This window comes from Nomascus leucogenys, chromosome 5, assembly GCF_006542625.1.
Source record: "Nomascus leucogenys isolate Asia chromosome 5, Asia_NLE_v1, whole genome shotgun sequence".
In the NCBI taxonomy this organism is placed as follows: domain Eukaryota; kingdom Metazoa; phylum Chordata; class Mammalia; order Primates; family Hylobatidae; genus Nomascus; species Nomascus leucogenys.
The window spans coordinates 120,131,253-120,203,341 of NC_044385.1; the positions used below are offsets into that span (position 1 = coordinate 120,131,253).

The 72,089-nt window shown below is 40.0% G+C and overlaps 1 pseudogene; it reads right to left on the reverse strand.

The window, feature by feature from the left end:
- Positions 1–5,974: 5,974 nt before the first annotated feature.
- LOC100592162 lies at positions 5,975–55,979 on the reverse strand (annotated as a pseudogene).
- Positions 55,980–72,089: the final 16,110 nt, after the last annotated feature.

Sequence of the window (72,089 nt, forward strand, 5' to 3'; positions counted from 1 at the left end):
CAGGAATGACGTTTCACCGAACCACATAGACAGCAAAGTAGTAAGTACTTCAGAATATAACAACCCATGAAACTGCATCCTAGAGAGTATCAAAAACTATTTTCAGGGTTCTCTGACACCAGAATGTTTTGGAAGCACCTCTAGAAGTAGTTTTTCATGCTTAAATCTTCAGTTACCATAAAAATTTATATCCCAGGGTTTTTAATAAATGTACTGTTTTTGATGCGTGGAGAATATATATGCATTCATTCTCTAATAAACTGGAATTTAATAGGATCAGTTGCCAAATACTAGTCTTGCAAGTCATCTGTTTCATTAAACTTTTTATTTAATTTCATCCATAATACATTTTATTTAATTGATCCTTTTAAGAATCATATCTGGCCTGGGCACGATGGCTCATGCCTGTAATTCCAGCTACTCCAGAGACTGAGATGGGATTGCATGAACCCAGGGGTTCGAGGCTGCAGTGAGCTATGATTATGCCACTGCACTACAGCCTGGGTGACAGAGCGAGACCCTATCCAAAAGAAAAAATAAATCGTATCTGTGTGGTCTTGATTCATCTTTTTGACTACAGGTTTTGAATTTTAAACTTCACTCATAGTTAACAGAAATATTAAACTTGCAGTTTTCATGCATGGAATAATAACCAGGCTAAATGCTTTATTAAACACTGGAGGTGACTCAATTGTTGTATAACTTTCATTTATTTTAAATAATTTATTTTCTTCCCCACACTTGCACATTCTCCTAGTAACGTGCAGAAGAAATAAAAAAAATATGAGTTTTTGACATGGTTCAATAATTATGTCACAGTTTGGTGACGTTTTTGCAATTATTCTTTAATGAGATATGAATTATAGTTGCCTTCATATCTATTTGCATCCAAAATACTTGGGTAAAACGTATTGCCTTCTTTTTGTAGTTCATTTCATTGGGCCTAAACATGTTTATGACACACAGTTTTTAAATTGTGAGCACACACACTTGGCTTAGCACATATTAATTATTTCATTCTGGCATTTTGTTCTTTAGGAAGACATAAATGTTTGCGGTCAAATGTTGACAATCAATAATGGTGCAAAGATGTCAGCAATTAGTGCAACCTTTTCATTAAAATGTAGAAAATAACAGATTCCAGAGCAGATGCCGTGAAACCACTAACAGTGTGTCCCATAGGAAAGAATCAACAGAAACAGAGAGGGTCTGAATCCAGACTGTTCTGTAACAGAAACTGTGCCCTAATCAGGCCTTATAATTCTCCCCATCAACTTTTTAGTGAAGAGAAACTGGAGGTAAACACTGGAATGTTTAGATACTAACATATCTTTTATATATTAAATATACAGATAGGCATAAAAATATTTTTTATGTAATAACATGTCTTTTGTCCTCGCATATAGTGTAGTTTGAGTCATTTGTTATCGAGGAATCTTTTTGCTGTTTTTAGAATTGCAGGGTTAAGAACCCCTCTAGGATTTGCCACAGAAGGATGATTAGGCTGGGTAGACCCAGCTGGAGTAGTTCCTCCCTCTGCCAGACCCAGCCTCCTCCACATGATTCTTTCTGGTCTTTTAGACTCTATTCAATATGTTTTTCTTTTAAATCTAGATATAATTTACATGCCATAAAGTTTACCATTTTCACGTCTACCATTCAGTGGGTTTTGTGTATTCCCAGAATTATGCAGCCATCATTACTATCTAATTCCAGAATACTTTCTTCACCCCAGAAAGAAATCTGTACCTGTTAACAGTCACTCTCTGTTCCCGCTCCCTCCAGCCCAGACAAATGCTAATCGATTTTCTGTCTCCATGGATTTGGCTATTGTGAACATTTTACACAAATGGAATCATACAATATGTGGCTTTTTGTGTTTGGCTTCTTTCACTATGTGCTATTCCCTCTGCTCCAAAGTAGATGCACATAGGATGGAAGAAAACTTTTCTGTTCTCATGGGGGTTAGAACATTGTAGGACAAGCAGGCTAAGTAAATATGTGCTGTACACAGTATGGGCAACACATTTTCCTCTTGATCTGTCTCCAGTTCCTCTGGTGTACAATTTATAAATACAAAGTAATGGCCCCATTATGTGGTTGCCAGGGTGACATCACCTGCATAAACCAGAACTAGGCTAAGACGATAAAAGGCTCTCATCTTTAAACTTTATGTTCAAGTTTTGCATTCAACTTTTTTTTTTTTTTTTTTTTTTTTTTTTGAGACAGTCTCGCTCTGTTGCCCAGGCTGGAGTGCAGCGGCGTGATCTCGGCTCACTGCGAACTCTGCCTCCTGGGCTCAAGCGATTCTCCTGCCTCAGCTTCCTGAGTAGCTGGGATTACAGGTGCTCGCCACCATGCCTGGCTAATTTTTGTATTTTTAGTAGAGATGGGGTTTCACCATGTTGGCCAGGCTGGTCTTGAACTCCTGACCTCAAGTGATCCGCCCACCTCGGCCTCCCAAAGTGCTGGGATTATAGGCATAAGCCACCATGCCCGGCCTATTTGTTACTTAAGTATCAAGAGAACATAAACACCCATGATGGATTCATGGGGCACTTTTAAGTTGCCTTTAATAAAATGGGCAGGCTTGCCTCAAATACAATGGGCAGGCTTGCCTCACTTCCCTCTTCAGAGTTTAGTTTTTCATCCATTCATGGAGTAAGATGCTGTGATGTTAGCTGCCAACACTAGCACACATTGCAGCACATCGCTCCAGAGTGCAGCCTATTGTAGGATATGAAAGGCAATATTTTGGTAGTCTAGAATTAAAAATTGTCTCTTAAAAATTCACCTAACAACAAAAAATTCCTTTTCTCTTAGCTCCTTTAATATATTCTGGGATCATGTTTTATAACCCAAATCAATAAGATTTCTTTACTCATAAAAGTTGTAAACATTCTCTGTGGAAACTTGAAAACTAAATCATACAGAAGAAATAAGAATCACCTATAAGCCTGCCACCTAGAATAAACTAGTAGTTTGTTTTTGTGTACAAAAAATTTCATTTCTTTTAAATTCAAAAAAAATTATTGAATGTCTCTTATGACCTAGGGGGAAATCAGTGGAGGATAAGAACAAATCTTTGGCAATTTATACAAATTATGATCACACAGGTTATAAGGCTTGTAGTGCCTGCATAAGCATTGCAGTGAGTATACTTTCCTGTATTTTCAAATATTCTTTAAAAAACATGACTTTTAATACCTGCATATGATTGGGCTATAATTTCCAAAATGTGACTCATTTATGTTGTTTTACATTTTTTATTATTAAAAATAATTCTGTCAAAAATAAGTTGAATAAGCTTGTATATAACATTTTCAGTTTTGTATATAAAATTTTCAAAATCATAAATTTTCAAAAAATAATTTATAATTAATCAACAATAAATAATTAATCCCGAGAAAAGATTGATTAGAGAATTACTAAGTCAAGTATATCTTTATCTTAAGCATATTTATACATATTGCTAAATTACCTACAGAATTATACCGATTTATACTCATAACCAGCTTTGATTGAGAGTGTTCATTTTTCTATTTATTCAAAAACACTGCTATTATTAGCATTTTTAGATAATGTGTAGGCAAATATTCTATCTTTAATTATTGGCAAAGCTGAAGGTTTTCGTATGTTTATTTTCCATTTGCATGTATTATGTATGATTTGACTATTCTTGTCTTTGCCCATTTTTTATGTTGAGTGTCTTTTATTGATTGATAAGTGCTCTTTATATATCAAATCATCTCTCAGATATGACTCAACTATTCGTCTACTTTGTTTTTTGCTTTTAAATGAATTATGGCTTTAAAAAATATATATGAGTTTTAAATGTTTTTGTAAGTTTCATTGGTTAATATTTTTCTTCATGGCTTTTGCCTTTGATTTCATGCTTGAATGTCTTTCTCCAATGTAAAGTAAAAGAAATTTAACTATTTTTCTTCTAGTTGCTATGCTTATTTTTATATTTAAATCTTTAATCTATTTGAAATTTGTTTTGGCATATAGCAGTGTAGACATTCAACTTTACTTTTTCTCCAATAGCTATGTAATTGTCTTAGTTATTGAGTAAATCTTCCTTTTGTAAGTGATTTATGATGTCTTTATAAAACACTACATTTCTACTTGAATTAGAATAAGCCAGTTACTTTCTTTCATGGATACACTGAAATCCTGTGTGTTTTGCTATTCTTGTCAATTATTCCAGGAAGAGCCATCCACAAGTCTTACTATGAAAAATAGAGTAAAATCGGTGTCTCCAGATTTAAAAGTTTTCCATTTCTATGTTAAAAACGAAAACTGTGAACTTTTTTTATGTGCTCAAAATAAACTCTTATTAAGTCACTGGTGTTTTTTCAGCTTTGTTTGTTACAGCAGAAGGCATTATCTTTTTTTTTCCTTTTTCAACTTTTATTTTAGGTCCAGGGGGTACATGTGCATATTTGTTACATGAGTAAATTGCATGTTGCTAGAGACTGGTGTACAAATAATGTCATTACCCAGGTAATGAGCATGGTACCTGACAGGTAGTTTTTCAACTCTCACCCTCCTCCCTCTCTCCACCCTCAAGTAGGTCCCGGTGTCTATTCTCCCCTTTGTGTCCTTGTGTACTCAACATTTAGCTCCCACTTATAAATGAGAACATGGAATATTTGGTTTTCTGTTCCTGTGCTAATTTGCTCAAGATAATGGCCTCCAGCTGCATCTGTGTTGCACAAGGGCACAATTTTGTTCTTTTTTATAGCTACATAGTATACCACGGTGTACTGCATTTTCTTTATCCAGTCCATTGTTGATGGGCATCTATGTTGATTCCATGTCTTTGCTATTATAGTGCTAAAATGAACATATGAATGCATGTATCTCTTTGGTAGAATGATTTATATTCCTTTGGGTGTATACTCAGTAATGGGATTGTTAGGTTGAATGGTAGTTCTAAATCCTTTGAGAAATCTCAAAAATGCTTTCCACAGTGGCTGAACTAATTTACATCCCCACCAGCAACGTGTAAGGGTTCTCTTTTCTCTGCAGCAGCCTCCCAAACATCTGTTAATAGCCATTCTGACTAGTGTGAGATGGTATCTCATTGTGATTTTGATTTGCATTTCTCTAATTATTAGTAATGTTGAGCATTTTTCCTATGCTTGTTGGCTATATGTATGTCTTCTTTTGAAAAGAGTCTGTTCATATCTTTTGCCCATTTTTTAATGGGGTTGTTTTTCACTTGTTGATTTGTTTAGGTTCCTTACATATTCTGGATATTAGGCCTTTATCAGATGCATAGTTTACAAGTATTTTCTCCTATAGATTGTCTGTTTACTTTGTTGTTGCAACTGCTTTTGGAGACTGTCATGAAATCTTCGCAAAGGTTTATGTCTAGAATGGTATTTCCTAGGTTTTCTTCTAGGGTTTGTATAGTTTGAGGTCTTACATTTAAATATTAATCTATCTTGAGTTGATTTGTATATACAGTGAAAGGAAGGGGTCCAGTTTCAATCTTCTGTGTATGACTAGCCAGTTATCCCAGGATCATTTATTGAATAGGAAGTCCTTTTCTCATTGTTATTGTCAACTTTGTTGAAGATCAGATAGTTGTAAATGTGAAGCTTTATTTCTGGGTTCTCCCACCTGTTTTATTGTCTATGTGTTTGTTTTTGTACCATGCTGTGTTTTTTTTTTTTTTTTTTTTGGTTACCATAGCCTTGTAGTAGTATAGTTTGAAGTCATATAATATGATACTCCCAGATTTGTTTTTCTTGCTTAGGATTGCTTTAGCTATTCGGGGTCTTTTTTGGTTCCATGTGAATTTTATTTATTTTTATTTATTTTTTCCCCCTCTGGAACATTCAAATTCACTGTTCCAAAGTTTAATTAAAAACACAATTTACAAATATTTAATATCTTCTGAAAAGCATTTCTAAGTTAAGAATGAAAAAGTATATACATAATATATAATCAAATACCAGGTGCCTCAACTCCCACCAGGTCCACACTCAGCAACATCCATCTTTTTAGGTTCTTCAGGATCTTCTGTTAAATCTACAAAGTTGTTTTCCATGATGGGGGAAGGAATGGAAATCCCCATTCCTTTTTGAAATTCATACAGGCTTACAATATCACCTGGAGGTACTTGCTGTGCAAGTTTTTAAGATTATTGGTCACTTGTTCAGTGAGACGCATTTCTCTGCAGGAGGCACCCAAGAGACAGATCATACTGGGAGGGGTCTGGTGCTCAAATGCTCGTTCCAGGCTTCCTGGAGCTCCCTGAACAATTTGGTGGCCTCATCAAGTTTCTTCTGAATACTTCAGGTTCTTCAGAGTCAAAAATTTCAACTGGAGCGCCAAAGTTTGCTACTTTCAGTGTGTGAGCCTGTCTTGAGTATTGGGGTCCAGACGCCCTGCTGAGTCTAGTTCTATAATCTCCATTTCTTTTGCTGTGTCAAGTGTCCTAGTATGGCCTTCATCTTCAGGCAATGACATCTCCAACTCTTGTAGGGTCCTGGAATTCCCTCCTTTTGTTAAAACATCCAGTAAACTATCTGCCATAACATATGGATAATCTTGGCATGTGGCCCAAAACTCATGGATGCTGAAATCTCTTGGAAGATCAGAGTCTTCCCCATAGGTTGGATAGATTAAATCAGAATGATCCTTGCTGATATTTGTAAATGTGGAGTCATAACGTGGTGCATAAGAACTGTAGGGTCCATAATTCAAGTCTCACACTTCTACAATGGGATCCACGGGATGGAGAAGTCCCAACGTTGTTGTTCCATCTGGTTTTCTTCTTTCAAATTCGCACTGACGGTTCACAAGCTGTCTGGTCAGCTTTCCTCCAGATTCCTTCACAGTTTGGTCAAGCTGCTTCTGCTCTCTGTCTGAATTATTGCTTTTAAACTTATCTTCAAGCATATCTTTGTCTATATTTTAATTTTCTTTGCCGGGACTCTTGAAGGCTTGTGCTTCGGCATCTCCAGAGTCCTCTCTCTCTGGGCCAGCAGCCTCCGTCCTCCCCACTCTGCCTCCGTCCTCCCCAGTCTGTTCTATCTTTCTGCTTTCGAGTTTTTTGCAAGTCAGTCATGAAGTCTATGCTCGGCTTCAGGCTCTGAATTCTTTCTTGGCTAAGAATTGTATCCCCGAGTGCAACAGCTTCTTTGCAGCTGTATAATAAATGGTCTCTGGTTTGTTGTAAATCATGACATTAGTGCACATTAGTCTGAAGTTATCCTTTAGTTCTATCGACTGGTAGTCATTGTTCTTGACCTCTTCTTTCATAGTACTAAAATCCCTTGGGTGTTTAATGATCATGGAGTAGCCAGGAGCAATAAAATCAGTCACAGGAAATGAAAAGAAACCACTTGGGTCTTTTCTCTGCAATTGTCTCATCAGTTGATTCAAAGCTTCTTGAAGGGGTGTCTGTTCTACTTCTTGTTTGGCTAAAGAGCTTGTGAGAGGATCCCACACGGGCATGACACTGGAGGTCTTTTTCTGCCTCATTCTCCACAAGGTCTCGATCTCGCTTCTTTTTATCTTCCTTAACTCTCCTCCGTTTTCTCTCTTTTTCTTCCCCTGGAACCTGCTTCTCTCCTTTCTTTCTCTTTTTCCGCTTTCTGTCCTTGTGTTTGTCATGATCTTATTTGCCTTGAAAGAGGCTGGAGTCGTGCCCTGAGCTGCCCGTGGAGAGTTTGGTGACTTTGTTCCCTCCTACTTTGAGGACCAGCCTCAAGGGCTTCTCTACATACTCCTCATAGAGGTGTTTGTCCGACTTGCGCTCCTTGTGCTGCTTGCCCCTGTCCGACTGGCCCCGGTGCCCACCCCCAGAGCCAAAAGCAGGCACGCAGCACAGCTTCCAGTCCAGGCCAGGCCAGCGTGGGGCGGGAGCGCCCCGTAGAGGCCCCGCGCGCCGAGAGGCAAGGGGGCGGCGCGAGGCCCCTTTCAACACATGTGAATTTAAGAATAGTTTTTTCTAATTCTGTGAAAAACGATGTTGGCAATTTGATAGGAATAGCACTGAATCTGTAAATTGCTTTGGGCAGTATGGCCATTTTAGCAACATTGATTCTTCTTATTCATGAGCATGGAATGTTTTTCCATTTGTTTTTGTTGTCTCTGATTTCTTTCAGCACTGTTTTGTAACTCTTGTTGGAGAGATTGTTCACCTCTGTGATTAGCTGTATTTCTATGTATTTTATTCTTTTTGTGGCTCTTGTGAATAGAATTGTATTCTTTTATTATTATTATTATACACCATCCTTCTGCAGCATAGAATTGCATTTTTGATTTGGCCCTCAGCTTGGATGTTTTTGATGTATAGAAATGCTACTGATTTTTGTGCATTGATTTTGTCTCCTGAAATTTTACTGAAGTTGTTTCATCAATTCTAGGAGGCTTTGGGCAGAAGCTGTGGGGATTTCTAGGTATAGAATCATATTGTCTATGAAGAGAGATCATTCAACTTACTCTTTTCCTATTTGGATTCCTTTTATTTCTTCCTCTTGCCTGATTGCTTTGGCTACGACTTCCAGTATTATACTGAATAGGAGTCATGTGAGTGGGGATCCTTCACTTGTTTCAGTTCTCAGGGAGAATGCTTCCAGCTTTTGCCTGTTCAGTATGATGTTGGCTGTGGGTTTGTCATAGATGGAGACCTGAATTATCAGGTCCTAGTGGATACCTGAATTATCCTAGTTAATATAATGCTTAATTTGAAATCTGATTCTTTTTTCTTCCCCAATTCTTATTAACAATTTAATATCTTCTCTACCTTATCTTACATATTTTGAACTACATTTGAATAACTACATTGCATTCATTTTTTTGTACTAGTGTTTACATTGTTTCTCTTCTTTTTGAGTTCTACAGACTTATCTCTAGCTTTTATACATAATTTTTACATAACATTAATATGTGATTTACAGTGTACTCTCTTCTTAAAATTATTCATTTTACCATATTTTGTGGTTTCAAAGAGCTTTCAAATTTATTTTTGCCTCCTCTTTCCCTTCCTCCTCCTCTTCCTCTTTCTTCCTTTACAATCCAGAAGTCTTCTTCTTCTTCTTTTTGTTTTTCACCTGTTATACCGTGAATTCAGTTAATAGACTCTAGCAGCTCAGGCTCCTTTTCATTGGTTCTTACAAAGTGTGCTTCTCTGGGTGGAACAGGCTGCAGCTTCAGGTTTCTTTTTAGCTTCCCTCTTTATTCTGGTTATTTTCCTTCACACACTTTCAGGAAATCGTCTTGGCTCTTAGAGTGCTTAATATGCCCAACATGCATATTAATTCTCTCGGCAAGAATCTTGCCCTTAACTTGTTTGTTTACAATGATGCCAACAGCATGCTAGGTAACTTTGTAGACTCTTTTAGTTTTGCCATGGTGACATTTGTGGGGCATTTCTTTTTGGACAGTACCCATTCCCTCAGTGTCTACATTATTGCCTTTCTTGTAGATACGCACTTATGTTGTCAAAGGTACAACTCCGTTTTCTCAAAGGCCTAGGGGACCTCAGCAGTTGCCTCTCTTCTTTCGTCTGTGTTCATCATTTTATCAAATTACTGGAAGCTGGGAGTTGAGGCCAAAAGGTACTTTCCTCTTCTTAAAAGTAACCTGAGTGTTGTATCTCTTCTCTTTGCCTGGAATTGTGCTATTTCCTGCTATTATCTTCTGGGACTCGAATTCTAACTGTTAAACTTGCTTCTTGTTTTCTTTGGCTTTTGCTTTTATTGATGTCTCCCTTCCTTCCCCTTTCTCCCCATCTCCTTTGCTTCTCTTTCCTTCCCTTCATTTTTTCTTCCTTTTTTGGGGAAACTTCAAGGTTCTCTCTTCTAAGGAAACGTTTATTTACCTTCTATCTGTTGTTTTTGGATCATGCCAAACCATCATTTGAGTTTTGTTTTCTCTCACGTTCCCTCCTGAAATCCATCCTGTTAATCCTCCCTGCCATTCCACCCCTCACAATCCCATCCCATTCTCTTCTCCCTGTTCCCTTCTCTTACACTCAGAAAAGTTCTGTGCACTTTTTGGGGCATGTTACCTGTTTTGTTTTTTTCTTCTGTGTTTTCATTCTGAGCCCTTAGAGCTGGCCCAGCAAACCTGCCTGGGCTTAGCAGTAAACCTGTGTCCTTTTTTATTACAAAGAGCAGACACATCTCCATAACCAAGACATTCTCACAGAGGAATGTGTGTGTGTCCGGGGGTGTGTATGTGTGTTTCTGTATCAACTTTAATCTTTTGCTGACTCGAAAACTCAAACCAAGTTAAAGAAAATCATAAAACAGCCCAAAACTAACAGGTTTGATATTCCCTCTTTCTTCAGGTCTATATTATATATTCCCTTATTCCGATCAAATGTTTACTGTTATTTTTACTGAAACTGTTACTGCAACAAAAATATCTTTTTATTACTGTACTGTACACTTTAAAATGGCTAAGATGGTCAATTGAATATTTTTAATTTTTTTTTTTTTGAGACAGGGTCTCACTCTGTCACCTAGACTGGAGTGCAATGGTGTGAACACAGCTCACTACAGCCTTGACCTCCCAGGCTGCAGTGTTCCTCCCGCCTCAGCTTCTTAAGTAGCTGGGACTACAGATGTGCACCATCATGCCCAGCTATTTTTTTTTTTAATTTCAGTAGAGATGAGGTCTCACTATATTGCCCATGCTGGTCTCAAACTCCTGAGCTCAAGTGATCCTCCTGCCTCAGCCTCTCAAAGTGCGAGGATTACAGGCATGAGCCAGCACTCCTGACCTTCAATTGAGTTATATGTGCTTTTTACCACAAAAAAATTTTAATTGGGGCCACAATGTTTTCCATCTCCATAGGTATGTTCTTAAGGAGAATGAATTGTATTCTGAATCATTAGGAATGTTTTCCAAAAGCACTTATCTTTTTCTGTTAATACTTTATCCAAAATAAATGTTTTTTCCCCTAATAATATGAATCACCCACTGAACTCTTTGCTTCCTAAGATTTCAATTGTAAAGGTTCTTGTATGAAGAAAAAGCTCAATAAGTGTTTGTTGGATGAATGGCGAAACCTTAATTTATCTCATGCCAGTTGTAATAATAATTAATATCATCATCACCACTACTATTACATCACATTTACCGCAACAGCTAACATGTATTGGCACTTGCTATGTGCCAGGGAATAACCCTTCAGAGATATTATCTAATCATAGCAGCTGTATGTAACTTTGTTTTTCTTTAAAATAACTTAATTTGGATTTCAAGATCTCATTCTATCAAGGTTATAGCTGCTTTTATCTCAGACACTTCTGGGTTGTTTTTGAATTTGTTTCTGGGTTGTTTTTCTAAGTTTTAGGGTAGCGACAGACACTTTTTTTTAACCAATATAACTGCCCCCACCACAACTCCTTTATTTACAGACTCTTGATACCATATTGAGCAGCGAAGTGCCAGCTGACTATTCCTTTTCTTTGCCTTCTTTGCAGCTGGGGTAACCAATTCTGGCCAGTGAGACATAAGAAGAAGTCAGCTGAAAATTTCTAGCAAAGCTTTTGATTTCAGATGGCTTGTTGCTAGCTTCTCCCTCCCTCTTCCTTCTTCCTGCTTTGATCTCAGCTATGATCCCTGGAGCTGGGGCAGCAATCTTATGACCATGCAGGAAAAGCCAAAAATTACAAACACACTGTTGAACTATAGAACCAATTTGTGTAACCATCTATTTTTTGGACATCTTATTATGTGAGAGAAATAAAGGTCTCTTTCTAAAGTCATTAGAATTGTCTTTTATGCTACTTGCAGCTGAATGTATTGTTAAGTAATGCATGAGAGTTATAGAGTGCCATGGGTGTGATGGTTCTATTTTGTATTAGGGTCACTATTATCCCATCTGGTCCTTCATTACCATTCCACACAGGTCATCACTGAGGTGTCTTGTACGGAATGGTTGTTGTAAGCCCTGCAACCTTCTATTCTAGATCTTTGCTATGATGGTGTTGATGGCAAGGGTCCCATCTGTTTCTGTGCCACTCAGGGATACAAGGATATTTTCAAGGCTGGCTATGGCTCTGTGGTGGACTATTGCAATGATGGCTCTGATTTAACCACACCTTTAGGTATTCATGCCTTATATAGTCCTCCCCACACTGACTCTAGACTTGGTCTCATGACTTACTTTGGCTGATGGGTCATTAGCAAACAGTGCAAGCAGAGGCTCAGTAAGGTGCTTGTACATTGGGACTGGTGTGCTTGGAATGTTCCCAGCCACCATAGTATGAGAAACCCAAGCCCTACAGTGAAGCCAGTAGAAGAAAACTGAGACACTCCAGTTGACTCCCAACTGAGCAACCAGCCAACCAATACCAGCAACTGCCACCTATGCAAGTAAGTCATCATGGGTAGTCCAACCTAGTTGAGCCTCCAAATGACTCCAGCCTCAGGTGAACCATATGGAGCAGACATCTGAGCCCAGGTAATTCACAGAATCATAAGAGGTAATAAAATGCTTGATGACTTAAGCCACTAAGGTTTGGGGTAGTTTGTTTCACAGTAATAGGTAACAGGTACCTTCTTCTTAGGTACAAAATGATTTAGAGAGTCACAGTGTTATAATGAATAGTACAGCTATACAATTATTAAAATTGATAAGTATTTTCTCTTTCATTTTTGCTGCAAGTCATATATATATATATGTGCATATGAAACACAAGAAACCTAATACATTGATAAGCCATTTCAAAACACTACATTTTCTATTCTATTCTACTTAGCATTTATATAGTGCTCATTATCACAGAATATAGGGGCTTTACAATATTATTATTTAGCATTTATGTAACACTTTTTGCCTTCAGTGTATACTACAAATTATTTTACTTTAAAATCATTTAAATTTTAAAATTATTTCATAACTCTTTTTGCAGAGGACAAAATATATAACCCATATTGGGCCCAAATATATCTTCCCTGACTATGTGTATATGTTGACCGTATGGAGGACTGGGTCCAAGGTAATGAGTACAAATGGAGCAACAATATCATTGCAACAAAGACCATAGCAGAAAATCTGTATATATGTGTGTGTGTGCATGTGTGTGTGTGTGTGTGTGTGTATTAAAATGAGTCCTAGCCAATTGCTCCCTTCAAGCAATATTTGACAAATATCCTAGAAGCCATAAATGTATTTGAAAAGCAATTCCAGCCAGAGCCAATGCACTGTGGTAGACCAGAGCAAAAACTCTGGAGTGAGACAGACGGACAAGGTCTTCAGCCTCTCTGATTATCAGCTTTTTCATTCATAAAATGAGTATGTGAAATTTCCTAGGGTGGTTGTGAAGTGTATTAGTCCGTTTTCATGCTGCTAATAAAGACATACCTGAGACTGGGCAATTTACAAAAGAAAGAAGTTTAATTGGACTTACAGTTCCATGTGGCTGGGGAAGTCTTGGAGATGAAATGTTATATAAATATTGCTAGTCAGTTATAATCAACCATAACAAAACCATATGTTTTGTGACTGAGAGAAATGACAAAGGCAAAGTGACCAACTCAGCATCCGAAAAAACAGCATTTATTAATTGCAAAAACAAAAAAGTGGAGGGGGCTAGTATTTAGGACAGCTGAGGCAAAATGCAAGGAAATGGTGAATGGCATGAAAATGTTGAGAATGTAGGGTAAATGCTAGATCAAAAGAACTGAAAAATTGCCCTCTCAGAGTCATGCTGGCATTAAATAAGAACTAATTATATTTTACAGTTATAGCCAAATTCAGACTTGGAAAAAGAAAAACCCACTGGCATATAAGACCTAAAAAATAATATCTGGCCAAGGGTGGTGGCTCACACCTGTAATCTCAGCACTTTGGGAGGCTAAGGCAGGTGGATCACCTGAGTCCAGGAGTTTGAGACCAGCCTGGCCAACAAGGTGAGACCCTGTCTCTACTAAAAATGCAAAAATTAGCTGGGCACAGTGGTGCGTGCCTGTAGTCCCAGTTACTTGGGAGGCTGAGGCAGGAGAATCGCTTGAACCCGGGAGGCGGAGGTTGCAGGGAGCCAAGATCATGCCACTGTACCCTGCTATCTCTGGGAGGACGCTCCTTGCCTCCTGCAGTTTCTGGCAGCTGCAGGCTGTCCCGGAGGCAACATCACTCCAGTCTGCGGCAGTGGTCACACTGCCTGCTCCTCTTCTGCCTGGGTGTCTGTGTGAAGTCTCCCTCTGACTCTCTCTCTCATAAGGACACTTGTCATTGGATTAAGGCCCACCCAGATAATCCAGGATGATCTCATTTCAAGATTCTTAATTAAATTTGCAAAGACCTTCCCTCCCACCCACCCCAAATCAGGTCACAATGCCAAGTTCCAGGGATTTGAAGTAGATATCTTGGAGGGGCCCATTTTTTGACCTACCACATCCCCCAACTCTATGTATGTGGAAGAAGTTTCCAATTTTTTTTAAAGTACCCAATTCACTTGTTTTTATTTTTTGAAAAATCATATTCTGTCTTGTACGTGGCCAGCTATGGACTTGTTTTTAATATCCTTCTTGCTTTTTCTCCATCTCCTGCCCTGACTCCCATCACCCTAGTGTAAGCAGCAGCAGCTCCTTTCAGCTCTCCCTTCAAGGTACATCTCAAATGGATTTTTTGGTCTTTCTCCACTGCTTCCACTCTGGTCTCAACAGCATTGGTTTTTACCCAGATTCTTGCTGTAGCCTCCACTCTATCCTCCCTGACTCACCTTGTCCCTCACAGCAGCCAGAGTGGAAGCTGTTCAAGAGTATACCAGAGCCCTGGTGAGGTGTCTCTGCCTAATACCCCCATACAGCACACATGGTCAAAAGGATAATGTATTTGCGGTTTCTAGGTTTACCGGCTGTCTCCTCGCTCAGCGTTGGAATGTAAGTGCCATCAAAGCATCTTATTTTTTTGAGAAAAAGTTAAGATGGACATCAGGAGTGTCGAACTTAAAAGGAACTTTGCAGGTAACTCTGGGGATCTGAACCAAAGCAGGCATTTCAGCACCGTCTCCATCGACTCCTATTACAAGGATCACCCCAGGACATGGCAAGATTCTTTCTCAGCCAAGAAGCCCTCAATTAGGGTTAGAGCACTGAATCTCCTTCGGTGGGAAGGCGATCAACACCTTTTGGAAATATTTCCACGGGGGCCAAATAATAAGTTTCTGGCTGACCTTAAATCAACCTAAATTTACATAGTCATTTTATCTGAATCTTCACGCACTCAAGTTTTACTCTAATTCGGTGGGTCCTAAATTGTGGCTTCCACGGCAGAGCCATTAGCATCACCTGGGAACTCCTTAGAAATGCAAATTTTGAGGTCCTGCTCCAGGTCTACTGCTTCTGGCTTTGGGGTGGAGTCCAGGTGTCTGTGGTAGAACAAACCCTCCAGGTGTTTCTGATTTTTGATAAGTTTGAGAACCACCGCTCTAAGCGATTTAAATGGCTTTAATCACTCTCATTTGTGTTAAGCTTGTTTCTTGATCCCATCTGTGTTATTTGAGAGTTTGGCAGCCTCCTACTATGTCTATCCTATTTCTTTTTCTAATGGAAACTTCTTGGAAAAGTGTTTTTCACATATTTACATTACATAGAAGACAACTAGCTATATGCCAAGGTGTTGTCTGTGATAATGTAATTTAGGTGATCTTTACTTTTTTTAAAAAAAATGTAGAAAAATTTAATATGTACTGTGTTTAAAAAAAATATTGTTTGGGCTTGATGGTTCATGTCTGTAATCCCGGCACTTTGGGAGGCCAAGGAGGCCAGGAGGGTGGATCGCTTGAGCCCCAGAGTTCAAGACCAGCCTGGGCAACATGGCGGGACCCCATCTCTACAAAAAATACAAAAGAATTGGGCGGGCATGGTGGCGCACACCTGTAGTCCCAGCTACTCAGGAGGCTGAGCTGGGAGAATCACCCAAGCCCAGGGAAGTTGAGGCTGCAGTGAGCCATGATTGTGCCACTGTGTTCCAGCCCGAGCAACAGAGTAAGACCTTGCATCAAAAAGAAAAAAATAAGTTATTATTTTCTTCATCACCAAGTAGTTGATCTGAAGAAGCTCTTTTCTTGAGCTCCCATACAGCATTCTTTCTTTCCTGAAAATTATATTACTTTTAAGAAAGTATATGAAAAAGGTAGAAACTCAGATATATGTGATATCAAGAGCTTTTTAAAAAATGACCTGGTGGTGCTGGGGCCTGAGGTAGCTATTCAAGAAACTTAAAGTTGGATTCTCACAACGTAGATCATGAAAAACTCTGAAGATCTAAGTGTCAATACTGAAGACACAGAAGTGCTACAAAAAATGTGGAAATTCCTTTATAAACTTGAAGTAGGAAAGGTCTTTCTAATTATGACTCAAATGTCAGAGCCACTCTAAAGAGATTCCTAATTTTAACTTCATTTTAAGAAACCCAAACCTACTACTTGATGTATCTACCACATATCACCATATAAATAATAAACTGAAAAAAAAGAATTTGCAATTAACAAAAGGATAATCTCCCGACTTTAAATAAACAAGAATCCGTGATCCATTAGAAAAATAAGCAAAGGAACTGAACAAAAAAAGAAATACAAATGGTTCCTAAATAGGTGAAAAGATATTTATCTACCTCATATAAGAAAAATACAAATAAAAGCCATTTTTAATTTATAAGATTAGATTAAACAAATAAGTTGGACAACACACATGTTGGCAAGGATGTGGAAAACAGACGCTCACAAACATTACTGATGAGAGTGTAAAATAGTGTCGCTGCTATGGAGGGCAATTTGGCAATCATTATCAAAATGAAAAATGCATCCTTCACCATTTGAACCGCAAACCCCTTTCCACATATTTATCCTACAAAGACATCTGCAAACTTTAAAAATTGAGGTATATACAAGATTCTTCATGGTGGCATTATTTTGGTAATAGTCAAAAAGAAGAAACAAATACAGTGAAACATCCACACAGTAGACTCCTATGCAGGTGTGAAAATAAATGAGGAAGTTTTATGCATGTACTCTTATGGAAATACCACTGGGATAAATGAACTGAAAAGAACAAAGTGCAAAGCAGTGTATGTAATGTTGTTTTTGTGTAAGAAAGGGGAGAGGATAACAACATGCTTTCATATTTGCTTATATCTGCAAAAAGAACTCAGGAAGAATGCAGAGGAAACTAAATGAGTAGCTGTTCATAGAGAAGTGGAAGAGATGAAAACTAGAGTAGAGGTGATGACGCAGGGCAGGTGAGCCCCCAAATTGGGGCTTAGCCTGGGAAGGTCCGTGGTTTCCCCCAGGAAAGAATTCAAGGGCAAGCCAGTGGTATTAGCAACTTTTATTGAACCAACAGTGTACAGCAGCAGCAGAAGTACTGCTCCCTGCAGAGTAGGCCTACCCCATAGGCAGTTTGCCCAGAATAGCTGCTCGGAGGCAGTGCTGCAGTCATATTTATACCCACTTTTAATTATGTGCACACTAAGGGGCAGATTATGCAGACATTTCTAGAAAAAGGATGGTAACATTTGGGTGGTTGGGTTGTTGCCATGGAAAGGGGTGGTAACTTCCGGTTGTTGCCATGGCAATGGTAAACTGACATGGCACACTGGTAGGTGTGTCTTATGGAAAGGTGCTCCCGCCTCCTCCCTGTTTTAGTTAGTCCTCAATTTGGTCTGGTGTCTGGGCCCTGCCTCTGAAGTTGATTGAGTCCTGCGTCCTGAGTCACGTCCTGCTTCCACGCTCCGTAAGACTTCTCAATGTTTACTCTGTTAAAGCATTTTGATATTTGAATCATACAAATGTATAACTCTTCAAACAAAATCAATAAATAAAGTGTTTAAAGAAAAATATATTGCTTTTTATAATTCTAGGAGTAACACCTACTTATGGAACACTTTAAAAGAACAGGGATATAAAAGCAATCCTTTCCCATTTCTAGAAATAATCACTGTAAAGATTCTGGCATATTTCCTTTCAATCTCACAAGCAGATCTCCATAAATATTTGTGTCTATACTTACAAAGTTGAGATCACACTTCAGTACGCTTTTGTACTTTGCAGTTAACACTTGAGATAATTTTACAAACATTTTATTATGTCATTTTAAAACTCTCGATAATAATCATAATCTTAATATTCATTCTTCAAAAAATGTTAACCGTAAAGTCCATTATTCCTAACCATTGATTTAACAAATTCATTCCTAATTAACTGTAGCCTTAGGCTTCCCTCAGGTTTCCCAAACAGGGCACATGCAGGACAATGCTTTCAGGGCATCTTTGTCAGAGCTCCCTCAGCCATGCTGAAATGCTGTTTTGCCACATTAACAGGAAGCGCCATGGGAACCACTCTAGAGGGTTCGTTAAGAGGAGAGGAGCTCAGAAGGCGTATTCATGGAATACACAATTCTTGAACTTCATCAATGCCCATGACTGTTGTCATTGTTGACTGACACAGTGCTGGGATATTTCACTACAGGCATACCTCAAAGATATTGTGGGTTCCATTCCAGACCACCACAGTAAAGTTAATCTCTCAATAAAGTGAGTCACCCAAATATTTTGGTATCCCAGTGCATATAAAAGTTACGTTTACACTACAGTGTAATCTATTAAGTGTACAATAGCATTATGTCTGAAACAACAATGAACGTATTTTAATTTTATAATACTTTATTGCTAAAAAATGCTAATGGTCATCACCATCGGAGCCTTCAGTGAATGGTAATCTTTTTGCTAGTGGAGGGTTTTGCCCCCATGTTGATGGACGCTGACTCATCAGGGGGTGGTTGCTGAAGGTTGAGATGACTGTGGCAATTTCTTAAAATGAAAAAAAAATGAGGTTTGCCACATCAAATGAGTCTTCCTTTCATGAAAGATTTCTCTGTAGCATGCAATGCTGTTTGATAGCATTTTACCCACAGTCGAACTTCTTTAAATATTGGAGTCAATGTTCTCAAGCCCTGCAGCTGCTTTATCAACAACATTTATGTAATATTTAAATCCTTTGTTGTCATTTTAACAATACCCACAGGATCTTCATCAGGAGTAGATTCCCTCTCAAGTAACCACTTTATTTGCTCCTTCATAAGAAGCAGCTCCTCATCCACTCAAGTTTTATCATGAGACTGAAGCAAAACAACTACATCTTCAGGCTCCATTTCTAATTCTACCTCTCTTGCTATTTCCACTACATCTGTAGTGACTTCCACCACTGAAGTCTTGAACCCCTCAAAGTCATCCATGAGGGTTGGAATCAGCTTCTTCCAAACTCCTGTAAATGCTGATATTTTGACCTCCTCCCAAGAATCATGAATGTTTTTAATAGCATCTAGAATGGTGAATCCTTTCCAGAAGGTTTTCAATTAACTTTGCCCAGGTCCATCAGGGGAATTGCTACCTATGGCAGCTATAGCCTTACAAAATGTATTTCTTAAGTAATAACACTTGAAAGTCAAAATACTCCTTGATCCATGGGCTGTAGAATGGATGTAGTATTAGCAGATGTATTAGTCAGTTCTCACATTGCTTTAAAGAAATACTTGAGACTAGGTATTTTATACATAAAAGAGGTTTAATTGGCTTGGGGTTCTGCAGGCTGTACAGGAAATATGATGCTGGCATCTGCATGACTTGGAGAGGCCTCAGGAAACTTACAATAATGGCAGAAGGTGAAGGGGGAGAGAGGTGTCTCACATGGCAGGAGCAGCAAGAGCAAAGGGAGACGTGTCACACACTTTTAAACAACGAGATCTCATGAGAACTCACTCACTGTCACCAGAACAGCACGAAGGGGATGGTGCTAAACCATTCATGAGAAACATCTCCATGATCCAATCACCTTGCATCAGGCTCCGCTTCAAACACCGGGAATTACAATTCAACATGAGATGTGGGTGGGGACACAGATCCAAACCACCTCAACAGGCATGAAAACAACATTAATTTCTTTGTACATCTCTATCGGAGCTCATAAGTGACCAGGTATATTGTCAATGAGCAGTAATGTTTGGAAAAAAGCGATGTTTTTCTGAGCCGTAGTTCTCAATAGTGGGCTTAAAATGTTCAGTAAACCATGTTTTAAACAAATGTGCTGTCATCTGGACTTTATTTTCCCCTTTTCAGAGCACAAGTAGAGAAGATTTAGTGTCATTCCTAAGGACCCTAGGATTTTCAGAATGGTTAATGAGCATTGGCTTCAACTTAAAGTCTCCAGTCACATTAGCCCCTAACAAGAGAGTCAGCCTCTCCTTTTAAGTTTTAAAGCCAAGCATTGCCTTCTCTCTAGCTATGAAAGTCCTAGACGGCATCTTCTTCCAATCCAAGGCTGTTTTGTCTCCATTGAAAATTTGTTAGTATAGCTACCTTTATCAATGATCTTAGCTAGATCTTCTGGATAGCTTGTTGCAGCTTCCCCATCAGCACTCACTGCTTCACTCTGCACTTTTATGTTATGGAGAAAACTTTATTCCTTAAACCTCACAAACCAACTCTGCCAGCTGTCAGTTTTTCTTCTGCAGCTTCCTTACCCTTCTCAGCCTTCATTCGATGAAGCTTAATTATTTCTAGCTTTTGACTTAAAGTGGAAGACTTGTACCTCTTCCTTTCACCTGAATACTTAGAGGTCATTGTAGGGGCTATTAATTGGCCTAATTTTAATATCACTGTGTCTCAGGGAATAGGGAGGCCCAAGGAGGGGGAGAGATGGGGGAACGATGGTCAGTGGAGCAGTCAGAACAAAAACAATATTTATCAATTAAGTTCATTGTCTCATATAGGTGTAGCTCATGGCACCCCAAAACAATCACAATAGTAACATCAAAGATCACTGCTCTCAGATCAACAAAACAGATATAGTAATAATTAAAATGTTTGAAATATTTCAAACTTTGAAATTTGAATATTGTGAGAATTACCAAAATGTGACACAGAGACACAAAGTGAGCACATATACACGAAGTGAGCGATATACTCGCTCAACGCAGGATCGACATGAACCTTCTATTTGTAAAAACGCTGTAGTATCAAATGTTTGCGTTGCTGGTAAAACTTGGAATGGAGAGGAAAGACAAGAGGATGTCAAGAGGTGGTCTTTGTTTAATGAGTTATTCATAAGCACACTTATTATGTAGCTCTTCCAGTACTACAGTGGGGTGTGTGTGTGTGTGTTTTGCGTGTTGGTCCATTTATTTTTACAAGTGAAATATGTAAACATATTGAAATGAAGTTTAGCAAGAAGTCACACAGTCTTGTAGTTAGGTTATAGAAGATTTAAAGTTGAAAGACTTGCCTCTGAATTCTGGTTCTGACTCTTAAAAACTGTCCTTTTTTTTTTCCAAAACTCTCTGTGGGGGTGAGGGGAAACCCTGTAGCCCACCCAGCTACAAACTAAAGAGCCTGAACTAGATTTGGTAGATGTGTCTTTATTTATATTTATATATATTTTGTTAACAGAGCTATAGCATGATTGAAATAAGATTCAGCAGAGGCTAATTTGGCAATGCTCTGGCGGATGGAATGGAGAAAAGAGAGACAGAGACAGCAGACTTGGGAGTAGTCCAAGGGAATGAAGGAGGGAATGGAAAAAGGAGACTGTGAAGGAAGAACTGATGGGGTTTGAAAATTGCTTTAATGTTAGGGGCAAGGAAAATGGAAATAAATTAAATAAAATAAAAGACCTATATTTAAAAGAGCAGGCAGTGAGGGATTAATTTGGAGGTAGGAAAGGGCAAATAATGAGTTTAGTTTCAAACAAGCTGAGCTTCAAGTGCAATATATACACAGAAAGAAAGAGGAGTAGCAAGACGAGATGGGCAAGAAAAGTTAAATATGTGGGTGAAAGAATTCAGATGCTAGACCAGAACTGGGGGCAGCATGAGAGACACATGGTAAGGATGTTCCCAAGATGGTCTGGCCAAGGTTCTCTTTGGATCCACAAGTCAACAGAAAACATGGATTATTTAATGAAATTGAAACAATAAGCAGAATATTGAGGAGTGACATCAAATTTGAATGAAAGCTCCATTCTAAAGAGATGAATTATTCTTAATGGGAGATGGGGGGTTTATGATATATCAACTTAAGGAGTACTAGAATCTAAAGCCATTGTCTTCAAGTGGAGACTCCAGGGAACACCCAGCAGTTGATGAAATCAGAAAATTTTTATGTCACCCCAAAGGAAACTAAGATACAAAAGATTGAGATACACTGCCTCTGCTGACTGTGAACAACCTTTAAAATCTGCCCTTGGCTTTGGGAATGCTTTGAATGAATTTGCTGTGAGTTGCTTAAGAAGAGGCAGAGGGCGGAATTTGAAACTAGAATTGTTAGGAAGAAATGAATTAGATTACAGAGATAGAGAAGATGCATTCTCATTCTAACCCAAATATATTAGGTCTTTAGGTAACTGAATAGACAGGAAAAAAAAAAAACAAATAGCGAAAGCATAGACTGCAGTTTCCCCTTGAGGTGGTAGCCTACATGGAGCAGTTGAAAGAAGCATGAAAAGTAGTTTCTTATAAGAACTTTAATCAGTCTTTGATTATCCACATTGGTCTATGTACCTTGCAGATTAACCTTGGAAGTTACCTTGTTTTCTTCTAGTTGGCTACCTCACATTGACAATTCCAAAGAGTATACACCCATTTTCATTTAAGAATATATAAAAACACATTAAAAATTATTCCATGAAAATAATTCATAATTGTTTGCTTTCCGAAATTCAGTGTGAAGAGATTTTTAAATCATCTGATAATTTAGGAAGATCTATATTAATATAGTGTTTCAATAGTATCTTAAAAATCAGATTGAATGACTTCCTGGAGTGAAACATTCCCAGTCCTAAATCATTCTCTGGGAAGGGAGACATATTTGAACAGCTGTATATCAATCTTTTTTGTCTCATTATATACAAGTCTTTGTATTTTCCATGTCCCCAAATCAAAGACCACCAGAGACACAAAGTTGGTTTATTGATGGAATTGGGTCTGTTGGCTCATTGTGATGAGGGAGACCTCACATCAGGAGGGACCATGGGACATCTCAGTAAGAGGATGGTGAAAAGATCTTATTATAGGCCTAGGACATGTTTAGGAGATATTAGGGAGGGTTCAAGGCTGCTGTCAGGAAGGAGGGACTATTCCACGATTGACATTTTTACATTGCAGGTGAGAAGAACAATGCAAGGCTAACATTGTAATTGTCAAAGCAGCAGCAGTCACTCAGCCTGAATAGGGGATGTTTGGATGCTTTTGTGGCTTGGACAATATTCTTGTTTTGTCTTAATAGATCAGAGTGACTGAATGGCCTTGAATGACATTGGTATCCTGTGCTGTGAAATAGCTTATGTTAAATGGTTGAACACCATGGCCTAGCTGTGAGTGGCAAGCCAGCTCGTAGCAACACTGGGGCCTTGCTGATAGTACCAGCCTTGCTCTCTACTAACTGAGGCTGCTTTTCTCTTAGTATGAGCTCTCCCCAAATGCTGCTACTTTCCAGTTTCTCAGCAATTAGCACCATGTGTGTTTATTCATCCCACAAGTTTCTATTAAGGACCTCCTGTGTGCTAAAGCTATAATAGTAGGCAAAACAGATACAGATCTCTTAAAATTAGAGACAGTGAGTAGAAGAAAGAGAGAAATTCATTAATTTTTAAAAATCCAAATATTTCATTACAAGCTGAGATAGTTATTATGAAGGAAATATGCAAAGAGTTCTCAGAAGCTGTAACTATTCTAAAGAGTCAAAAAATGATGTTTGAGCAGAAATCCAAAGGATAGGTGAGAGATGGTCAGGTGAAGAAGGTGGGGAGGGAGGGTGGGAAAGGCATTCTGGGTAGGCTGAATGGTCTACCATTCAGAATGCAAAGACCCTGAGGCAAAGAGACTTTGGAGAAACCCAAAGAAGACCAGTGTGGCTGGCTCCCTACTCATCTCTAAGCTATTTCCAAGTCTTCTCTTGGACCAAACAGTATTTATTATAATATTCAGCATTTTAAACAAAGAGTTTAAAAACCCAGTGGGTTGTTTGAAAGCCAATTAGCTTTAGCTGAAGAAAAGCCACCATGATGGCATATGAGAGTTAATAGTTTCCAGAAGCAATGGTCTTAGCCTCTGAGAACTCATCAAAACCTTTAGTGTTCCAATTTGAACCTAGAACCTTGGTGTTTTCACACTGAATGCTTGGACCATTCCTGCTCTTCTCCCCTAATTTTAAAATTACTTTCTTGTATTTTATGTCTTTCCTTAATTCCCTAGCCCCACTGAGGGTGGAGTTTTATCCTATTCCTCTTCACATGCCCCCCAGCACCTTGGCATTTAGTTGGTTTTGTTGGTTTAACTAATGTTTATTGAGTAATGTACCCATTTACACCCTACACTAGGACACAAACTCTGAAAGGGTGGATCTGCCCTCAGAAAGCTTAGAGTTGTGCAAGAATCTAACCCACCATCTGATAAAAGTGAAATCCAACGTTTTGGCCACCTTATCGAATTATTCAACATAAATTTCTGTATAGCTCCTCCCATGATAAAATAATCTTTATTTTATACTTCAAGGAAACTACTTTTAATACTATTTTCTATTTTTTTCAAAATGAAGTTTGATGATTACAAGATGGTGTTACTGTTGTTAAAACCAGGTGGCTTAATTGTGATCCCATTTGCAATTGATGTTTTCACCGTAGGGTATTTGAAAATGAGGTGTGTTTCCTTTTATGTTTTCAATGGCAGCCCCTTGTAATGGTTGTATGAGCACAAGACTGAGAATTAGGAGCCCTTCATTCTGTTCCTGACTCACCAGGTTACCCAACTTAACCTCATTTCTTCTGTGAAATGGGGATAATAATACTTACCTCCCTCACTGGGGTATCATGAGTATTAATTAGCGTTTGTCAAGTGCTTTAAGATCTTCAGATGAAAGGCCCCGTGGAAGCTCAGTATAAAGTACTATTCTATAAATCTCCCCCACCCCCCACTTTCACCTGAACAGTGATTACCAACTATAGCCAGCTCTAAAAGGCGCTAATGCCGCATTCAGACACGACAAGGCAAGTTTTATTGGTCCATTAGGACATGTCTATTTGAGGGAATTAGTTTTGTGAAAATGGTTATTATGCCAAGGGCTTTTATTTTAGGCAATCGTTGCTCTTAATAGTTAATAGTTAAATATTAAGCCATTTGGAAAGACTGGTTTCACGTTTTGATTGGAAGGACAAGCCTTCATGCCATGCCATTTACATCTAAAGAAGCTTAGGCATGTGGTGTGGGAGAACCTACTTCCCATAAAATGGAATTATATTTATATGGAGCCAACTTTGGTTTCTGAGAAACCAGCTGGATAGCGAAGACAATACTATCCACTGAATTAGAAAAGGAAGAAGTGACTCCCATATATAATTTTCTGGATTCTAATTTCAAAGAATTCGTAACTCACGAAAGATTAATTCTGTCATTAGAACCACATTTCATATGTGGCAGCAAGCTAAATCAGTTCATGGTACCTTTTTAAAAAAAAAACTCTTAGCAAGCTAATGTTCAACGGCAGAAAGGGGGCATGGACTCTTAAACAGCTGATTGTTGGATTGAAATAATGTATGTTCTTTGAATAATCAAAGCACTATTAATTTATCCTGTTCCAGGTTTGTTTGTATGTTTTTTTTTTGATCTACTATCAGAGATTTTCCTGGTTCAAAAGTAATTGATTATTTCCTCAGAAAGCAGGGTATTAGCTAGATGAGACCATTTCAGAAGCTAATTGAGTTGTTACAATGAAGATCTTATTGAGAAGTCAGGTGACATATTCATATTTTCATGACTACAAATTTCTTTTTAAAAACATAAAGTAGAAATTCTTTAAAAAGTCAATTTCCTCAGTCATTGCAGAATTGTGTTTTTAAAAAATTTGAAAGGCAAGACAGAAGATAGAGTGACAAAATTTTACCATTATTTTTTCATATAGAAAGTAATAAACTAGTTTCTGATCATACAGATCACAAGGTGACTTATCTTCATGAAATTAATTCATGTCATGTTCATAAACACTGACCTCATTTAGATTCATTCGCACTTTGTGATAATTTAGGTGTAAAGAGCAGTAAAGCCACCATTGTTTTACCCATGAAGACAGTTCTCTTTAAGTAAATTCACTGTGTAAACAAGGGAAACGGGCTTTCTTTACTTAAGAGTGAGGTCTAACACTGTCCAGGGCCTGAGAAACCAGTTACTGGCATTGTGGGCATACAAAGAGCATGTCAATTACAGATGATTCTTACCTATCTATCAACATAGGTAAGTGCTCCCCGGCTAAAACTTATAACCCCGTTATCCTGATCATAATTTTGCTGTTTGTTTACTAACACAAACACATATCTTTTTTTAAAAAAAATCACAGATTTAAGTGATCTAATGAGCTTTCTTCTATGTTTATTTTATTATTCTAAAAATATTTTCATTAACACTGAAAATCATTTATTCATTCGTTCAACAAACACTACCCCAGCTGAGAATGCTATTGTCCCTGACTGGGAGGTGGGAGGGTAGAAAGACATTTTTAAAAAATGTTGGCCAGGCATGGTGGATCACACCTGTAATCCCAGCCCTTTGGAAGGGCAAGGCGAGTGGATTGCTTGAGCCCAAGAGTTCAAGCAGCCTGGGCAACATAGTGACACCTCATGTCTACTAAAAATAAAAATTAAAAAATTAGACAAGTGTGGTGGTGCACGCCTGCGGTCCCAACTCCTAGGGAGGCTGAAGTGGAAGGATTATTTGAGTCCAGGGGATCAAGGCTACGGTGAGCTATGATCACGCCACTGCAGCCTGGGTGACAAAGCAAGACCTTGTCTTCAAATAATAAATATTTAAAAATTGTTGTGTAGTGTGACATAGAAAGGAGAATCTTATTTATTCTGGCAAATTCTGGGGAAGGCAGATGGTGGAAAGTATGATGCCAGGCTGCATCTTCTTAGAAAACAGTGAGGAGTTGTGAGAGGTGGGGAGGGGGCAGGCAGGAATGGAGGGGTAGCTGGCATGTCCCGGGGTGGGCAGACTGAGAAGCAGGGTAGGCTCCGGTCAGCAGTGGCCTTACTATTCATGCTAAACAAGTTTGATTTTATCCCAAACACGATTTGACATTGTTGGAGGGTGTTAGTAGTGGGACGTGACCAGATTTAGGTTTAAAAGGTCTTTTGGGGGCCGGGCGCAGTGGCTCATGCCTGTAATCCCAGCACTTTGGGAGGCCGAGGCGGGTGGATCACAAGGTCAGGAGATAGAGACCATCCTAGCCAACATGGTGAAATCACATCTCTGATAAAAATACAAAAATTAGCTGGGCGTGGTGGCGCGCACCTGTAATCCCAGCTACTTGGGAGGCTGAAGCAGGAGAATGGCTTGAACCCTGGAGGCGGAGGTTGCAGTGAGCCGAGATCGTGCCACTGCATTCCAGCCTGGCAACAGAGCGAGACTCTATCTCAAAAAAAAGAAAAAAAAGATCTCTTGGGAAGCCCTGCTGCTTTCCAGACCTGGCTTATCATCAAAACCACTAAAAAACACAAACAAAAGCAAAAACTCTTTTAAAATTTCTTTGCAAACAGTGAAAACACAAAAAAACCAGAATCATATAAAAAAGGAAAGGCAAACGATTCCTTGTTTCCTTCACACTTTCACTAACTTACAAAGGTTGTCTATCACCTTTTTAAAAGTTTTCTTCCAGTCTTTATGCAGATCCAAGCAAATATGACTATGAAATCTTTTCACCAGGCATGGTAATCCTGTTATCCCAGCACTTTGGGAAGCAAGGTGAGAGGATTGCTTGAGGTCAGAATTTTGAGACCAGCCTGGGCAACATAGTGAGAGCCCATCTCTACAAATAATAATAAAAATTAAAAAAAATTATCTGGGTGTTCTGGACTCCCCAAGGCCAGCGGCCTCCACTCAGGTTCTCCCATCCTGGGGTGAGGCTTCCCCTGGCCTGGACAGCTCCATTCACCTGTGGATTTCTGTGAAATGCGACCTCAGAAGGGTCAAGACCCCCACAGGGAGGCCACAGCAGGGCAGCTGGTGCCTCAGGTCCTCACCCAGACTGTGCTGGGTCCCCTCTGTTGTGGGTTTGGGGTCCGTGTCTCCTACCAGCCACTGCTTCCTCCTGGGCTCTCGGCCTCCCACCCCTCATCTTCACTCCTGCGGTGGCCCTGATGCATGGTGACCACTGCCCGGCTCGGCTCCTTACTCCAGTCATACCCTTGAGCATTCTCAAGCCACCCACACTGGGAGATTCCAACTCATGTGGGGTTTTTGGTTGTTGCGGGAGGTTGGGTGTTTTCAAACATTAAAGATGTTTTGAGTAAATAAATTTGCTTGATATAAACCACCCCCTCAAAAAAAAAAAATTAGCTGGGTGTGATGGCACATGCCTGTAGGCCCAGCTACTTGGGAGGCAAGGCAGGAAAATAGCTTGAGCTCAGGAGTTCAAGGCTACAGTGAGCTATGATTGTGCCACTCCAATGTGGGCAACAGAGTAAGGCCTTGTCAGGAAGGAAGGAAGGAAAGAAAGAGAGAGAGAGAGAGAAAGGAAAAAGAAAAGGTCTTATTTTCCTTTTCTTAACCCGAAGACAGCATGTTATAGTCATCATTCTGCAACTTGAAGCAGGGGTCTTGCTAAACTGCCCAGGCTGGTCTCAAATTCCTGGGCTCCAGCAGTCCACCCCCCTCAGCCTCCTGAGTAGCTGGAATTACAGGTCTGGGCCATGGCAGCCATCTGCTTTTTGGAATTGTTATGGAAGGGCTCAACTGGGGAGTCTTCATCTGCACAAGGCTCCTTGCTGACAGTGATAATCAGATGGAAATACAGGCCTACGCGACGGATTAAAAGAATGTAAGTTTGGAAGCAAGAGCCCAGTTCAAAAGCAGTAGGAGTGGAAAGAAAGCCACATTTCCAGGGATATTAGGATCCTTGGTAAGAGAGATTCCTACTGTAATTAGGCTAAAATCTCCAACATATTCAAACGAGGTGTTTTCTATTCCTGGTAAGTCAAGTTTCACCCCTGTAGCCCCCTAAACAAGGAAAGGGTAGGTGCTGCTGAGGGAAGAAGGAGGTGTGGGGTAAGGGGATACTGGCTTGGTGGAGAAAGTGTAGGCAGGCAGAGCCTTCTGCTCTACTCCCCTCGGGGTGAGAAGGAGGGACTGGGTTTGATCCCTAGGGGGTCCCTCGGTAATCTTGTGGGGAAACAGGAAGGCACCTCATATTCTCTGGGGCCTGCAGAGAGATGCTTAGGTTGGCTGAGCTGCCTGACAAGCCTCCTAGAAGGTTACAGCACTGGGCATGGCAGGTCTTTGTCCTGGAACTCTTCTGGGTGGACCTTCTATAACAGAGCCCAGTGGGGATCAGCGCCATGCCTCAGGACTGCCACGGCATCAGAGGACTGAGGCGGCTTCTCCACAGGATGGGCTTCTGGGCCCAGGCTGAGCCACCGAGCCCCCAGTGCCAACACTAGGCATGGGGTCAGGATAAAGACCTGGACTGTTAGACCCAAGCCCCCTGCTCTTCCCCGAACCCTTGATACACACGCCAAGCTGCCACCTTGGACAGGAGCCAGGGGAGGGACAACAAATCTGATAAAGCCAGGATTTATCCAACGAGACAAATGACCTTAAACATATGTTTAAGTTGGTGGGTTAGGCCGAGTTTATGTGTATTGCCAACAATGATGAGCAGGTGATTATAACAAGGAAAAAAAGCAATTTTTTATTTACATATCTAACTGTAAGAAATACACATGCAACTCCACTGCACTACTGTTAAAGTTTTTTTTAAATAATATATTAGATTTTAGACTTCTCCCAAGACCAGAACATTCAAAGATGGCTAAAATAATTGTGCTCAAGGCCCAGAAAAGCTCTATTAAAATATGCAGGTCAGAGAAGAATTGAGCCGATTACAGATATGTTTATTGGCCTCATATTTTAAAGGTGAAAATTAGGAAGGCTCTTAAAAGAGTTACGAGGCCAGTGGTAGGATTTGTTTTAGAATTGCCACTCGTGAGGCCTGGCTTTCTCTACTTAAGACTATTCTCTTTTTACTTATCACTTTTGTGGTGTCTTTGGCATACTTTTGTATTTTACTATGAAGGCATGGAAAAAGTTGTGTCATTAATAGAGCTTTGCAAGTAGCAATCACCATGGATCTCTAAGCCCCCGGGCCACTGGAGAATTGAGCAGCCTAAATCTCTGCAGTCTGGCTGGAGACTTTGCTGCATTGCTGATGATACATGTTGAGCAATAATTGTTTTCCAAAGATACAGGTTTGATTCGTGTACTATAAAAATCATTGTTCTTTTAAGGCTGAAAGAATCCCTGCTCTCAAAAAGGACATGATTCCTTGGTAGAAAAAAAACTGATCCCTGAGAAAATTCACCTTCAGCATAGCTGGTTTCCTAGATACACGCTTGAATGTGATAGTCACAGTGGCAAAGCTTCCAGACGAGGGTCTAGTTACCATTTCCATACCACTGAAAAAAGTAGTTGGATGTGCAGCATTCATATGTGCACACAGCTTGTTCTGTTAATTGAGGCATAAAACACGGTATGAAGAACTGACAAAATTTTTTTTCTTGGGCTCCTAACATGTTTGTGCTGTCCAAAATTTATCAGCAATTGAGGTGTACCGTGTAAAGAGTTGACATACATTCTTAGATAAATGGCTTAATTGTATAGCATTTTTAAATTATGTGTAATTGTAAGACTTGGTGTTACATAATTTGGTTGCTGTTGCTCTTCATTAAAGACTTTTGATAGTAATATAAGCCTTGAGTACTTGGTGATGCCAAAGGCTTTAACCATTAGATGTAAATATTATTACAGCAATAAAACATGTCTGTATTCCTCCTCGTGTAGATGTTATGCTTTTTTAGAAAAAGAAAAAAATGTTTAGAAGCTTTTTTGTAAATAAAAGAAAATAAAAACCATTTAAAATAACATTTTCACTATAGGACAGATAATTCAGAGAAAAACAATTATGAATTAAAACATTTCAAGTGAAGAAGTCAAGAATTTACTATTGAGAAAAAAAGAAAGCTTAACCAGATTGATTCAATGTATTACTTATAATTGTTTGATTCTGATGTCACTCTTTCCATACAGGTAGTTTTATGTTTGGAGTTCTTTTGGGGAAGAATTTATGCCTTATTTCTCAAATCTTCTGGCCCTGGGACCTTCTTTCACCTTAGATTCAATCTTTCCTGCCTTTTCTAAAAAGAAAAGCCTTCATACATGCTAAGACTGCATTTTCAATTTTTATCCTGGTAAAGCAAAGCAAAAGCAAGCAAACAAAATTTCAGCTATTTAAAATAAGTGAAATCTGCTCGGACGTTTTGCAAGTTAACTAAGAAAAATGGTAGGGGAAATTTCACATGGGTAGCATTTCAGGGACTTCTCTTAGCTTTTCAGTTTTCACAATGGACGTCTCTTTTTCAGTCTACTTTTGGAGGCATTTGGGTGGAAATGGGGAGAAACTGAGTTACTTGTCAAAATTATTCCATGCAAGAAAACGTGTTTTGGGGTCTCAGTATTAACCATTTGGGCAGAGACCCACTAATTGTACAAGGAAATGGATGAAGTACTTGCCAATGGTCTTTGTGTGAGGCTGATTCATATTATGATAAATATTTACTGAGTGCCCATTATTTGCCAGGCACTGGGAATTCTGATGGGATTTTACTCAGAATCATGCATGTTTAGTTCACATTTGATGAATCAGAAAGCAGGCTTTAAACCATGTGATGGTTAATATTGAGTGTCAACTTGATTGTATTGAAGGAATATTGAGTGTCAACTTGATTGTATTGAAGGATGCAAAGTACTGTTCCTGGGTGTGTCTGTGAGGGTGTTGCCAAAGAAGATCAACATCTGAATCAGTGGACTGGGAAAGGCAGACCCACCCTCCATCTGGGTGGGCACAATCTAATCAGCTCCCAGCACAGCCGGACTAAAAGCAGTCAGAAGAACGTGGAAAGACTAGACTGGCTAAGTCTCCTGGCCTTTCTCCCATTCTGGATGCTTCCTGCCCTCACACATCGGACTCCAGGTTCTTCAGGTTTTGGACTCTTGAACTTTCACCAGTGATTTGCCAGGGGCTCTCGGGACTTCAGCCACAGACTAAAGTCTGCACTATTCGCTTGCCTAATTTTGAGGTTTTGGGACTTGGATTGGCTTTCTGGCTCCTCAGCTTGCAGACGGCCTATTTAGGGACCTCCCCTTGCGATGGTGTGAGTCAATTCTCCTAATAAATGCCACCTCATATATACATCTATCCTATTAGTCCTGTCCCCCTAGGGAACCTAATAGAAACCAGAAGCATCAATTCTCTTCTAATCTTTGGGGAAAAGAAATCTGGCTTATTTTCAAAAGTATAGCTAGTAAAACAAATTTTCATCTCTTTTTTTAGTTCACACAGTCAGCAGGATGATAGTGGGAAAGGCATTTACTTACTGTGGACCTTGGGTTTCTCGTCTAAAATTAGGGAATTAATTAGAACAAAACATTTCGAAGTGGTTCTCAAACTGTCACGTGCATTGGAGTCGCCTGGAGGGTTTGTTGAAACACTAATTTCTGGACCCCACCCCCAGATTTTCTGATTCAGTAGGTCTAGGGTGGGGCTGAGAATTTGTTTTTCTAACAGGTTCCCAGGTGATGCCCATTTGGGATCATACTTTGAAAACCACTGGCTTAAGGTACTTTGATCTAACCATAACTCCTGACTTTCAGTGTTTAATGATATGTGATCTTTTCCATTAAATTTTCTCAAAAGATTTTTCTTATGATAATTTCATCCAAGACTGCATAGACTAGCACCTAGAACATTTATTCAGTAATCCCTTATCTCAATGTAGATTTCCAAAATTTGGACACTGTGAGAGTTAAGAGCAATTCCTTTATATCCAAGAATACATGAAAGTGATCTTCATTTCTGGATTCATGCCTTATTTATTTACACGTAAGTGATAACCAGCTCTGCTCTGCTGAAACTTTCAGCCGCTTTCACTCCCCCCTTTCTTCCTGGCAGATCTTGAGTCTTTGCAGGGAGGAAAAGGAGAATACCTTCTTGGTATGTAAAGTCAGGCACAAACATTGATGAGTGGAAGTGTAAATCAAGTTGTGGTCAAGTTGTTGAGATTTTCTATAATCAAGCAGGTTCTGAAAAATATGTGGGATCTATAGAAAGATGTTTTAATGTCTGTATAGGGGGTGGTAACTCTAAAATAAACTTTTTTTTTTTTTTGAGACAGAGTCTTGCTCTGTTGCCCAGGCTGGAGTAAAGTGGGGTGGTCTCAGCTCACTGAAACCTCTGCCTCTGGGGTTCAGGCAATTCTCATGCCCCAGCCTCCCAAGTAGCTGGGACTGCAGGCACAGGCCACCACGCCTGGCTAATTTTTTTGTATTTTTAGTAAAGACAGGTGTTACCATATTGCCCAGGCTGGTCTCCTGAGCTCAGGCCATCTGCCCACCTCGGCCTCCTCCCAAAGTGCTAGGATTGCAGGCACGAGCCACCACGCCCAACCTAAAATGAACTCTGACACATGCCGCAAATAAGAAGAAATTGGAGGAAGCATTGTGACCAGGTCAATGTCCTTTGGCTTCTTTTTTTTTTTTTCCCCCATCTGATTTTCATCCTTTTGTAAATTTTTCCCATATCAAGCTACAATCTCCTTGATCCAACTCTTGCATGAAAGTCTTTGGATCTCCCCATTGGTGGCCCAAAAGGATCTTGAACCTTGGGCAAATGGCAACGACCTGCTCTTGGCCACCTGGATCAGGTCAAGTTGGGCTTAGACCTTGGATGAGGTAGAAGCAGTGGGGCCTGCTCATACCTCCAACACATCCAAAGTTGCTGTGGGTCTTCTGGTCAGCCCACATCTGGCTACATCTGTCATGTTCAATTTTATACTATTCTAAGTTTTCATTAAGGTACATATTTATCAACAACAACAACATACACGATACTGATATTTGCATCTCATTTTACTATTTTGCATTTAAATAGTGGTAGGAAAATGGTCTTCTCTTAGGGTGATAGGCTCATAAGATTAGAAAAAATCTATTCTGGGATTTTCAACTTTATTCAAGAGCATCACAGTTCAGAGAGTGCCTTTGGGGCCACCAGGGATGGAAGTACGGAGCTGGTTAGACAGATCCCCTCAATTAGCTTGGCTTTCATCTTTTTTATTTATTAGGGTTCTACATAGGATTTTGTTTAAAAGACATTTAGCAGCTTTAAAAAGTGCAGTTTGAGGCCAGGCTCACACCTGTAATCCCACCATTTTAGGAGACCAAGCTGGGAGAATCATTTGAGGCCAAGAGTTTGAAACCAGCCTGGGCAGCATAGCAAGACCCCATCTCTACAAAAAATTTTCAAAAAAGTGGAGCATGGTGGCACACACCTGTAGTCCTAGCTACTCAGGAGGCTGAGGTGGGAAGATCACTTGAGCCCAGGAGTTCAAGGCTGCAGTTAGCTATGATGGTGCCACTGTGCTCCAGCCTGGGCAACAGAGTGAGATCCTGTCTCTAAAAAAAAAAAAAATACTCCTGTTCGAAAACCACCAATTTAGTCTAACCCCCCATTGTGCAATTGAGAAAACGGAGACTTGGATATTAGTCTAAGGTCATGCAGTTAGAATTAGCTGGGCGGAAGGTGTGGTCTCTACAAGTTCAGGTGATTTGTTTTTCACATGTCTGTCTACAGGCCCCAGGTGGTGACTAACATTCATTTTTAAATGCTCACATTATTTATTCATTTATTTTTATTAACTTTTTGTGAATTGTATTCTCTGATGACTGGCATCTTTATAAGAGAAAAGAGAGGGAGATTCAGGCAGACACAGAGAGATGCAGAGAGAATTTTGTTCACCTAAAATTAGCCATTTTAAAGTGTCTAATTGTGTGGCATTTAGTAAATTCACAATGTTATGCAAACAACACTTCTTTCTCTCTCTTTTTTTTTTTTTTGGAAATGGAGTTTCACTTTTGTCACACAGGCTGAAGTACAGTGGCATGATCTTGGCTTATTGCAACCTCCACCTCCGGGTTCAGGCAATTCTCCTGTCTCAGCCTCCCGAATAGCTGAGATTACAGGCGCATGCCACCATGCCAGCTAATTTTTGTATTTTTGGTAGAGACTGGGTTTCACCACGTTGGTCAGGCTGGTCTCAAACTCCTGACCTCAGGTCATCCGCCCACCTCGGCCTCCCAAAGTTCTGGGATCACAGGCATGAGCCACCACTCCCAGCTAAGCATCACCTGTTTGTTATTCCAGAACACTTTAGTCACCACAAAAGAAAAGAGTTCCCATGAATCAATGACACTCCATTCTTTAAGCCACTCTAGCCCCTGGCAACCACAAATCTGCTTTCTGTCTCTGTGGATTTGCATGTTCTAGATGTTTCTTATAAATGAAATCATATGATATGTGGTCTTTTGTGTCTGGCTTCTCTCATTCAGCATAATGTTTTCTAGGTTCATTCACATCATAGCACGTTAGTGCTTCTTTCCTTTTTATGATTGAATAATATTCCATTGTATGGATATACCACATTTGTTTATTGTAGTTTCTTTATTTTCATTTTTTCTTCTAAGGCACCCTATTCTTGTTCCTGGAAGCAGGTGGCCTATATGATTGAATCCATGCGGGTGGGAACAAATAAGGATGACAGCTAAATAACTACACTCAAGGCCTTCCTTTCAATTCTCCAGGGCCCGTTGTTGGTCCCTTTAGCAATCAGCTTGGCACTGACCTTGAATCAGTCACTTGATCTCCCTGTGCCTCAATTTCCTCAGCTATAAAGTAGGCTTGATGACTGCCTGCTACCCATCCCGCAGGGAATAACGAGTTAATGCTCATTAAAAGCTTTCAGCTTCTCAGATGTTAGGCACCATATATTGTAGATAAGTACAACGTAGCAATCTAATAAGCATCCTCTGGGAGTTCAGTTTGTTTTTCCTGACTTCCTTTTTTAAAAATGACAAACCTCAGCAAATTTTCCCAGGCATGCGGGGTGCACCCTTTCTCTTTCCAGAACATGCCTTACTCTTGGGCATAGTGGGGGTATGCTCTCAGGGCTACCCGAAAGGGGTCTTTTCTCTGCTTGCTCCAGCACATTACCTGCTCATCAATTCTAGAATCAATGTAGGGTGTTAAAGATGACTGAGCAGCCACCATATGCCAAATGTAAGACAATTGGGTCTACGATCTCATTAGATTCTTATGGCAGCCATGTGATACAGATGTTACTCCAATCTGAATATGAAGCCACGGAAGCCCAGTGGGATTATGTGACTCGTGCAAAGTTCCAAAGTCAGGAACAAGAGGAGGTAGGACTCAGTCCTGCTTGTGTAACATCTTCGCAATCTGTGCTGCTTCACTTTCAGAATGGACTGGTGGCATTACTGAGAAGGTTTTGAGTGGTCATATTGGACTCTGTGCATCTGAAAGGTCTTGGAAGAATAGTAAGATGGAATGGAAGAAGTAAACATACCGATTTGAATGGGACACCCCGTAAATTCATGTCCGCTCAGAACCTCAGAATGTGACCTTATTTGGAATGAGGATCTTTGCAGATGTAGTTGGTTAAGATGAGGTCACTTAATCTCCGTGTGTCTCAGTTTCCCCAGCTATAAAGTAGGCTTGATGACTGCCTCCTATCCATAAGGGTAGGCCCTAAGTCCAATGACTGGCACCTTTTTTTTTTTTTTTCCTTCGAGACAGAGTTTCGCTCTGTGGCCCAGGGTAGAGTGCAGTGGTGCGATCGCCGCTCACTGCAAGCTCCGCCTCCTGGGTTCACGCCATTCTCCTGCCTCAGCCTACCGAGTAGCTAGGACTACAGATGCCTGCCACCATGCCTGGCTAATTTTTTGTACTTTTAGTAGAGACAGGGTTTCACCATGTTAACCAGGATGGTCTCGATCTCCTGAACTCGTGATCCACCCACCTCAGCCTCCCAAAGTGCTGGGATTACAGGCGTGAGCCACCACGCCCAGCCGACTGGTGTCTTTTTAAGAGAAAGTAGAGGGAGATTCAGATGCACACAGAGGGAAGAAGGCAGAGGTGGGAGTGATAAAGCTGCAAGCCAAGGAATGCCAAAGATTGCCAGAAACCACCAGAAGCTAAGAAGAGGCAAAGAAAGAATCTGCCTTAGAACCTTTGGAGGAAGCAAGGCCCTGCCAGAGCCTTGATTTCAGATCTCCAGCCTCCAGAACTGTGAGCTAATACATTCCTGTTGTTTTAAGCCGCCCGGTTTGTGGTACAGAAGTCCTTGGAAACCAGTACATAAACCTTCCTACATTTTGTAAGTTGGCCTGTGGACTCTTCCACTGGACTCTTCATGTCACAGTTAATTATGGAATGAGAAGATATTCTGAACTGAACTGTTTAGATTATCAGAAATTGAAATTTTATGAAAAAAATCCCTTCCCATGAGCAGCCTTTAGCCACCTGGCTATGATGATGCTCAAGAAACAAAAATGTAGGTGGAAAAGAAAAAGTTATAAAGGAATAGAATGATATGTATAAGTAAGTATAACTACTATAGTTAAGTATACTACCCTTAAGTAAGTACAATTACTAAATTTCTTTTTGAAGAAATAGACTAGAAGGCATAGGTTTGATGCCCAGGGAAGTGAAAAGATTGCTAGTGTTTGAAACACATTATTTAACGAAAAAGAAGAAAGAGCTGGAAACAAATAATAAATAAATTGAGCTGGGCGCGGTGGCTCACGCCTGTAATTCCAGCAGTTTGGGAGGCTGAGGCAGGTGGATGACGAGGTCAGGAAATAGAGACTGTCCTGGCTAACACAGTGAAACCTCGTCTCTACTAAAAATACAAAAAACAATTAGCGGGGCGTGGTGGCAGGCACCCGTAGTCCCAGCTACTTGGGAGGCTGAGGCAGGAGAATGGTGTGAACTCGGGAGGTGGAGCTTGCAGTGAGCCGAGATCGTGCCACTGCACTCCAGCCTGGGCGACAGAGTGAGACTCTGTCTAAATAAATAAATAAATAAATAAATAAATAAATAAATAGAAGTGAAGAACAAGAAAATGTTAACCCGAACTTAAAATGTTGGTTGCAACATATTTACCAAGACTAGTCTTCTGGTGAGTGCATCTGGAAATTCAGGGTCAAGTGGATTTTTCTCTCTGGGTTGAGTACAGGGATTAATGGAACGCAAAGATGATATCATTTATCAAAGTAATATAGATTAAGTTTGGGAGATTTTTGACTGATCTCCGCTTGTGTTGCTTTTTATTAATTGGTTCATCTTACACTTCACTGCTGAAGCTTATACAGAGGGTGGTAGTCAAAGTTTGGCTAAAAAGAACCTAATTTTCAGGTTGAGGGGTGGATAATCAGCCATTTTTCATTTAGTTGGGCAGAAAGAGCAGAAGATAGATGACCCAAAGTCCTGATTTCTATTTTAAACTCTCCATCGACTAGCTTAGGACCTTGCATAAGATCACCCAATATCCACAAGTCTCAGTTTTCTCTTCTGTTTTATGAAAGTACCAAGCAACATGATGTGTAAAATACCTGTATGTACTATGAATAAAATACCCCTTCCAGTTAAATAAAGAAGCCAAACATGATAACGGTGTTTCAAGATGTACAGAGATTGGGGTAGGGGCCAACTCACAGGACGTAGGCAAATGTACTGTTTATTTGGAGCAGAATTAATGATTTAAGATGAGGTTTCATGAAAGCCTAAGTACATAAGTCAAATGAATTCTATCAATTAACTTGATGATATCTCAAATTCATTGCTGTACATGCAGGTCCAAATGATCATATCCCCCCGATATTCTGCATTAGAAGAAACTGACACAAAGCCTTAAAATGATAGTCTTAAGAAAACAGATTAATGCATTAATATTTTATAGCAAAACCTCTAATCTAAACAAAAAATGCTTTCCAAAAGTAATGACAATGGAATGAGACCACGTGATGGTTAATATTGAGTGTCAACTTGATTTAATTGAAGGATGTAAAGTATTGATCCTGGGTGTGTCTGTGAGGGTATTGCCAAAGGAGATTAGCATTTGAGCCAGTGGGCCGGGAAAGGCAGACGCACCCTTAATCTGAGTGGGCACAATCTAATCAGCTACCAGCATGGCCAGAATATAAAGCAGGCAGAAAAATGTGTAAAGGCTAGACTGGCTTAGCCTCCCAGCCTACATCTTTCTCCCATGCTGGATGCTTCCTGCCCTCGAACACTGGACTCCAAGTTCTTCAGCTTTGGGACTCAGACTGGCTTCCTTGCTCCTCCATTTGCAGATGGCCTATTGTGGGACCTTGTGACTGTGTGAGTTAATACTACTTAATAAACTCCCTTTTACATATATCTATCCTATTAGTTCTGTCCCTCTAGAGAACCCTGACTAATACAGACCAATGAACTTAGTAAAAGGAAATGAGATCACCTTTATAGTCTTCTACACACACATACCTGCACACAAAAATGTCAAAATGCCTTGTTTTTGGTAGATGCTCAAAAAAAATTGGTTGGATGAATAAAAACTTTCCTCTTGCATTACACCAATTATTTCCCTTTCTCTTCCATTTTTACTCTGTTTTTATAAAACATTATATTTTTTATAAAATATTTTTATATTTTATATTGTTATTTTGATTTTCTAGGGTTTGGTTTTGTTTTGTGTTTTAGATTTGGGAGCAGCATCATAAAAAAACTGATCACCCAGACACCTCCTTGCTCCTTCCCTGGCAGTCCCTAACTGATTCATTTAGGCTAAGGTTTTGATGAAACCATGAAACTCACCATTAAAGATTCCCAAGACTTCATTCTCAAAATCATAGTATGCTCATTCATTTCAAATGCAAACTAACAAAAAATACCCAATCCAAGTTTTCCTACAAGTTAAACCAACACCAAAAGTTATTTTTCTGTGCCAAATTTTTAGTACATTAAAAGTTATGAGTATCTGGGCCGGGCGCGGTGGCTCACGCTTGTAATCCCAGCACTTTGGGAGGCCGAGGCGGGCGGATCATGAGGTCAGGAGATCGAGACCATGATGAAACCCCGTCTCTACTAAAAATACAAAAAATTAGCCGGGCGTGGTGGCTGGCGCCTGTAGTCCCAGCTACTCGGAGAGGCTGAGGCAGGACAATGGCGTGAACCCGGGAGGCGGAGCTTGTAGTGAGCCGAGATCGCGCCACTGCACTCCAGCCTGGGTGACAGAGTGAGACTCCGTCTCAAAAAAAAAAAAAAGTTATGAGTATCTGTAGGTTGAATTTTGGCCAGTAAGGACAGTTTCCTTTCCTCGACAGGACTAAACTTTTATGGGGAACTCTCATAATCAGGATTTCTTTAGCAATCACATCTAACACAATTTCTGAATTCCGTAGAACTAACTGACTACCATTGTCAATATCAGTTTATAGTCTCCTGGCAGTCACAGGCCATTCATCCTAATGGATAGCAGAGTTTGCAGCTGGAATTGGGTGGGAGAGCTAGAGCTTGTAACTTACCCCTTTTGGGCCATCCTGTCTTAAAACTGTTTCAGTCCATTTTCTGGACACTGAATATTCAGCTTACAAGAATGTCAGTCATAATTGATATTTGTAAAAAGAGCTTTCAGATCCATGGATGAAAGGCATGAGATAAATACAGAGTATTATGATTATTAATCATGATTGTTGTTATTATTACGATTGCTGGCTATTATTACAGTTTTATTAGAAGCTCTCTAAAGGTCATGTTGATGATCTTGAAGTTTCTTAAGAACAGGATTCTTAGCTCCTTTATCAGTCCAGTTTATCCGTTGCTTCGTTTTAACTGTTAAGGATTTAAGCCAATTGAATTATTAGGGCTTAGTGAGAATAGCTCCAGCAGAGTTGGAGGGTAAATCATATCAGCTTTTGTGAACAAGATGCAAGATAACACTCAAAAAAAGTGAAGAGCTCTCTTTATGTTATCCCTCTCCTATCACTATTCTGAGACAAGATTTTCACTCTATGGAAATCAATTATCTTATAAGGAGGATAATTTAGCATTAATCACCCTGTTGACAGTTTATAGGCTTTGATTCTAAGTTCTCTATTTATATCTGCAATTAAAATAGTATACTATTTGTATACTATTTTATATTATTTTTATATTATTTATCAGTCTATAGAATGACAAATAGTATACTATTTGTATAGTATACTATTTGTCTGTTTATATATTTGTAATATATATATTTGTCTATATATTTACATATATCTATCCTATTAGTTCTGTCCCTCTAGAGAACCCTGACTAATACAGACCAATGAACTTAGTAGAAGGAAATGAGATCACCTTTATAGTCTTCTACACACACATACCTGCACATAAAAATGTCAAAATGCCTTGTTTTTGGTAAGTATGCTTAGTAAGTAAGTATGCTATTTGTCATTCTGTAGACTGATAAATAATATAAAAATACAAAAACATGGAAAAATGTAATGTCCACCCTCAATAGTGCCCAGCATTATTGGAAAGAAGACAAGTAAGTTGACAACTACAGTACCTTATACGAAGTGCTGTGATGGAAATATGCATAGCACTCTCATGGAAATCAGGGGAGAAGCCACCAGACTGTGGAGCAGGAATGCCTGGGTAAGGACGCAGCAGGAAGCAAGAAGGAGTAGGAAGAGGTTCTCAGAGCAGGTGGACTGAGTAATGAAAGATGTGCAAAAGTCAGCTAGGGAAAGAAGAACAGGTTTTATGATGTATTTTGAGAAATTTGATGTACTTGGAGAGTAATGAGACTTAGGAGAAGTGTTAGGAAATTAGACTGGTCAAGAGATACGGGCCAGAACACAAGAGCCTTGGATGCCATGCCTAGGAGCTTGAATTTTATCCTGAAGGTAATAAAAATCATTAAATTATTTCAAGTAGTGACTTAGACAACACCATTTGAGAAAGATCATTTCTACTGTAGACTGAAGGATGTTTAAAGAGGGTGAGGATGGAGAAAGATAGATCTTTAGGGGAGAAAAATCAACAGCGGTTGGTGATTAATTGGATACAGAAGGCATGAGAAAGGACCTATGGGAACTACCAGATTTCTGGCTTCCATTAGCCCCTGTAGATGATGGTACCACCCACTGAAATGGGGAATACAAGAAAAGGCCCTTTTTTTTTTTTTTTTCAGAGAAGATGATAAATCCTGTTTTTTTAGATGTTGATTTGAGGTGATTATGTGATAAATGTCTTCCTGCTTTATTTCCTGTACCGCCTGCAGTGAAGATTGGTGAAAGAGAGGAAAGGAAGACACCTGTAGGCAACCCTGTCGAGAAACAGAGGCCACTTGACTTTTTTTTCACTGAAAAGATTATTATTTAATGTTGAGTAGATATTGCTCTACTGTCTCTAAGATTTACCTTGACAACTAAGAAATAATACCAACAACCTTGAATTAAGGAAAGAAAGGAAACAGAATCAATATCCAAATTTTCTCTAGGTCAATATAGAAATTCAGGCACTGGAAACATTTCACTACCCAGGCTGGGTGGCAGCTTCTGCACCTTGCATGCTCGTGCTGTGAGGGAATCCCACAGCAGGCCGTGCAAAGGGCAATGGGAGATACAGGTTGCAAGTTTCAGCTCTATCATTGACTCTGTGATTTGTAATAAAGAAAACCGTCTTATATGCAGCAATCTTAATGACTTTCTTTCACATCTAATAGTTATAGAGTCTTTTCAAAATGTAAGTTCCACAGATGTTAACAGCATCCACACACTGAGTTCAAACCCTGGCCCCACCACTTCTTAGCCACATGACTTGGGCAATCAATTGAACTTTTTGTATCATGCTTTCCTCATCTGGAAAAAGGGGATTAAAAACAGTAATTACCCCATATGATTGTTGCGAGAATTGAATTATTTGGTATATATATAAGGTAGTTAGAACAGTGTCTGGCACATAATAAGTTATATGTAAATGTTATCTATGATTACTACCAACATCAATTGTTATTTCTCATGAGGAATATTAAGAACTTCACTATTAATTGGCTATTTAAAAATGTAATAGGTTAGCCAGGCACAGTGGCTCATGCCTGTAATCCCAGCACTATGGGAGGCCAAGGCCGATGGATGACTTGAGGTCAGGAGTTCAAGACCAGCCTGGCCAATATGGTGAAACCCCATCTCTACTAAAAATACAAACATTAGTCGGTTGTTGTAGAGGACCCCTGTAATCCCAGCTACTCGGGAGGTTGAGGCAAGAGAATTGCTTGAACCTGGGAGGCAGAGGTTGCAGTGAGCCAAGATCGCACCACTGTACTCCAGCCTGGGCGACAGAGTGAAACTCTCTCTCTCTCTCTCTTAAAAAAAAAAAAAAAATAGGTTAAATAACTTTTTCTTTAGTCAAATATGGTTTTAGCTTTTGGTTGCTTCTTAAAACATAATAAAATTTTTATAAAAGCGCCAAAGAATTAATTATTTGTGCTCTGAAGTCTGTACCTTCCCTTGATATCAAATAGGTTTGCACCTGAGTATCTTGAGGGCAGAATGTGGGCTTCTGGGAAAAACTTGTTTCTGTCTAAAATGTATTTAAAAAAGGGAACTTTGGCAAAGTACCAGTGAAGGAGTCGTGGATGATTGTGACATGTTGGAAAGTTTATTTCCTCAGGAAAATATCCAGAGATATGGCAAAGGAAGAAAAATGAGTTTTGAAAAAAAATTAAGGCCAAGGGAGATTTTCATTTAAGTTTTGGAGGCAGAGATTCATTTCCTTAAAATATCTAATGGATTTAGAAGATGACACAAGCTTTAGGAAGGCAAAGATGAAGAATCAATGGAATGATGACTAATTCCTGTCCTAGCCCTCTGCTATTGTTTTCTAATTCTTTCCATTAATTTCTCACAATTTTGTGGGGTGGACTAGTGACTATTTCTCACAGGTGAGTGGACACGATATGTGGCCCCTTCTAGTCAAAGATTTTAAGATGTTGTTCCTTATTTACACTCTTGCCCCTTTCTTTAGCTGGATTTATAGTGACAAGGCCCTAGGGTGCGGCAGATCCACAAATGGCATAAGGCTGAGTTCTTGAATCACTGCATAGAGGAATGGCACCAGGAATGCTCACCTTGGCTGACATGTGAATGGGAAATAAACTTGCATCGCAATGGAGACACTGAACTTTCGGAGTTTATTTGTTTTAGCAGGTAGTGTTTCTCCAGCTAGAATGGTACACATTATTTTCTTTTTAGTAATCATTTATTTTGTGAAAACTTTTTGTTGCCCAGGCTGGAGTGCAGTGGCACAATCATAGCTCACTGCAGCCTCAAACTCCTGGGCTCAAGCGATTCTCCTGCCTCAGCCTCTCAAGTGGCTGGGACTATAGGCACACACCACCATGCCCAGCTAATTTTTAAATTTATTTTACCTTTTTTTTGTAGATACAGGGTCTCACGATGTTTCCTAGGCTGGTCTCGAACTCCTGGCTTCAAGCAATCCTGCCTCTGCCTCTCAAAGTCTTGGGATTACAGGCATGAGCCACCTGTGTGGCCAAAACTTTTTTTTTTTTCACAAAGATCCAACCATAAAATTTGTATTCTTGGCTGCTTTCTGTAAATGTATATATGAAGGGCTTGGAAGCCTAATTTTCTGATTTGCAAAGTAGAAATAAAGATGATGCAGAATAGAATAATCAAATGAAATACACTGAAGTACTTTTAAGCTATGGAGGGCAAAAATATGTAAAATCATATTAAGATTGTGCTAGTGTTTCACAACGCTATGACATCACACGTGCTGCTCCTTCATTCTGGAATATCCCCATCTCACTTCTCTTTGCAGGGCTCTCAGTGCTTGATTCTCCCATTTAAAATGCTTGAGTTGTCTTCTCTCTAAATACTTTCAACATCTCATGTCCTCCCTTTTACTGCTTTTCTCCTTCTTTGCCCTACCAGGAAGTTGTTCCCTTCTCCTAAGCACTGTGCACATTACTATTAATTAATTCAACAAATATTTACTAATCACCTACTATGTGTCAGACAGTCCCAGCTAGGAATGGATGGGCTAGCAATGGATGACAGAAACAAAGTCCTTGCTCTTATAGGGTTCATAATTCAGTAGGAGAAGACAGACAATAAACCAGTAAATACTATTTAAAACTTATTTTAGACAGTGGCAAGTGCTGTGAAACAGATAGTGGAACGATGTGAGGGAGAATCAGGAGGAGGAAAGAGGTGCCTTCCACTGTGTGTTCAGGGACAGCCTCTCTGAGAAGGTGCTGGTTGCATTGAGACCTGGATTACAAGAGAGCACAGAAGTGAGTGGTCTAGGCTGGGGTCAGAGGAGTAGCCAGAAACCAGGTCATGAAGGGGCTTACAAGCCATGGTGAGAGTTGGGTTTTATTCTAGTTCTGATGGGAAGTCATGGGAGAGTTTTAAGGAGGGAGAAGGGTGAACTGATTTGTGTTTTGGGAGGATCACTCTGGCTAATGAGAGGAAAATGGATTTTAGTGGCCAAGAGTGGAAAAAAGCTAAGAGGCTAGCACGAGGGTCTCAGAAAAAGATGATGGTGCCTTGGATCAGAGTGAGGCAGAGGAGTCGAAGAACAGTGATAATGATATCATCAGCCACACAAGTAGATCTTGATTCAAATTCCATCAAGCTATGTGACTTTGGAGAAATGACTTCATGTCTAAGGCTATGTCCCTCTCCTCAATATCTGTCTTAACAGATGGTCAGGTTAAGCGAAGATAAAGTATTTATTACCTTGATAGATACTGTATTTGTTCAGAAGTCTTCTTTCTCATAATATTGTGGATTTCTTCAAGGCCAGGATGATGGCTTAGTTCCCACTGTACCTCAGGAGCCCAGTTCATAGCTGCCACTACAGCAGAATTTTTTACTACATGTGTATGTTTAGTTATGGGAATTTCTGTCTGCGGATTTCAATGTCAAATCTAAGTTTTAGATGCTGTCATTTGGAGCCAAGTTAAAAAAATTTTAATTGCACTCTTTTAAAAATGAATTTGAAAACTATAAAACTCTTAGAAACAAAACACAGGTGTAACATGTAAAAAACTCTTAGTAGAAAACATAGGTATAAATCTTTGTGACCTTGGTTAAGATATGAAGCTTAAAGAACAGCAACCAAGGAAAAACAGATAAATGGCATTTCATCACAATGAACTCTTGTGCATCAAAAGACACAATCAAGAAAGTTGAAAGTCAATCCACCAAATGGGAGGAAATATTTGCAATCACGTATCTGATAAGGGCCTAGTAGTCAGAATACATAGAGAACTCTTACAACTGAACAATAAAAAGACAACACAGTTTAAAAATTGTGTTGGGCAAAGGACTTGAATATACATTTCTCTATAATGCACATGAAAAAATGGTCGACATCATTAGCAATCCAAGAAATGCAAATCAAACTACAATGAGATAGCCCTACATACCCATTAGCATGACTATTAAAAATAGGGCAATCCCCAAACACCAACAAGTCTTTGTGAGCATGTGGAGAAACCAGAGCTCTCATACATTCTTGGTGGGGATGCAAAATGGTGCAGCAGCTGTAGAAAACAGTTTGGCAGTTCCTCAAACAGTTAAACATAGAGCTGCTATGCCACTCTACTTCTAGTTAAACATAGAGTTGCCAGCAAGTCAGCTGGGCGCGGTGGCTCATGCCTGTAATCCCAGCACTTTGGGAGGCCGAGGAGGGTGGATCACGAAGTCAGGAGAGCGAGAGCACGGTGAAACCCTGTCTCTACTAAAAATACAAAAAATTAGCTGGGCACAGTGGCAGGCACCTGTAGTCCCAGCTACTCGGGAGGCTGAGGCAGGAGAACGGTGTGAACCCAGGAGGCGGAGGTTGCAGTGAGCCGAGATCGCACCACTGCACTCCAGCCTGGGCGACAGAGTGAGACTCCATCTCAAAAAAAAAAAAAAAAAAAAAAAGAGTTGCCAGCAAGTCTACTTCCAAGTATACACCCAATGAATTGAAACATATATTCACAAAGGGACTTGTATACAAATTTACCTAGAAGCATTATTTACAATAGCCAGAAAGTGAAGATAACCAAAATTCCCATCAACTGATGAGTAGAAGAACAAAATGTGGTGTACCCATACAATGAATCACGATTCAGCCATGAAAAGGAATGAAGTACAGATACACGCTACAATGTGGAAGGACCTTGAAAACGTTATGCTACACAAAAGGCCACATATTGTATAATTGCATTCATATGAATTGTCTAGAGCAGGCAAATCCATAGACACAGAAAGTAGATTAGTGACTTGCTAGGATATGGGGTGTCTGGGTATGGGGCAGGATGAGGAGTGACTGCTAAATTGGTATGAGGTTTCTTTGTAGGGTAATAAAAATGTTCTGCAATTAAATAGTGGCTCTGGTTGCACAACATTGTGAATGAACTAAAACTACAGAAATGTCTACTCTCAAAAGGTGAATTTGATAGTATGTGAATTATCTCGCAATCAAAAAATGGTTTAGATGACCAACTCCACTATTTTACCCCGAATGCCTTAAGTTTCAAGGCACCTTTAGCACAGGAGCTATTTAATCTACATCTCAGGTCTGTTCATTCCGGCCAGGGTGGGCCTTGTGGTAGAAACAGCCTTCAGCTCCTACACCAGTAAACTCTGTTTTTCCTGGAAGAATTCCCCAGCTAAAGTCTGACACATGCCACATCATGGATGCAGCCTGAGGACAGTATGCTACGTGAAACAGGCCAGTCACGAAAAGACAAATGCTGTATGATTTCACTCATTTGAGGTACCTAGGGTAGTCAAATTTATGAAGACAGAAAGTAGAACGGTGGTTGCCGGGGTTGGGGGAAGGGAGAATGGGGAGTTATGGTTTAATGGCTATGCAGGTTCCATTGGGTAAGATGAAAAGAATTCTGGAGATTGACTGTACAACAATGCAAATGTCCTTAACACTACTGAACTGCACACTTAAGATGCTGAATTTCACGTTATGTGTATTTTACCACAATTTAAAAATGTTTAAATGGCTTTTGCCATCACACGTATACAAACATGTACACATACATGTACATATACATACACACCCTTTTCCCCCCTTAATTGCATCCATCATCAGTGTGAGGTTCCAGATGGCTCCAAGTAAAACAAGAACAAACACAATCAACCCAAACTCAGGCCCCTGTGAAAGATTAGACTTACACTGCTTTAGATGGCAAAAGCACCAGGGTTAAAAGACCTGAGCTTCTACACAGGTTATTTTGGTTTAAAACTCTGCACCTAAAACATCAGCCAGAAGCATCTCTTTCCTTCCATATAATGGATTGTGTCTTGGCCTGTCTTTACCTTAATCAAAGTTCGACTCAATAGTAACAAATGGCTTGAGTGTTCTTCTGAGGCTCTACTCGACAGGCTATAATTAGAAATACTTTACTTGACCTTTATAAGTCATGATCCCCAACAAAATTGTACCGAATCACATTTGAAAAATGCTCTTGCATCTTTTGTGAGTACGGGCAAGATTACAGGATACTTTTATTTTAGAATAATTACATAGTGACCTTCAGAGTTATTTGCAAAGGTCATATTCTCTTCACATACCCTTGATTTCCTTTCAGTTTTTCCTTTTGTCCCACCAGACATAAATTTAGCAAAGGAAGAAGAAAGAGAGAGAGTGTTTTTTTTCTGCGGATGAAAACTGAAGAAGATAGTTCAAAGTCCCCATAGGCGTTCAGAGGGCTGTGGGCTATGATAGGCTATTTTCTACCATTTAGCTCCTGCATTATCACTACTCCTTTTTCTTCATTATTCTCCACTTATCACATGCAGCATCACTGCAAAGCCCAAATAGAGAGTTGTAATTACCCGGCTGCCACCTGATAGTCCCCCTTCTATCATCTTTATCTCACTAGGCCTTGCTGTTTCATCATCGGATAAAACTTGCCCATGGCAATGCCTGTGATAGTGCATCTCAGAGATACATTTAAAGTTTACTCATTTATCGCAGAAAAATGCTGAACCCGGGCAATTATTAGATACACTTGCCAGTTTAGTTTTTCACTAAGGTTAGTTTAACTCCTTTTTGTATCAGCCATTTTTTCCTTTTCTTCTTGGAAACACCCAGGTCACAACTGGCTACTGAGATGAAATTTTAATGAAATTGTCAGGCATCAACAATACTGAGGGTGCCTATTGTCATATGTATGTGTGTGTGTGTGTCTGTGTGTGTGTGTGTGTGGCACATGTGCGTGTGCATGTGTTGCTGGCCATTCAATTCGAGCAGTTCTCTTGTCAGGCACACCTAAAAAAAGCAGCACGCTCCTTTGAAGGGGCCTTTTGGCTCTAAAAAAGCCACTAGGTACCAAGACCTTATGAAGTATCACATTTTGTAAAAGGTGATGTCACATTTGGCCTGCTGATGATTGTAAAAATCAGAACACGGAATGGTTGATATCTAAAAGCATAAAAACATATATTGGGCACCTCTTTGACAGATTTCTTGAGCTTTTTATTTATTCAATATGAGGGAATATAACCCAAGGGTAAGTCTCAAGAATAAGTGCTGTATATATGCATGTCGGTGTGGGTGTGTGTGCGTGCACGTGCTCTACACATGTACTCTCACTCCCTTTAGTGCAATTAGAAGGATGTTCATATGTGATAATGTATTTAATGGATGGCCACTGCCCTCATCAAAGTCTGTTATAAATTCAGTAGGCTATTTTTTCACTCTGGCAAAAAGGTCTGTTAAGAAGCTAAATAATTCTAGTACTAATTTTTTTTTTTTTTTTTTTTGAGATGGAGTCTTGCTCTGCCATCCAGGCTGGAGTGTAGTGGTGCGATCTTGGCTCATTGCAACCTCCGCCTCCCAGGTTCAAGCAATTCTCTTGCCTCAGCCTCCCTAGTTGCTGGGATTACAGGCAAGCACCACCATGCCTGGCTAATTTTTGTATTTTTAGTAGAGACAGGGTTTTACCATGTTGACCAGACTGGTCTCGAACTCCTGACCTCAGATGATCTGCCTGCCTTGGCCTCCCAAAGTGTTGGGATTACAGTCGTGAGCCACTGTGCCCGGCCTCTAGTGCTAATTTTTATAACACTTTTATTTATGCTGAGAGTGTTAACAGTGCAACTGTGAAACTAATTCATATTAAAAGATCTTAATTTGGAAGTGAAGAATAAAATGAGCAAAAATTATTTACATTTATTTCAACAATGGCAATTGCATTTAAGTGGACTTTAAAAAAACTCAATGCAAGTTAGTTTTAGTAACAACTTTAATAATCTTCCTTTACCTTGTCAGACGCTTTTGAAGGCAATCTAGCCCATTATGGAAAAGGCAGATTTTTGTGTGTGATTGGGCATCAGTATGGGGAAAAAAAGTGCCTTGCACAATATTAACAAAAGGTGCACATTTCCCAAGTGTAGGACTTAAAATGTGGGATTTTGTGTGTATGTGTGTGTTTGTTTTTTTTAAGAAATAGGATCTCTCTCTGTTGCCTGGGCTGGAGTGCAGTGGTGTGATCACAGCTCAGTGCAGCCTCAAACTCTTGGGCTCAAGCTATCCTCCCGTCTCAGCCTCCCAAAGTGTTGGGAATACAGGAGTGAGTCACCATGAGCAGCCTAAAATATGGTTTTACAGATGTGGTTTTAAAAATTACATCTCTCATGAATATTTAATCTGGCTTGATTAATTTACTTTATGGAACGATCTATGTAAAACAACAGTCATTCCATATAATAACCAGTCTATTAAGCCACTGTAAATACACTCAGGTGTGCACGCACACTCACGCACGTGGATAGCAATGTACCTTTACACAATTTCCCACTTTGTTGAAAAGCTCTTTTGTCCCAGGATTTGATTTCTCTTCAACTTCCAGGTAAATTAGGATTGTGCCCCACACTTCTGTAAAACTGTTCTCCCACAGAGCAGCTCTGAAGGAAGCAGGCACTAGAGAAGTTAGTGGCAGTACCATGAGGATAAAAACTTACTATACATACATTAAGTTTATTATTTATTTTAAAACTATTTATTTATTTATTTTTGTGTGTGGACATGACAGTTATGTACAAAGAAAGTTACAGAAACCATCAGAGTGGGTGCTCTGTGAAAGGGAGCAGCCACATATTTTTAGAAAGGAATAAAGAAAAATAATTAGATAGAGGGGCTCACATAAAACAAAGATGTATTTCATCTAATCCCATTTTTCTTGTATTTTAACCTTTACTTTTTGGTTCTGTTTGAGCAACTTGCTCTGTGCTATTTTGGAAGTGTTTTCTACTCATTTCGGGGAAAAAAAGTCTTGAGATTATGTATTCTTAGTTCAAACCAGCTTAATCAATGGGAATATGATTTATTTATTTGCTAGAACTTAAAATGTATTCCCTGTAAAGAGCAGAAATAGTGAATTAAAGCAGTCCACAGGCCACCCAAAACACAACAATGAATTGGGAATTTTACTTTTATCCTCTATCAAATGGAATTAGAAACTGATATAAATCCATAAGGATCATCCCACCTCTACACACTCCCTGTTTTTTTTTTTTTTTTTTTTTTTTTTCTGAGACAGAGTCTCTGTCTGTCACCCAGGCTGGAGTGCAGTGGCATGATTTTGGCTCACTGCAACCTCCGCCTCCTGGGTTCAAGCAATTCTCTTGTCTCAGCCTCCCAAGTAGCTGGGACTACAGGTGCATGTCACCACTCCCGGCTAATTTTTGTATTTTTTGGTAGAGACAGGGTTTCCCTGTGTTGGCCAAGCTGGTCTCGAATTCCTGGCCTCAAGTGATTTGCCCACCTCAGCCTCCCAAAGTGCTGGGATTACAAGTGTGAGCCACCGCGCTCGGCCTACCCCACTCCTTCTAACGGCGGTTCTTCATGGCTAGAAGAGAAGACTCACTCAGCACTTGGCTGAACTTCCACGTGAGCCACTGTAAGTTTTTCAGCTTCTGTGTTGAAGAGTCTCAGCCAGGACCAGGCAGCGGGCCATGGGAATGCAGTGCAGTGATGGCTGCCTATGCTCCGATTCATACAACCTCACTTACTGATGTGGAACCTCGGGAAAGTTACTTAACTTCTTCAAACCTCAATTTTCTCATCTGTACAATAGGCAGAATACTATCATCTACCTTACAGGGACGTGTAAACATTGAGTGTATGCACTAAAGCACCCAGCGTGTAGATCAGTCAGTTATTTCCACTTGCTCTTCGAATGGGGGCCCGGGATGAATGGGGAGTAACACACAGGCCCATGAAGCTGGTAGGCGGGACATTGCTCTGCACTTTGTCACGTTGTGGTCTCCATGAGTGAGGGTGGTTTTCCTCTAGCACAGTTTGTTTTACTGAATGGCCAGGACTGTTTTGCTCAAGTAGAGTCACAGAAGAAAGCTCATTTCATGAAGTGATTAGGACACATAAGATTGTGTCTCTGACAGGTAAGAAAACCCTGACAGCCCATTTTTCCCATGAAGCAAAGAGTTTTGTTGCACATTGCATATTTATGAGGTGAAGGGGCCACTGACTTTTATACCTTGAGAAGCCAAAACAATGCCAGATGTTAAGAATATAAACCTGAATTTCACTTTGGGTTTATGAGTCAACCAGAAAAGGTTACATTAAAACTGAAAGATTAACAACGACAACAAAAGCAACCTCTAAAACTTCCTCCAGAAAAAACTCCTTTCATTGCAGAGGCCTAGCTAGAAGGACATGATCTTTCTTTTCTTTACAACCCACTATGGCTGTCAGGGGCAAGGCAATCGTAGGCATGCATCAGAACAAATTTCGTTGTGGCAACTGCCCAAACATGAGGATAAGAATTTCTCAAATATCTATGACTTCCTCCTGTGTCAGCATAAAACTTGGAGGAGAAGCAATACACACTGACCAGCTAGATTAAGCTTGTCCAACCCACAGCCCGGAGGCTGCATGTAACCCAGTACGGTTTTGAATGTGGCCCAACACAAATTCATAAGCCTTCTTAAAACATAAGATATTTTTTGCAATTTTTTTTAGATCATCAGCTATCATTAGTATTAGTGTATTTTATGTGTGGCCAAAGACAATTCTTCTTCCAATGTGACCCAGGGAAGCTAAAAGACTGGACACCCCTGAACTAGGTAGTTATGAACCCACTATTCTGTTTAAGCTGAGGATCACAAACAAAATGCCCCTCAGATTCAATATATTTCTAAAGTAACTTTAAATACCTGTCTTATTTTTTCTTGTTCAGTGTCATTGGAGAACATTCGGAGGTTCTTAATTGGGGGTCTACATGAGTTTCAAAGGCTTTGTGGACCTTCTGAAAATTTCTGCAAGGTTTGGAGTGTATGCTCATGTTTCTGAGAGTGAGTCCATAGTTTGGATCAGATTTCAAAGGGGTTTGTGCCCCCATAAATGGCAGAGAACCACTCTTTTGCAACAAATTTTCCAGGAAAGGGAAGAGCAGAAAATCTGAAAGAAGAAGGATAGAAGAAAGAATGGGACTGAGGTTTTCAAAGAATATAAAAGAACATGCAATCTTATTTCTCCTTTTTGTGGTACTTTCTAATACACTTTGGTTGGCCTTTGCCAAGCCCTTTGGCTGCAGTTCAGGAAGGTCAAAAACTCAGGGGTTCACTGTGTTTAGGAGCAGCATCAAAACGGTTTCATGTAAACCCCCACCCACTGCAGCAACAAGAGCCAGGTCATTAGTTTGAATTGGCTCAGATTTTTCTGTTTCAAAGAGCTGTGATTTGCGTTACGTGCACCCGGACACAAAATGGCGTGTCATATCATGCACATTTCAGCTCAAATTTTCTAAAGCCTATGTATGTCGTCTCTCCTGACTACCTCTTACCACTTTGAATAAAAAAGTATAGGTGTTACTATGGCAGCTCCTGAAAGCAAGTCTATTGATCTATTAAAGGAAGCACTTTTAATTAAGCAATAATATGTGGTTGAATTGGGATGCCAAGTAGTAAATGTTTATGACCACCAGGGGAGGGCATTGCAGAAACTTATTTGAGTTATTTGCCAGGCTTTAAAGCTGTTCTTCCAAGAAAAGTTTTCTTCCCCATCAGGGAGCCAATATATTTGTAATTTTTGTATTGTTATGTTTTAAGGACATCAAGCCTGAAAGCCACGTTTCAAAATGGATGATCTTATTTGACTTGTGCTTTGATGTCGCCTTACCAACAGAATTCATGATTACTTTTGAGAGGTATTTCTCCCCATGGCCCTTCCTGAACAGAGAAAAGGCTAATAAAGAAATGATTATAACAATCTCAACTCATGTTGTTGCCTTTTTAAAAGTCTGAGACCCTGTACAATTAGAATAGTGGATCTTCCGGGTATTGGATAAACCTACAATGGAGCCTGAAAATTGAGGCTATTTCCTTATTGCCCGGTCCCTTTAGTTGCTGGATGTCTCTGTCTATAAGAGAGATTTCTTTTCTTTCTTTCTTTCTTTCTTTCTTTCTTTCTTTCTTTCTTTCTTTCTTTCTTTCTTTTTTCTTTCTTTCTTTTTCTTTCCTTTCTTTCTTTTTCTTTTCTTTCTTTCTTTCCTTTCTTTCTTTCTCTTCCTTCCTTCCTTCCTTCCTTCCTTCCTTTCCTTTCTTTTCTTTCTTTCTTTTTTTTCTTTGAGATGGAGTTTGGCTCTGTCCCCCAGGCTGGAGTGTGGTGGCACGATCTCAGCTCACTGTAACCTCTGCCTCCTGGGTTCAAGGGACTCTCCTACCTCAGCTTCAAGAGTAGCTGGGACTACAGGCATGCACCACCACACCCGGCTAATTTTTATATTTTTAGTAGAGAAGGGGTTTCACCATGTTGGTCAGGATGGTCTCAAACTCCCAACCTCAGGTGATCTGCCTGCCTAGGCCTCACAAAGTGCTGGGATTACAGGCATGAGCCACAGCCCCCGGCCAAGAGAGGTTTCTTTAATTGTGCAATGTCAGGTTTTTTTCTCAGTCCTAACTCCCAGCCCTGTCTTATCTTGCACTCACCTCCTCACCTAGTAAGTTATCCTATCTCTTTTCCATCTACTAAGATTGAAATATGCTTAAGGCCCAGCTCAAAACCTATACCCGTGACAAGTCTTCCCCTTAGAGCTTCAGCCCTGACTGATTTTCTTTTCTTGCTGAGCTTATTTGCATGACAGCTCTGTCTCTGTTATATATAATCTCATATCATTGCAGTTTCACAAATGTTCCTTTTGTGTTTTGGACCAGATTGAAAACTTCTTGTGAGATCATGTCTTGAATATTTCCTGGTAAAATATTGGATATATAGGTAGGTGCTTACTAAATAATGTAAGATTAATAGCTACTGACTTTCTTGATGTGATTATCTGACATTGTAAGTTGGATAAAATTGGTTAAGCAAGTTTCAGCCTGTGTTTGGGAATTTCCCTCTGTATTTGGTTTTCTACCACAATTTAACAAAAATAAAGGAAAAGAGGAAAAAAAGAAGGATCCACGGCCATACCCAAAGCCATTAAAGTTCAGTAAGTCCGGGCACAGTAGCTCACACCTGTAATCTCTGTACTTTGGAAGGCCAAGGAGGAAGGATTGCCTGAGGCCAGGAATTCAAGGCCAGCCTGAGCAACATAGCAAGATCCCATCTCTACAAAAAATAAAGTTCAGAAATGTAGATAATACACATGAATTGTGAGTTAATGGGCAAATTTGTGCAGGTCAGCAGGTCTCAGCCACAATATTGTGATTTATCAAACTGGACTCCCCAAATAAAATGAAGTAGTTGATTTAATACAGTAATAATTAAACCTCCTCTTTTCTGCTTGGGTCTCAGGAGGAAAAAAGCACGTTTTGCGTTTCCCTTTGTCTTGATGTAGCAGCTAATGGTTGATGATGCTTGGTGGGGAATAATGGAGACAAGGAAGATGTGTGTGAATCCTGAACTTCAACTGGAGCTGGTGTGTCAGTTGGACATGCTAAAGGCTAAAAGGGAAGTACCTCCAGCTTGCACTGCATGACACCGTCATCGTCAAATTAACCACATCGTCGCAGCCAGTGTGACCGTGCATCTTGGTCTGACCAGGAAAATTCCAGTTTAATCCTAAGGTGCTGCCGTCATTCTTAATAACACACCTTTTTATTCTCAAAGCTGTCCCAATGTGATGATAAATTATATAGCCACTCAACTAATAAACAATATTTATTGAGCACTTGTTATACACTAGGCATTGACTTAATATACTATTTGTTTTGTCTTCACAACAACTTTATGAATTAGGTGTTCCTTTTAGCCCCAGTTTACGGATGATGAAATTGAGGCAGCATTTAAGAAACTTACTCATGGTTATCCAGCTTGAACCCAGCAGTCTGGCTCCAGAACCCAAAATCTTAAACACTTTACTGCTTCTTGCAGAGAAAATACGGGGATCTGCTCCACATGATCCCCTACTATCAGGTCCATCATAAAATACTATCACCTCAGTGGAAATACCTGAATCTCTGACAGTTTTTTACCCCGGAGCCATGTGTCGGAAAATGGGAATCTAGTTAATTTTAGCCATTTTAATCTTGTTGTCCAATATAACTTATAAATGAGCTTCTTTTCCTCTTAAGAGTCTGGCTCGAGAGTGCCCAATTTAGTTAAACCACAAGTTTAGGATTAGAAAGGACTGCAAAGGCTGCAGATTGTTCGAGTTAGCCCACAGGAGTTGCTCTGCCACACTGTCATTTGTTAAAAACCAACTTTGTCACTTAGGCAAATTGCCTCATTTTGCCTTCATTTGTCACCCGCATGCCATGAGTTGTATTATTATCCACATTTTAAAAATGAAAAAATATACCGAAGAGTTTAACTGACCCGTGATCACTTAGCTAATAGGCCTCAATGCTAGAATTTTAAACCAGGTATCTGACTCCAAAGTTTATAATTTTTTGACCTACTATGGCCTACTAAATACTCAATTATTGATTAACCAATATATGGGTAGTGTGTGTGTGTGTGTGTGTATGTATATACACACTATATATACATACACTATACATATATTGATTTATTGCTTATACATATAAACATTTTTCATAATGCCCAACGTACAATTAGGTGACACTGCCTTTATTCACTTATTGAGCAAATATTCACTAAGTACTTTCTATTTTTTAAAAAAATATGGGGTCTTTCTGTATTGCCCAGGCTGGTCTCAAACTCCTGGGCTCAAGTGATCCTCTTGCTTTGGCCTCCCAAAGTGCTGGGATTATAGGCATGAGCCACCATGTCCGGCCTCAATGAGCACTTTCAAAATATCAAATTCCATGCTTGACAGTTGGGGATGTGGTGCTGAACAATATAGGGTTCCTTCCTTCATGAAGCGTGTATGCTTTAGAAATGGGAAAGACAGACACACAAAAAGATATGCTACAATGTGATTAATGCTATAAGCAAATGGTAAAATGAGAACCTCATGATGGAAAATGATGCATTTTCTCTGGGAGAGAGTATGGAAAGAACTGACACAGAGTAATGATGGGAGATGAGCCAAAATATAGGTCAAAACTAGATTGTGAAAAAAGATATATGCTACATAAAATTGTTGGATTATGTTCACAGGGAAACACACCAGGTAATTAGGCATGGGAATGACATGGTTACATTTTGATTTGAGAAAAATGGCCAAGGATAGAGAAGAAAATTAACCGGATGCAGAAGATACGGAGGTAGAGGATAATTACGAGGTTATTGGCCAAGTGTGGTGGCTCATATCTGTAATCTTAGCACTTTGGGAGGCCAAGGCAGGCAGATCACTTGAGCCCAGGAGTTCAAGACCAGCCCTGGGCAACATGGTGAAATCCGATTTCTAAAAAAAAAAAAAAAAAAAAAAAATTAGCCAGGCATGGTGGTGTGCACCTGTAGTCCCAGCTACTTGGGAGGCTAAGGTGGGAGGATCACTTGAGCCTAGGAAGTCAAGGCTGCAGTGAGCCAAGATCATGCTACTGCACTGCAGCCCGGGCAACAGAGTGAGACTCTGTCCCTGTCTCTCAAAAAAAAAAAAAAAAATTTTTAAAAGAGGTTATTGGCGTGGTCCAGCATAGACATGATCAACACTTGACCTGGTCTAAGAGTAGTGAAACTGGAAGACAAGAGATAGATTCAAGAGCCGTTTCAGTAAGATCTACAGAATGTGTATTTAGGATTGGATTTGACTTAGGTATAAAAGGGCTTTGGTTAATTCCAAGGCTTTTGGCTTCTGTAACTTGGTGGATGCCAGTGCCCTTTAGTAACACAGGGAATAAAATATGTTTTGCTTTAGTCCCAGTTGGAAATATGGATCAGGTGCTAGTAAGACAGGCAGTTGCTGGAGAAATGGGTTGAAAAGCATTTCTAAAGAGGTGTTTAAAAGTGTAGAAATGGATGAAAACTTCCACCCTCACTTTGATTAGCGAACACTCCAACATGGTGGACTTCTTGGCCGAAGATGGCCCTCGTTTGAGCAGTTTGCACAAGCCTGTCACACTAATCCTGATTCCATAGGGGGATAACTTCCTGTGAGGAAAACTAGGTTTGTTTTGCAGCTGCATTTCATGTTTACATGCAGTTTTTACAAGCTGTGTGGGCAGCCCAAGCAGCCTCAGGCAGGTGGTCCAGTTCCAATTCTGAACCATTGCAAAATGAGACTCTAGACTTCAAAAAAGTCAGGGAAAGGCAAGACCTGATCCAGGAGTCTGTGTCATCTAAGTTAGGCCGATAGTTCTGAGATGCACTTCTAATCATTAGCCAGTTTATCATAAAGTGGATCTAAAGTTGTGAGGGCCGTGTAAGAGCTACCCTTCCTGACAGCGTTGCTGAATTGTGGGGCCAGCCAGGAGGTTCTGGGGCATTAGAATATTTTCCTTTGGGTTTTTACAAGACAAGGAAGGCACCTACCTACTTCAGGTGCCATATAGACTGTTGTATGTGCTTATTGGGGCCTGAAACTATGGTGTCTCCACTTATCCATAGGGCGTGGCCTTCAAAGATGCTCTTTCCACATACAAGGTGTGGGTATGGATTGACTCATGTTAACCCCCATATCAGAGGTGGTTTGGCAGAGGGGTTAGGAGACTAGACTCCACCTAACTCTCTAAACCCTGGCTCCACTGTTTACTCCCTCTGGGTTTGGGGCAAGTGGCCTAATCGCTTGGTGCCCACATTTTCCTATACATGATATAGGAACAATAACTGCACCTAACTCAGATGATTAAATTAGATAATCTGTGTAATGTGCTTAAAATAATACTTAGCACACTGTAAGCACTAAATGAATATTAGCTACCATAATGTTTCATACCAAGTTTGGGTTGATTGCCTATAGTGCAATGACTATAGTAATATTTCACCATAGCGATATATTTCACCATAGTGATCTATTTCACTATAGCAAAATAGCCAGGACTGCCATGTTTTCAAAAAATTCTTCTTGAGTATTGCAAGACTTCTGTGACTCAGGAGTCTTTGTACATGGCCTTCATATTTTCAGTTAGAAATGTAGCTACCTATAGGGCAAGTAGGACTTTGGTTGTGTGAGGACTGTGAAATGACAGGTCAATGTATTCCTTTTCCAAAGTACTTTCATTTGGCAATTTCTCTATCACTAAAAGAAGATTAACACTTGACATGATAAGAAAGTTTGATCAACAAAAACCTGTGATCCAGCAGATAGGATAAAATAGAAAGTCCCTTAAATAGACTGGACATTTAACAAGGCTGACTTCCAGCAAAATGCTTGCTGATGACTCAGTTTATCTATAACAGAAAAATCAGGCAGAGGCAAATCATGAAAGAAATGGATTAATAGTGTTAAAGATGAGATAGGAAGGAAAGGAATTAAAGGGAGAGATTGTAACAGTCAATAAGAATAAGGAATAGAATGACCCCAGCCTGAATAATCTTATTTGATCATTGGTTGATGTGTGGCTGATGGGAAAAGATTCAAAAGCAAAGAAAAAGAAGTCAAAAAGCAGACAAGTCTCTATCTGTCTCGCTTTCAGTCTTTCCTTGGCAAAATGTGGGGGTTGAACAAAATGACCTCTATGGCTTCTTCCAGTGTTGCCATTGTGTAATAACACAATTCCACCACGGAGAAAGAGAAGTCCGGGACTGGAGTTATGATACATGCACACACACAGAGCATCTATTCATGCGCAAGCATCACAGCTACTTATGAGTTGACTCAATTATTAAACTTTAATTTCGTATCCTTGTATGTCGGTCATCCTTTCATTTTGTTTCTTCTCAGCTTCACTTCTCAGCAGTCATGATTGTAATCAGTTAAGAGCCGCATGCTGGAAGACCTATCCCACATGGCTTATTTTTTCATGCCCTCTTTGTCTCACTGTAGCAGTCAGAGGGAAAAACCCTGCAAATGAAATAAGACCATGTGCTTGTGTTCAGAGGGGAACAAGAAGTGGGAAATATGGGGAGACTAGCTATCTGGCAGCCAGAATGGGGGGAAGAACACCTTCAGAGAAGACTGGGTAGTGTTAATTACTAAGAAGAGGAGAAAACAAGTTCTGTTTGAGGATATAAGGATAAAAAAAGAAAATAGGACATGGGCCACTGGTCTAGTTTAAAACAGGGCTACAAAGAGTCCTGACAATATGCAATGTAACATTATAAAAGAGTTCATTGTAAGCTTTAAAAATATTCCGAGAAAAATTGCCTTTGATAGTTTTGGGGAGCAGCCACTTATCAGAGACTGATGTTCCCTGGGTTTGCTTTTTGTTTGTTTTTTGTCATCTCAGACACATTTGGAAATTTCAGCTTTTTCTTGCACAAGGATTAACCAGTCAACCACTGGATGCTGAAAATTGTCCATTTCTAATTTTCTACTATTTTGAACTCATTTTTGCTTAAAGCTTTCCATTTATTTTATTTAAAAAACCTAGACAGATATGAGATAAAGTATTTGTAAACTGTAAAGCATACAAAAACTAAAAAGTGAGTGTGTTAGATTCCTATTGTAGCTGTAACAAATTGCCACAAATATCTTATGGTTCTGTAGGCTGGAAATCTGACTCGGGTGGTTGGAAATCTGACTCGGGTCTCGCTGGGCTAACCCAAAATTTTGGCAGGACTGCATTCTTTCTGGAGACGCCAGGTGGGAATCGTTTCCTTGCCTTTTCCTGCTTCTGGGGGCTGCCTGTAGGCTTTGGCTTGTTGCTCCCTCCCTCCATCTTCAAACAGCAACATTGCATCTCTTTGACCATTCTTCCACTGTCACATCTCTCCTTGACCACAGCCAAGGAAAGTGCTCCAATTTTAAGGACTCATGTGATTAGATGGGGCCAAGCTGGAGAATCTAGGATAATCTCTCCAGGATAATCTCTCCATCTCCATTTTTAACTTAATCACATCTGCAAAGTCTCTTTTGCCATGTATGGTAGAATCTCCACAGGTTCCAGAGATCAGAGCATGGACATCTTTGGGGGTGAAGGCATTATTCTGCCTTCCACAGTGAGTAATCAAAACACTCTACATTAAAATGAAGCATAGTGGGGTATTTTTTTTTTAAGAATAAAGCCTATTGGATGCTAGATGGGCTCTACAGAGTTTCTACTTAGAATCCCAAAGTGTGCTTTTTATGGTCGTTCTTAATATGGAGTGCACCTATTTCATATTCCTCCCTGAATTATTATTTACCCTTGGGTTTTACACTGGGACAACTTTCATTCCCTGCACACACACGCACACACACACTCACACACACACTCACACACACCCACACACAATATTACAGTACAGACTTCCCCAGCTGTACAGCACATTTCTTACCATCAAATACAGTGTTCGAAATCTGTCTGCTGAGCCAGGCACGGTGCTTCACACTGGTAATCCCAGCACTCTGGGAGGGCGAGGGGAGAGAATCACTTGAGCCCAGGAGTTTGAGACCAGCCTGGGCAACACAGCAAGAAACTGTGTCTACAAAAAATAAAAATAAAACAAAAAATAAAGGAAATAAAAAATAAATTTTTCTGCTAGAAACTTCTGCAACGTTAACAGAAGCTTATTTTCTAATTATCTGTGCACCATTATGTTAAAGCATGTAGCATGTGCTTTAAAGATATTCACTAGAAGAACAGTTCAATGTTTACTACAGAGAAATTCAGAAGTGTAAAGGAACCTCAGAATAGACCTGGAAGGAAGGACAATGGATTGTCCCACATTTTCCCCACTTGGGGAAAAGATTTGTAATGTGTCATTTCCAAAATAGCTTCTTTGTATAATTGTATTTTTCTGCAAAACATGTATTAATAAATTTATCATGATATAAGCAATTCTTTTATTTTCAAATTATTCAAATCTGACACAAACTAGACCTAGCACATTTAGGTGTATGGGGAGGGTGGAGGTAATTCTTTAAAAATATCCTCTGTTATTTCCATGTTTATTGATCTGTTTATTAAAGTTTGAGTCTCATTTTTGTCCATTTCTATTTTCCAAGCAATTAATACATTGAAAAATTATTATTATTATTATTATTATTATTATTATTATTGAGACAGGATCTTACTCTGTTGCCCAGGTTGGGGTGGAGTAGGTTGGGGTGGAGTAGGTTGGAGTGGAGTAGGTTGGAGTGGAGAGTAGGTTGGGGTGGAGTAGGTTGGGGTGGAGTAGGTTGGAGTGGAGTAGGTTGGAGTGGAGAGTAGGTTGGGGTGGAGTAGTTTGGGGTGGAGTAGGTTGGAGTGGAGTAGGTTGGAGTGGAGTAGGTTGGAGTGGAGAGTAGGTTGGGGTGGAGTAGTTGGGGGTGGGAGTGGAGTAGGTTGGGGTGGGAGTAGGTTGGGGTGGAGTAGGTGGGTGGGAGTAGGTTGGGGTGGAGTAGGTTGGGGTGGAGTAGGTTGGGGTGGAGTAGGTTGGGGAGTGGAGAGTAGGTTGGGGTGGGAGTAGGTTGGAGTGGAGTAGGTTGGGTAGGTTGGGGTGGAGTAGTAGGTTGGGGTGGAGTAGGTTGGGGTGGAGTAGGTTGGAGTGGAGAGTAGGTTGGGGTGGAGTAGGTGGAGTGGAGGGGGTGGAGGTAGGTTGGGGTGGAGTAGGTTGGGGGAGTGGGAGTGGAGTAGGTTGGAGTGGAGAGTAGGTTGGGTGGAGTAGGTTGGGGTGGAGTAGGTTGGAGTGGAGAGTAGGTTGGGTGGAGTAGTTGGGTGGAGTAGGTTGGGTGGAGTAGGTTGGAGTGGAGAGTAGGTTGGGGGGGGGGGGGGGTAGGGGGTGGAGTAGGTTGGGTGGAGAGGTGGGTGGAGTGGGGGTGGAGTAGGTTGGGGTGGAGTAGGTTGGGTGGAGTAGGTTGGAGTGGAGAGTAGGTTGGGGTGGAGTAGTTGGGGTGGAGTAGGTTGGGTGGAGTAGGTTGGGTGGAGTAGGTTGGGGTGGAGTAGTTGGGGTGGAGTAGGTTGGGGGGAGTAGGTTGGGGGGGAGTAGGTGGGGGGAGTGGTGGGGTGGAGTAGGTTGGGGTGGAGTAGGTTGGGGTGGAGTAGGTTGGGGTGGAGTAGGTTGGGGTGGAGTAGGTTGGAGTGGAGTGGGGTGGAGTAGGTTGGGTGGAGTAGGTTGGGGTGGAGTAGGTTGGGTGGAGGTGGGGTGGAGTAGGTTGGAGTGGAGAGTAGGTTGGGGTGGAGTAGGTTGGAGTGGGAGTAGGTTGGAGTGGAGAGTAGGTTGGGGTGGAGTAGGTTGGGGTGGAGTAGGTTGGAGTGGAGAGTAGGTTGGGGTGGAGTAGGTTGGGGTGGAGTAGGTTGGAGTGGAGAGTAGGTTGGGGTGGAGTAGGTTGGGGTGGAGAGTAGGTTGGGGTGGAGTAGGTTGGAGTGGAGAGTAGGTTGGGGTGGAGTAGGTTGGGGTGGGGGAGTAGGTTGGAGTGGAGAGTAGGTTGGGGGTTGGAGTGAGAGTAGGTTGGGGTGGAGTAGGTGGGTGGAGTAGGTTGGGGTGGAGTAGGTTGGGGTGGAGTAGGTTGGGGTGGAGTAGGGGGTGGAGTAGGTGGGGGGAGTAGGTCGGGGTGGAGTAGGTCGGGGTGGAGTAGATTGGAGTGGGGTAGGTTGGAGTGGAGTAGAGCCAATCGCTGCTTACCATAGCCTTGAACTCCCCAGCTCAAATGTGAAAAAAATTATTTAAAACATTTTAGCATGGGTTTATTCAAAGTATTTTCTCATAAATAATTCACGTTCACCATTCTTACTCCTAATTTTGGTTATTTGTGCCTTTTCTCTCTAAGAACTGGGCTAGCTAGTGACTTATTAACTTTCTGTTTTTCCTTATAGAAGTAGTACTTACTAAATACTTAGTAAGTATTTATCCTTTACTGCATAAAAGGAACAGCATGATGAAATCCAGTCAAATATCCACCGATAATTAGAAAGAACTTCAGCAAGGAGTGAAATTAGGAGACAAACAGTCCAGGAAGATGCCGGTTGGGCACGAATCGCCCTGGTGGAAAATGGGCATTCTGGGCTTAGCTATTTCCTCTAAAACAAAAGTGTATTGGGAAATAAGAATGTCTGGTTTAGAACTGAGTATGATCATATCCAATTGGATCTTTTTTTTTTTTCCTTTTATCTCCTAACTTCTTTTCTTTGGCCACACTTCTCATCTTTTTTCATGTATTGAGTCAATTGGAGCTACAAAAAAAGTTACTAGTCAGTATAGAATGCCTACATATTGCTACAACATATTCAACCTGAAGATTCTGTAGAATTGGTGATGGAAAGGAAGCACTTTAACAAAGTATACAGTGGGTGGGAGTGAAGAGCAGCAAATCTGAAGCATTTTAGAAATTCGAGACAACAACATTTTGATAAAAATCTTTTTAACCTTCAAAAAAGAACATGAATAACCCAAAGATTATGTAATTTCTTTTATGAATATCAAGGTCATTACTTCTTGCACAAACCTGTTAATGTTGTCTGATTCAGATGAAACGCTGATTTTTTTTAAGCCATGAAAAGAGTTTGTTTTTTGTTCAAATAAAGCTTATAGAACTTTATTTTTTTTATTTTTTTGGACTGGAAATGAAGTTTGGTTTTTACATGCAAGCCTTTGTTCTTCTGACATTTTGCTTTATGTGCACATAAGTTTTTAAAAAATCCTTTGTCCATCATGTGAATGCTAGTTGGATAGAATAAGTTTATTTTCTTAAAAGATTCCATCTTTGCCCACTATATTTGGAGTCTATGTGGTATATTATGACTTAGAAACATGTATCAACCCCCGACTCATCCCATGCTCCAAATATCATTGCTTCGGCTACAAAGATTTTAAAATCAGTTAATCATGGAAGTTAAAAACAAAGTGTGTGCATAAGTCTACCAGCATCTGGCACCAGGACAAGTACCCATTTGGCAAGAGACATTCTTGAATGCAGGAAGATCATTTGAGATATTCTTGATTTAATTATTTCCTTCTATTTTGAGATGAATTTTAATTTTGCAGCACTGTGGTTTTGTTTATACATTTTCTGTGATTCACAGATACAGCAAACAAGAAACCATTGTTTTATATATTTGACAAACAGGCCTTCTTATTCCACTTATCCATCAATCATCTTCAGTGTGTGATGGAAGAGGGTACAGTGTTGAACTCAAGCAGTGAGAAGTATTTGTCAAATATTCCACTTGCATTATTCTGTCTAAGTCTAATCCTGGTTTTCTGATACGTGTTGCTGTAATATTGATAACCATTGATCCAAAGTTCAGAATGTCAACAACAATACTCATTACTGCTTAGTAAGCATCTACTAATCTACACAATCTCAAAGCTCCTGGATCCTTGACTGCTCCAGTCCTTCTCAGCCCACAGATGTTAGGGGAAGGCCTGCAATCAAGTATGCAAAACTGTAACTATATGAGGACTAAAGTTCCATCTCAAACTCTCATTTTGCACTGTAGCAGAACAAGCTTATCTACATACTTCCAGGTAAACGCACCTTATTCAGGATTTAAATGTAAGGTTCTGCCTCTTCTACCTCCACTGAATGACATCTACGTTCCAGAAGCTGATAGGCATCATGTTGTCTGGGCAGAGACATAGACCAATATCAATCTCCTGTCCCTTGTTAGTGTCCACTTCTTCAGTCTTCTTCGATAAGGCCCAGTGTATATACTGTTGAATGCCAAGGGGTTACATGATTTCTAGCTCATGAAATTCACTCTGCACTTGTTGATGGTGTCCCGTCATCATAGCTGCAAGACCCGCGCAGTCTACAGCCCACTCAAGGTCACAGAACTCCTGTGGGTGCTGGCCCGTAACTTGTTGGGGCTGTAGCAGAATCTCTCTGCTTAGATAAACGTGGCTGCCACTTGTACCCAATGGCATCCACATTATCCTGGGCTTTCTCTGGGAAGCAAGGCTCATATCTTTGCTGCTCCTGGAACCCCCAAACCTATTTGAGGTTTTTAAAATGTCCCCTCCTCAGGGCTTGAAACAGAATTGCATTGCAGAGAGCCTCTCCATCATCCAACCACAATACTCCTTTTCTTCTCCCTCTCAACTCTCTTTCCATGACCCCAGCTGCTCACACTTACATCCTTCAGGGAGAGAAAACAGACTCTTCCACCATTAGCATTCATTCCAAGCTTCATGTTTATGGGACAAATTTATTTCCCTGGGTTGTTCAGACTCAGCCTTTTTGCTCCTCAAAAACACTTTTCTCACTCAAACAAAAACAAATACAACTTCTTTCATGAGCAAAAACTTTGGCTTTCAAAACTACTGTTTCTGTTACGAGTTTTCAGCATGGACTCTAGGAGTCAAAATACTGTTTTTCCCTTGGCTTCTATGAGCCAGTGAGCCTCACCCTCAGGGCTAGTGTCAAAGGTAAAAGGGATGATAAATAAAAGTGAGGTTTCCTGTGATGAAATACAAGCATTTCAGTTTCAGAATAGTGTTCTGTTATAAATCCATCATCCCCTTTAATCCTTACAACAACTGAACCAGATAAGCATTATCATTCCACGTTTGTAGATAAGAAAATGGAAGTAATCTACTTAATTAAGGCAGCCAAATAGTCAGGTGGCAGACTCAGAAGACAAATCCAGGCCCTGCTAACTCTAAATTTTTTTCCTTTTTTTTGTCATGCTATCTAGTCTTTCTCCTTGAGATCTAGAAGGTGTTCATGTTCAAGAAACAGTGCCAAGAGCTATGATTATAATCTCCATAAATGCGCCATTGACTGTTATCAGTACACAGTGGTTTGTTGTCACGCAGATAGACTCAGCTTTAGCAAAATTACCCATGTGTGTAATTCAGGAGCTTTATCCCGTGCATGTCTACACAGTAAATCTAGATTCATGACTGTTAGGCACCATCCACCAGAGAAGTTGTTTCCTGATGTTTCTCTCCATTCACCACCAGTTTGCCCCATGATATAGTTTGGATATCAAACCAAATCTCATGTTGAAATGTGATCCCCAATGTTGGAGGTGAGGCCTAGTCAGAGGTGTTTGGGTCATGGGGGCGGATCCCTCGTGAACCTCCCCATTGTAATGAGTGAGTTCTCGCTCTAAGAGTTACTGTGAGATCTGATTGTTAAGGAGAGCTGGCACCTCCCTCCTCCTCTTTCTCTTGTCCCCTCTCTCACCATGTGACATGCCTGCTCCTGATTCATTTTCCACCATAATTGCAAGCTTCCTGAGGCCTTGCCAGAAGCAGATACTGGTGCCATGCTTCTTGTACAGTCTGTAGAACCATGGGCCAAATAAACTTTTTTCTTTATAAATTATCCGGCCTTAGGTATTCCTTTATAACAACACAAAATGGACTAACACACTCCACCATTGGTCAGAGGGAAGCCTCCTACCTTCTCTAACACCGTCTTTGACATTTTATTACATCATCCTCTGTGCCCTTGACTTTAATTCCTATCCCAGCATTTTCCACAATTTCTGGCATATATTGGAAGTGAGTTTGCGTATATGGATATGTTCAAATGGATAACATTTCTTTCGTAAGCCTCCATTACTTTTTGAAACCAAATTGAAAAGACCTAAATTTAGCTTTCTGTTTTATGCATTATATATAAAAACTTAACTGAAAACAATCCTTTCACACTCTAGACATTTATGATCATTTACAAACTACAAACTACAAACAAAATAAGAAAAAATGCAATGGTCCCTTTTAATTTGGAAATCCACTCTGTAGATGAAGACTAACTTAATATGACACAAACTAAAGTCTTTGCCAGCATGGACCTTTTTTCATCCAAATTGTTAGAGTTCACAAAAACTTATTAATCTAGAAGCATCTACCAATGTAGCAAGAAAGACTGTATAAAGAATCAGGTGGTGACCGGCCAGACTCCAGCTGTGTACTGAAATCTCACATCTGCCAAACCTGTGGATGATATAAAGTTAACCATCTTTTCCCCACTACTTGGAAATCCCACCTTTGTCATAGGTGATTTCTCTACATGTTTTTTTCTCTTTCTGGACTTTGTTCTTGTCCATTGATTTGTCTAATCCCAATTATAGTAGCTTGATAATATATTTTAATGTCTTGGAGGGCTGGTCTCTCCTCCTTACTCTTTTTGTTAGGAGTTTTGAGTATTTTTAAAACATTTACTTTTCTATACAATATTTGGAAATAGCTTGCTTAGTTAAAAATATCCCGCTGGTCTTTTAAGTGGGATTGTTATAAGTTTATAGATTATTTAAGGGAAGATGGAGATCTGTGTAATGCTGAATCTATCTGTACAAGAAGAGGCTGTGTCTTTCCATTTATTCAAAATTTCTTTATGATTGTCAGTAGAAATATAAAATATATATGTTTCACACACACAGACATCTTGAACTTATTATGTTGTATTATAATTTCTATTTATTTGTCATTTTCCTTGGATAAAGTGTCAGCTCTTTAAGGGCAGCTCTTTATTAATTACTAAACCCCAACACCATGGGCCGTACTAATGTGCAGTCAATGTTCAATAAATAAACTGATGAAATAACTAAAATTAAACATGAATTTTCTGTGACCATCCCATCTAAATAAATATGAATGTGAGGCAGTAGAGGCACTTGTGTATAATTACTGTGCACCGGCTTTCAAAACCAAATCTTGCTCTAGCTCCTCCTAACTCTCACCCCAGAGTTCCCCACCAGATGTGAAAGGCCAAACCAATCATTAAAAAGACAACTGACACTCATTTCTCCATGTAAATAAAAATTGTGAAAATGTTTTAAAGGAGTTCCCCTTGAATATTTCTTTCCTTTAAGGGACAAAAGCAAATTGACCGCCAGCGAAGAGCCCTTTAGTCCATAAATTCTTCATAGCAAAGGCACAGAAACTTGAAACAATGTCCTCAGTGCCCTCCCTTTTGTCTGTCGCAATAGAATGGGGATTCTGTACTCCAACTGCTCCTTAGGGGAAAACATCAACACTCCAAAATTTAAACTCCACATAGCTGCATTCAGGCAATGAAAGCCAGACGTGTGGCTGTTCCCAGGACAGAGTGGCTATTGTGGAAAATTGCCCTTCTTAAGAACTTTTGGTGTCCAGGCTCCTGTATGGAGCAGCCTAGATAATATCCCTGCCTTCCCGGCTATGGTCCATCTCCAGAGGCCAGCATGGGGGATAAATGTCCACGAGGGTTCTGTCTACCAATGCAAACTTCTTGAGTTTCTGTCTTCAGAAGCGAGGGCCATAGAATAAGAATGAAAATGGATCTTGGTCCTGCTGACGGGGAAAAACAAATTGGAATGGAAGGCCGCTACTTCCAACTTAAGCAAAGGTGGAACAGATACTTCCAAAGGTATTGGGCTGACCCCAGACACGTAATAGAATTTTGTAGCATACTTTAGTTTGCATTTTTGCAACCAGGTGTTGATAATTACATATGTAATTATTCAACCTGTTTACTTTATATATCAAGAAGCTGAGACACAGGGAATGTAAATAAGTCATTAGTAATTACATAGCTAGTTAGAGACATAGCTGGGTTGAGAGCTTAGGTGTTCAAGCAAAGAGTCTAATTTACTTGATTCCGTTACATTGCCATTATTTAATCCCAACACACCTTATATTTGAAAGCATGTTTTAATTAAAATTATTTGCCATTAAATTATATGAAAATAAATCCAAGCTTCCAAGTTTTACTATAAATCTACTTTTAAAAAAAATTAGTACATCTCTAGAATGTTTTAAAAATGTATTTTAGCATACTTTTCCAACTTAAAGTACTTTGTGTCAGAGTCAAGGGAGGTAGCAACTGTTGGTCCACACTATTAATACTTTAGGGAAATCTCACTTTATGCCTAGCACATGCATATCATTAAAAAATTGCAACTTAAAACTTTTTAAAAACACCTGTGAAAAAGTATCTTTTTGACACTCTAGATGGTGACAGTGCAACTTTCCACTACATTCATGAAATTTTTGACAAACTTAAGACAGTCTGGTAATTCACTTTGGAAGTTTTTGGTGCCTGGTGCATGGAAGATTTTATTAGAGAATCTAAAATCATGTCAGATGTTACATAATAAACTTGTTGGCAAAAACTTAGCTTTGGTTTGCATTCTCCTGTTATAAACACTGGAGTTAAGAATGAATACAAATATAAACGGCCAGTTGTATATCACGTTTCATGTAAGCATTCAAGATTTGTTCATTCATTATTTAATTAGCCATTTATTCATTTCAATGTGTCAGATTCTGTGCTAGGCATAAGGAATTAGTGGTAAATAAAATAAAAATGATCCCTACCTTCACTAAGTTTACAGTACAATAAACTTCGGAAATTGCTACAAAAAAATGGATTGTAATGAGGCTTGGGAATGTATAACAAAGAATGAGGATAATATTTCTTAAGACTTGAGGCTGGGCGCGGTGGCTCAGGCCTGTAATCTCAGCACTTTGGGAGTCTGAGGCGGGCAGGTCACGAGCTCAGGAGATCAAGACCATCCTGGCTAACATGGTGAAACCCTGTCTACTAAAAATACAAAAAATTAGCCGGGCGTGGTGTTTGGCGCCTGTAGTCCCAGCTACTCGGGAGGCTGAGGCAGGAGAATGGCATGAACCCGGGAGGCGGAGCTTGTAGTGAGCCGAGATCGTGCCACTGCACTCCAGCTTAGGGACAGACAGAGACTCCGTCTCAAAAAAAAAAGAAGAGACTTGAAGGATGAATAAGAATTAGGGGGAGGGGCCAGGTGCCGTGGCTCACGCCTGTAATCCCAGCACTTTGGGAGGCTGAGGCAGGAGGATTGCTTGAGGCCAGGAATGTTAGACAAGCCTGGCCAACATAATGAAACCATGTGTCTACTAAAAATACAAAAAATGAGCCAGGCATGGTGGCGGGCTCCTGTAATCCCAGCTACTGGAGAGGCTGAGGCAGAAGAATCACTTGAACCTGGGAGGCGGGGGTTGCGGTGAGCCGAGATTGCTCCACTGCTCTCCAGGCTAGAAAACAGAGTCAGACTCTGCCTAAATAAATAAATAAATAAAAGAATTAGGGGAAGAGAAGGAACAGATAGAAGAAAGAGCGAAGGAGTGGTAAGAGTAAAAAATGTGTTTTCCTCCCTCTCTATTTAAAGGCCCCTCTGTTACCTTCTACTGTGGACAGTGGCCAAAATGTCCTTCACTGCTTGAAGCCAACACAGAACTGTCCTTCCATGCCGCCTTTCTGCTTCCTGCAGGAATTATGCTCACGCTTACCCTTTCTCCATGCTGACAGCTCAGTTAATTTCATCACACATGACCTCTTAAAAAGTTTCTACATTATTCTCCTCCTCTTCCTCTTCTTCCTCCTCCTCCTTTTCCTTCTCCCTGTTCTTATAATACAAATAACCAATTAATATATTAAAATGATAAAAAGTCCAAATTGCATAAAATAGAGCCTTTTTTCCATCCATCACCTCTCACACTTTCTTTGAAGTAATCCTTTCTCCTTCAGCTTTTAAAAACTATTTGAAATACAAAAACTAAAAATATATAAATAATTAAAATACGTATAACACACATAAAAGAATATATATAATGCAAACCCATGCTGTGAAGCACATCAATAAAACAAGACAAACACCCATGAAACCCACCACCCAAACCAAGAAATGGAATTCTCATAACATCTCTCTCCCCCATCCAGAGGCAATCATAATTCTGAGTTTTGTGTCCTTTATTCTCTTGTTTTTCTACGTTGATACAAGTCCATACAGAATACATACAGAGTACCTTTTTTTTAGTTTTTGCT